At 52.5% G+C, this 66500-nt stretch overlaps 2 protein-coding genes across 8 annotated transcripts in view; one reads left to right on the forward strand and one right to left on the reverse strand.

Moving 5' to 3' along the window:
• Window positions 1–6594: 6594 nt before the first annotated feature.
• ADRB2 (adrenoceptor beta 2) lies at window positions 6595–31633 on the forward strand. Its single transcript, XM_021532121.4, has 2 exons — window positions 6595–7950; window positions 28408–31633. Exons 1-2 carry the CDS (start codon window positions 6777–6779, stop codon window positions 28440–28442), a joined length of 1209 nt encoding a protein of 402 aa, XP_021387796.1. The 5' UTR covers window positions 6595–6776; the 3' UTR covers window positions 28443–31633.
• Window positions 31634–51235: 19602 nt separating this feature from the next.
• SH3TC2 (SH3 domain and tetratricopeptide repeats 2) overlaps window positions 51236–66500 on the reverse strand; it is a 23796-nt gene continuing 8531 nt past the window's right edge. For 6 of the 7 annotated variants that reach the window (XM_077786645.2, XM_085591577.1, XM_085591575.1 and 3 more), the window contains 12 exons: window positions 66381–66500; window positions 65824–65897; window positions 64893–65088; window positions 62897–63033; window positions 62143–62184; window positions 60170–61876; window positions 59895–60075; window positions 58148–58298; window positions 57599–57721; window positions 56381–56531; window positions 55353–55549; window positions 51236–55143 (listed from right to left, as the gene is read on the reverse strand). The exon at window positions 66381–66500 is cut by the window's right edge and continues 82 nt beyond it. In XM_077786645.2, the coding sequence (XP_077642771.2) occupies window positions 54952–55143; window positions 55353–55549; window positions 56381–56531; window positions 57599–57721; window positions 58148–58298; window positions 59895–60075; window positions 60170–61876; window positions 62143–62184; window positions 62897–63033; window positions 64893–65088; window positions 65824–65897; window positions 66381–66500 (3271 nt within the window). In that variant the 3' untranslated portion in view covers window positions 51236–54951. Of the gene's footprint in view, window positions 55144–55272; window positions 55550–56380; window positions 56532–57598; window positions 57722–58147; window positions 58299–59894; window positions 60076–60169; window positions 61877–62142; window positions 62185–62896; window positions 63034–64892; window positions 65089–65823; window positions 65898–66380 lie in introns of all 7 variants that reach the window. The other variant, XM_085591576.1, reaches the window with a different exon arrangement.

Raw genomic sequence — 66500 nt, forward strand, 5'->3', positions numbered from 1 at the left:
ATGGTTTTGTCCAGGATTCTCAGGGTGTTTTTTTCTCAAGCCCAGTTATTTTTAAAAGAATCCTCCACTCCCCAAATTTTGCAGAATTCAGCCAGTGACTTTCTTTTAGGGCATCCATTCTCTTCCATCCTCCGAGCAAAATCCTTGTGACAATTCCCACTGGAACTGTCCTGTGTAAAATGGGATGACTGATGGAACAGGCTGAGGCTTTACAAAGAGTTCCAACAATTAACCTAAGCCACTTTTGAATTGTTTTTTTTTTTTTTTCCAGCAAGGTTTTTAGGGAAAGGATGGGATCCTTGATGCTGTATCCACAGAGAAACCCAAACTTTTTAGGACTACCTTGTGAAGTTACTCCAAAAGAACAGACACAAGTGGATGTCCTCTTAATATGCCTGGAGAAATAAGGAGCTGTTGTGTCTCATTGAGGGAAAACAGAAAATCGTGGGCACAATGACTGCAAAGATCCATGGGATCCAGGAGGAAAAGGTGATTAAACCAAATTAAAGCCTCTTGGGTTTGCCCCAGATGAAGAACGTCCCACCCTGCAGCATTCCTCCTCAATCCATCCCCTCGGAGCTGAGGCAAAGCTCAGCAGCCACTCAGCTATTTTGGGTTTGATACGAGGCAGATTTGATAAGAAAGCTCTCAGGAAAAACCAAATTTCCTCTTGGACTCCGCACATATTCCAGCACATGGAGTTCCTTTTCCTAGCAGCTCGTGGAGGAGCCTTCTAAAATTAGGAGTGAGGTGGAGGTCTGTCCTCCCTGCACACAGGGACCTGTGTCCTCAGCTCCAGGACACCCTGGGGACACAGCAGACCCTGCTGGATGGAGAGGTGGGGAGGGCAGAGCTGTGTTGTTTTCATGGAATATTTCCAGTATCCACGGCCATTCTTTATGGGAGTCAGAGCTTTACACCAGGCGAGGTGCCACATCCTGCTTAATGACACTGAGAATTGTCTGAGCAGCTCAGAAAGGCAGAAAAAAGGTTTTAAAGCAGAAGGCACCTTCAGTTCAGCCAAAAATTTGGTGAATTTGTCTTGGAGTCAGCCTTGGTCTCACACTATGAGTGTGCAACTCCAGCCCAGGCTGCTGGGAATTTTGGCTGCATTAAGGTGGCCCCACTGCACCTGGCTGGTGTCCCCTGGGTGGGGGTGATGGAGCAGAAACTATTCCAAAATCCCCCATGTGTGGCAAATTCCCGTTCTGCAGCCTGCCAGAAGCCAGGCCTGGGGACAGGACAGGGGACACTGCTGGCACCACGGGCTCAGGGGGCACTGGCAGGGACGAGAGAGGGAGCTGTGGGTTGGAGACAGCCATCTCCTGTGCTTGGCAAAACCAACTTCAGTCGTGGGAAAAACAGCAGGGGAAGAAAAAAAGCAGCGATAAGCAACTTTTATCTGGGCTGTGACCGCTCTCCCCGCTTCCTCTGCTGCCCTCACGTTGTGTCGCTCTGTCACCTGCAAGCAGCAGCAGCGCTGAGTGATGGATGGGCAGCTCAGTGGTGATGAATCCCCGGTGCTCAGCAGTTCCAGCGGTGTCAGGTTCCACACAAAGCCCCTCGCTGTGCTCCGGGGTCATCGCCGTGCCCGGCAATTTCCCTTCCCTCGGTCTGCTCTGAAACGCAGCAATTGCTTCGCTGTGAGTGCTGGGGCTGCAGGGGTTAAAATCTGGGTGTCCCACACTCGGGTACCCCGCAGGTGCACGGGGAGGACCAGAGCACCCCCAGCCCCGGTGCACTGTCGGAATTTGAGCTATTGATGATTCCAAATTGCAAAGAGTCTCTGTCTGTCAGCCCCCTGCCAAAGCAGAAGCCAGAATTGGTCTGTGCTGGTTTCCAGGTTGTTTATTCTGTTTATCTCTCACATGTTCTGCTGCCCTGCCCAGCTCTGTCCTGCAGGGCAGCGTGTGGGGCTCTGCCCTCAGTGGGATGTGACAAACATTAAATACCAGAAACTCCCTGGGCTGGATTTACAAGAACGTGCCAATATCTGTCACCTACGTTGGACAGTGTGTCCCCAGCCTGAACCAACAGAAAAATGCCAACACCACAGTGAGACATGGAGGGCATGAAGAAGGAGAAAAAGGACAAGGCACACCCAATTTCCTCCAGCTTGTCCCCTTTGGACCCTTCATCTAGAATCCTAAAATTTTACTTTTGTGCCACACTTAATTAACACTTATATCAAACCCTCAGAGCTAGTAATTCATGCTGTAAGATTGAAAACTCTTTTCCATGGGCAGAGATCACAGCCAGTGTCTCTGGGGGCTCTGTCCAGGGGGTTCCTGAGCCCTGCCAGGGTCCCAGGGCAGCCAGAGGGAAGCTCTGGGTTCCCACAGTGAACCAGGTCCTGCTTTGTTCTGTTCCCTTTCCCACCCTCACAGCACCCTCGGGTGGGGTCAGGTGGGGACAGTGGCACCTGTGGGAGCAGCTCCAGGGTCAGGCAGCCGGTGGCACCTGTGGGAGCTTTAGGGCAGCTCCAGGGGCAGGCAGGAGCTGTCCCAGGCCCTTCACACCGCCCTGCACCCCTCAGAGCGGAGCAGAACCCCCCCACTGCCCCTTCCCCTGCAGGGCACGGGGTGGGCACCGTCCCGGGGGGCAGAGGTGGCAGCATCACCCCCTTGGACCGAGGCTGGAGCGTCTCTGTCCCCTGCACTGCCCCTCCTGACCCAGGGCAGTGCAAAGGGGACCCTGGGCTTTCCTCACTGACAGCCCAGAGCTCCCCCCTGGCCGTGCAGGGAGCTCCGGAGAGAAGGGAGCAAACAAAAACTCAATTTTATCACTCAAACCCTCTTCTGACTGCGCCGGTCTTCCCGACAAGGAGAAGGGAGAGATTAACCAGGAGCTGCAAGTCAGGGGTGGCTCCCTCTCATGGCTTGGAGGGACGGAGAGGAAAATCAATCAGGAGCCAGGAGGCTGCACTCTGATCCCCCCAAAAACCTGCACAGAGCACCCCGACCCTGCTCTGAATCTTGAGGGAGCCTAAAGAATCATGGAATGGCTTGGGTGGAAGGGACCTTAAAGATCATTGAATTCCATCCACCACCCCAGGTGGCTCCAAGCCTCCTCACACCCTTCCCTGCGAGGAATTTCACAAATTCCCCTGCTGCCAAACACCGCTTTTGTTGAGGATTGTCACTTCCAAGCTCTTGCCAAGAGCCTGATCTGGCCAGGGTATTTAATTCCAGTTTGTGATAAACATCTGGGCAGGCACACAGCATCCAGCTCCTCACAGTCCTCAGGAAAGCCTTCCATGCCCAAAAGCCGGGCTGTTTATTCCAGTTCTGTCAGTTGGGCTGATAAAAGTGATTATTTCTCTCTCCCAGCCCTGCTTTCTCATTGATCCCACAGGCTGCTCTTCAAATGTCACTCAGCGAGCAGGGAGAAGGTATCCAATTATGGAAAGGGAAAAGATCAGCGTGATGACAAAGCACCAGGGCCAGTGGGCCATGAAACAAATGAGATCTGTCTGGTTTTGACACCCTCCAAGTCCAAGGAACCCAGAAGGAGGCATTTCGGTCCTCTCCCCTCCAAAAAAATTCAAACTGACCTGTATTCATAACATCTCTGAGGTTTGATATTATATTTGTTCCAATATGAAGCCTTGAACCTGATGGAAATCTAATAATTGCTCAAAAGCACAGGTAAAGTCATGCAAACCTCACAAGCTAGTGAGACTTGGGGTGATGGAATTTATTTTTATGTCAGGCAAATTCCTTCCTTTTTTAGAGCCTGTGGTCACTTGTCCAACTTACTGAGGGCCACAGATGTGTTGTCAAAGACAAAAATCATCTCAAGCCCACCCGAAAAGGTGAGCAAAGATTGCCGGAGAGGAAATCAAGGAACAAAAATCAGCTTTGCCCTCCTTCCTCCAGCACAGCCTCTTGTCCAAAGCCCAGGCTGAGATTTCTTTGAACAGAGTACAACAAAGACAAAATACCGAGCTGGAGACGGGGCTGGGTGATCCCTGCAGCCTGGGCACAGAGCTCCAGAGTCCTGGAGCTGCCTCTGGAGAGGGATTGCAGAGCCAGGGCTGCCTTGGGTAAAAGCCTTGTTACAAAGCAGGGAACTCGCCTGTGCCTCTCTCAGAGCAGCAGTTTCCCACACATCCCCAAATCTGCTTCTGCTCCTGCCAGGACCCAGTGCTGAACATCTGTAGGATGAACATCCTTATGTTTATCAGGAGAGGGGACTTAATTCTTTAGGAATGCTTGGATTTGGTGTCAGAATGCTCAGGAACAGCCCAGCAAACTCACCTGGTCACTACCTGACACCTCAAGTGCTTCTTAGAGCTGTCACATCAGCTCTTACCAAAAAAAGGGAACAGGGAGCTGAGGATGAGGTGTAGTTCCCACAATCTCTCCTTTTCCTCCTGGTTTTTTCTTTCCCACTACTGCACTTCCTGCACATCCTTGCTTTCCCAGGAGCTTTTGGCCGTGTTTTCCCTGCAAGGTGGGCGCTGCTGGCCTGGGGCAGAGGGTGGGAATGGACATTGCACCCAGCTGGGCTCGCTGAGCCCCTGTGGGGCACAGCCCTGCTGGGGTGAGGTCTGTGAAAGCCTCGGGACCACAGAGTGAACCCAGCAGGTCCCAGCTCTGCCTGGCTGTGTGTGTAGGGAGGGATGGCCCCGTGTGCCTTATTTATCTTACGGGCAGGGGAAGCTCCAGGTAATCAGCTCAGATGGTGAGCTCCTCCCAGGGTCCCTGCTCTGCCAGATGTCTGCAGTGGGAGGGGGGTGACTTCTGCATCTCCTGTTCCTTGTCTCTTCATTTTTAAGCCTCTGAAGCGTGTGGATGCAGAGGTGGAGTGTGGGGAGAGCAGGGAAGCCGCGGGTTCAGGGCAAGCCAGACACTTCATAACTGCCTTTAATCTCGTTTCCTGATTCCAGTACCTCATCTGCCCCTCTGGTTTAAACCACCAAACTTCCTCCCTCCCCTATAAATATCCCCAGCACAGCCAGGGCATGGCATGGACACCCAGCAGGCTGTGGTATGGGGCAGTGGGGCAAAGACAGCCAAAAGTGGGGAACCTGGCCCTGGCACCCCAGTACTGCAGGAAAAATGAGGCAGAATGATGAAAACGCATCAGAACCCAAGAGCTGATGAGTTTCACATAAGATTCACCATTGATAAGTGTTTAATTGCTGACAAAGGCAGGAGTCTGGCACTCCTGTGCCATGGGAGGGCCACAGAGCTGCATCCAGCCAGGGACTAACCTGCAGCTGCTGCTGCTGGCATTGGGGTAATCAGGGTGAAAGGAATTCTTTATTTTCTCCCTTTCTGTAGTACAGAGCAGTTTTAGAACCACAGCTTTCAGCTGAAACCTCTGAAAGCAGCCAGGGCCAGCAGAGTGAGATGGGTCTCTGGGAAAGCAGTGCTGCTTCAGAGGGATGGCAGAAATGAAACCCCAGAGGCAGCGTTTTATCTCCGGACAGGCTAAAAGGAAGTTTCCAGGATTCCTTAGCTCTTATTTAGCCAGTTTGTTTGTTTTGGAGGGGAGTGCTTGTGATAGTGTCGGGCTCTGAACACGTGCCTGGCTGCAGCGTGGCCAGCCACAGTTTCCAGTGGTCACTCCCTGCCTGGCCAGTGCTCCCAGCACAGTTAAGGGCTGTCTCTACCCTTGAGCAGCTCTGGGATTCCTGTGGCTGCTTCACTTGGATGCGCCCCACAACTGGAGAGCAGCAAGAGCACCGAGCTGGCGACTGGCAGGGACGGGGACACGGGTGACATCCTGCCACGAGGTGCCACCAACGCCGGTGGGGTGCCAGGGGCTCCCCGAGTCCTCGGGATGTTCCTGGCGCTGTGCGTCCTGCTGAGCACACGGGGGGCACGGGTGGGGTGGGGACACCGTGGGGGGACATCAATGACGCGGGGAGAGCACTGCGGGCAGAAGGCGCAGGGACACGGCGGTGCCTGGAGCACATCCCGGGGCGGGGACGGGAGAGCACCGCGGGGAAGGGGGACGGGAGAACCCCACGGGGAAGGGGGAAGGGAGAACCCCACGGGGAAGGGGGAAGGGAGAACCCCACGGGGAAGGGGGACGGGAGGGCACCGCGGGGACGGGGAGTGGGGAGAGCCCCCGGTGAGCGCACCCCGGGGCAGGGAAGGGAGAGCACCGCGGGGACGGGGAGCGGGCACGGAGCCGGGAGAGCCCCCGGCGAGTGCACCCCGGGGCAGGGGGACGGGAGGGTACCTCGGGGCAGGGGGAAGGGAGAGCACCGCGGGGAAGGGGAGCGGGCGGTCAGCGCACCCCGGGACGGGGACGGGAGAACCCCGCGGGGAAGGGGAGCCCGCAGTGAGCGCACCCCGGGGCAGGGAAGGGAGAACCCCACGGGGAAGGGGAGGCCCCGGTAAGCACACCTCGGGGCAGGGGAAACGGAGAGCACCGCGGGGAAGGGGAGCGCGCACGGAGCGGGGCGAGCGGGGCGCGGGGATGCGGCCGGCGGGGCGGGGACACGCGTGGGGCAGGCGGGGGTGGCCGCGGGGTGCGGGGGGGCCGGGGTGCGGTGCCGGCTGCCATTGGCTGCGGCGGGCTGATGTCACGGGCTGCTGTCACTTAAAAAGCTCCGCGGCGCCTAACGGGCTGGGACACGGGCTGGGACACGGGCTGGGACGGGACGGGAGCGGAGCGGAGCGGCGCCGGGTGCCCCAGCGCAGCGGCCCCGCGCCTGCCCCGCACCTGTCCAGTATGCGCGGCTCCCGGAGCGGCGCCGCGGCTGCGGAGCGCTGAGCGGAGCCGAGCCCTCCCCGCCGCCCCGGGGCTGTCGCCGGGCCATGGCCGCGGCGGGGACGGAGCTGCCCGGCGGCAACGCCAGCGCCAACCAGAGCGCCGCCGACCCCACGGTGTCGCGGGACGTGTGGATGGTGGGCATGGGCATCCTGATGTCGGTGATCGTGCTGGCCATCGTCTTCGGCAACGTGCTGGTGATCACGGCCATCGCCCGCTTCCAGCGCCTGCAGACTGTCACCAACTACTTCATCACCTCGCTGGCCTGTGCCGACCTGGTCATGGGGCTGGCCGTGGTGCCCTTCGGCGCCTGCCACATCATCATGGAGATGTGGAAGTTTGGGAACTTCTGGTGCGAGTTCTGGACCTCTTTGGACGTGCTGTGCGTCACGGCCAGCATCGAGACCCTGTGCGTCATCGCCGTGGACCGGTACTTCGCCATCACGTCCCCGTTCAAGTACCAGAGCCTGCTGACCAAGGGCAAGGCGCGCGTGGTCATCCTGGTGGTGTGGGTGGTGTCGGGCCTGACCTCCTTCCTGCCCATCCAGATGCACTGGTACCGGGCAGACCACGAGGACGCCATCCGCTGCTACCAGAACGAGATGTGCTGCGACTTCTTCACCAACCAAGCCTACGCCATCGCCTCCTCCATCATCTCCTTCTACCTGCCCCTCGTCGTCATGGTCTTCGTGTACGCCAGGGTCTTCCAGGTGGCCAAGAAGCAGCTGCAGAAGATAGACAGGAGCGAGGGGAGGTTTCACACCCAGAACAAGGAGCAGGAGCAGAAAGGGGGAGCCGGGCACCGCCGCTCCTCCAAGTTCTTCTTGAAGGAGCACAAGGCCCTCAAAACCCTGGGCATCATCATGGGCACCTTCACGCTGTGCTGGCTGCCCTTCTTCATCGTCAACATCGTGCACGTCATCCAGGACAACATCATTCCCAAGTACCTGTACATCCTCTTGAACTGGCTGGGCTACGTCAACTCTGCCTTCAACCCCCTGATCTACTGCCGGAGCCCCGACTTCAGGTACGCCTTCCAGGAGCTGCTGTGCCTGCGCAGGTCCGCCCTCAAGATGTACGCCAACGGCTACTCCAACAGCAACGGCAGGAGCGACTACAACGAGGAGGACAACGGCTACCCCCTGGCCCCGGATAAAACCTGCGACTTGCTCTGCGAGGAGGGCTCCTTCCCTCGCCCCGAGGACTTTTTGCACGGCAAAGGTACTGTGCCCGGCGGGGAGGGTGCTGGGGGCTCGGGCGGGGGGTGCACAGAGGAGCCTTTCCAATGAAAATCAACCTCCTTTCGTAACGAGAGTGATTGTTTTTTAGAGAGCGCCTAAAACCTAACAGCTGCAAGAAACCCCAAACTCAAACTCTGCAAGCTGGCCCCTGGCAGGGCGGAGGGGCTGCTGGCAGCCCCCCCTGGTTTTGGGCACGACCCGGGGGTCCCTTAGCGGGGTGGGGGACGCCAGGCTGTGCAGGATGCTCGTCCCCGGAGGGATTTCTGGCCGTGGCCGGGACTGAACTGGCCTGGCACTGAACTACCTCATGACCTTGTGGGAGCTGGGAGCGGGGCTGGACCCCCCTGCCCGGTGGGACCGCTCCCGGTCCCCTTGTCACATCCCCGCTAGTGGCTGTGGGAGCCCTCCAGGCCAGGGGCAGGGGTGGCAGGGTTGTCCAGCCCGGGGCACTTTGCGGAGATGGCAAAACCCCTGAATTTGATCTGCGACGAACCGGCGGGGAAGGGATGCAGGCAGCGGGGCAGGCTCGGGGCTGCCGGCGCTGGGACAGTTTGATCACCGCCCAAAAACTGCGAGTGCTCTGCGGGGTTTTGTTTTGCCGAGTGCCACAGGACTTTCTGCAGGGGAAAAAAAAAATATAAATAAACGGAATCGTTTGCCTAGAATGTGAGCCTGTGACTGTGGGACTCAGGAATGTGGCACTGGGAAGTCGGGTGACACGCGGCTACAATCACAGCCCAGCCAAAAGCTCGTAAAGCGCCCGGTTTGTTTAACTGCGAGGCTCAGATGACAGCGAGCCCGGGGAGGTGGGACGGGAGGAGGTTTGGATTTTCCGTGGCACCCTGGAAGCGCCGCTCCGACCGCGGCACGGCTGCAGGTCGCTGGGGTTGGGTGTGGAGGGGGTTTGTCCCGTGTGCCAGGCTCTGCCAGGTGTCCCCGGGACAGGACAGGACAGGACAGGACAGGACAGGACAGGACAGGAGAGTCCCTGCCTGGAGGGGGGCAGCGATTTGGGCTGGGGGCGCACCCCGGTGCCGGAAGGGTGTGCAGTGCGGGGTTCTTTCAGGAATACTCGGGAAAAGGGCAGGAAAAGCTGCTCCCGGGACCTCTCGGGCCGTGGTGTCCCGGGGAATGCTCGGGCGTGCGGAGTCCCCGCATTTCCACGCGCTCTCCCCGCACCACGGTGATGTGATGTTGGTGTTGATGTTGGTATTGGTGTTGCTGTCGGTGTTGCTGTTGCTGTTGCTGCTGGTGTTGGTGGCGTTGTCGGCTCGCTCCGTGCTCAGTTTGGGGGTGTGGGGGTCTCTGGGTGCCCAGGGGACCTGAGTGGGTGGCGAGCGGCCAGCCCGGGGCTGAGTCCCGATGCAGCAGGAGGCAGAGCGGCTTTGGGGCAGCGCCGTGCCCCGTCCCGGAGGAGCCGGGGTGGGACGGGAGCGGAGCGGGTTTCTGGTTACCGACACCCCCGGCCGTGCCCGTGTGGCCTCGGCTGCTCTGAGGACTCGCCCCGAGCGCTGGTGCCCACAGGGCTGGAGGGGAATCCCCCCGGACGGGCAGGGAGCACGGGGGGTGTCAGCCTGGGGACAAACTGCTGGAGCTCTCCGGGTAAAACGCGGGGCTCCGGGAATTCCTGCTGCTCCTTTTCCCAAAATGCTGCTGATCCTGCCTGGGAAGGAGGAGCAGCGCTAAGAGCCCTCTCCTCCCCAAGCTGTGACTGACTCGGCTCCTGTTGTCGCCTCGGCACCGAGCGGGGCCAAGGAATGTGCCGGGAGCGCTTCCGTGCTCTCCGTGCTGGCTCGGGAAGGATGCCAGCCGTGCCCCGGTGCGGTGTCACGGTGAAGGGATGCCAGCCGTGCCCCGGTGTGGTGTCACGGTGAAGGGATGCCAGCCGTGCCCCGGTGCCCCGGTGCGGTGCGGTGACACGGTGAAGGGATGCCAGCCGTGCCCCGGTGCGGTGACACGGTGAAGGGATGCCAGCCGTGCCCCGGTGCGGTGTCACGGTGAAGGGATGCCAGCCGTGCCCTGGTGTGGTGTCACGGTGAAGGGATGCCAGCTGTGCCCCGGTGCCCCAGTGTGGTGCGGTGACACGGTGAAGGGATGCCAGCCATACCCCGGTGTGGTGCGGTGTCACGGTGAAGGGATGCCAGCCGTGCCCCGGTGTGGTGTCACGGTGAAGGGATGCCAGCCGTGCCCCGGTGTGGTGACACGGTGAAGGGATGCCAGCCGTGCCCCGGTGCCCCGGTGCGGTGCGGTGACACGGTGAAGGGATGCCAGCCGTGCCCCGGTGCCCGGGGAGCGGCACGGGAAGGGTGCGGTGGCACGGTGACACTCGGTGGCGTGAGCGGCCGCAGGGCAGCCCCCGGGATAAACATTTACAGGGCAGGAGCGGCACTGGCAGGCGCTGCTCGCTCCGTGCTGCACCAGCGCTGAGAGCGCGGAGCTGTGGGCTTGGTGTAGGTACACTCGGTGTAGGAACTTGGTGTAGGAGTACTGCTCAGTGTAGGTACACACTCGGTGTAGGAACACATTCAGTGTAAGAACACACTTGGTGTAGGAACACACTCGGTGCACGTACACACTTGGTGTAGGAACACAGTGTAGCACTACTCAGTGTGGGTACACACTCGATGTAGGAGCACACTCGATGCACGTACACACTTGGTGTAGGAACACAGTGTATGAACACATGTGGTGTAGGAACACAGTACCGGAACATACTCAGTGTAGGTACACACTCACTGTAGGTGCACACTCGGTGCAGGTACACACTCAGTGTAGGAACACATTCAGTATAGGAACACAATGTAGGTGCATACTCAGTGCAGGTACACCTACTCGGTGTAGATGGACACTTGGTGTAGGAACACCGAGTTCCTACACTGAGGTACACAGTGCAGGTGCACACTCGGTGCAGGTGCACACTCGGTGCAGGCACACCTACTCAGTGTAGGTGCACACTCGATGTAGGAACACACTCAGTGTAGGTACACAGTGCAGGTGCACACTCAGTGCAGGTGCAAATTCTGTGTAGGTACACCTACTCGGTGTAGGTGCACACTCAGTGCAGGTGCAAATTCTGTGTAGGTACACCTACTCGCTGTGGGTGCACACTCAGTGTAGGTGCACACATAGTGTAGGCACACCTCCTCGGTGTAGGTGCACACTCGGTGTAGGTGCACACTCGGTGTAGGTGCACACTCAGTGCAGGCACTCAGTCTGGAGCTGCAGATGCAATTAGCTCTGTGCAGGCTGTGATCATTAAGCAGCACTCAGGAGAAATGAGAATTAACCTCTCGACTGCAGAGATCAATCCCTCTGCCTTGCTTTATCTCCTGTATTTTGGCTCCTGCCCGTCACTCAGTTCCGCAGTGGGCAGGATCCTGTGGTGCCCAGGGCGCTGTGGGTTTGAGGGTGGCGAGGGCACAGAGGTGCCCTGCAGTGATGGGGGGTCAGGCCAGCCCCCAGGACCCTCTGGCACAGAGAATTCCCATGCCCAGCTCTCTGCTGTGGTTTGTATTTTCACCATGAGGAATTATTTGCATTTCGGGAGCGCTTGTGGAGCAGGATTTGTTGTCCAAATAATTGTTCTCTTTTTTTGGCTTCCTCTTCTTACTTCAAATATTGTGGCTGTGGGTAGCCAAAGCTGAGAGATGAGCAAGTGATTATTTGCAGAACCACTCCAGCACCCAGAGCACGTGGGTGTGGAAGAGACAGGGAATTTTGGGCTGTTTGCTCTGGACAAATGACCTCGGCACTGCAAAGCTCAGCGGCACTGCCAGGAAACCTCAAGCCTGCAGTGGAGTCTGGGTGTTGAAGAAGTGATTTCTTTCCTCTAAGGCAACATTACTAAAACTGGTGAAATATAAACTGTGCAGTTCTGGGGGCAGCTGGAATCAAAAGAGAGAAATAGTGGAGGAGAAAATATTATGGCACCACCAAAGCCAAACCTTCCCATGATTAGAAAAAAAAACCAAAAAGAACTTCGTCATGTTAAAATGTTTTGTATTAACAAGTTTTATAGACACGTTTAAAAATGGATCACTGAAGTCAGGAGTTGCTGTTTAAATTGGATTTTAGGATTTTACACTGGCAGAGTTGGCTCAGGTTAAACACATCTGATAAAGCACACGGTGGTGACTTCATTGGAGGGAAATCAGTGACAAACATGAAATTCATCCTGCAAAACAGAGCAGCCTAAAGCAAACGCTGTGCTGCTGGCTTGTACCTCGTGCCACTGCCACAGAGGAGGTGACACAGAGGGGACACAGAGGGGACACAGAGGTGACACAGAGGGGACACAGAGGGGACACAGAGGGGACACAACCCCCAGGTGCTGCTGTGCAGCCAGCTGGAGCTCGGCCCTACATTCACTGCTTTTATCCACGTTGGCCAAACAGATTGTTTTTGTTTTTAAAGTCACGGTGGAGTGAACGTCACAAGCACAGCCTGGGTGCTGTTACAAAATCCTGCCCTGGCTGTGCTCCTGCCTGGGGCTGGGGCAGCTGCAGTTTCCACGCCAGGGCTGTCTTTGCTCCGTTCCCCAGGACAGAAAGCTGCTGGGTTGCACCAGCCCTTCACCTCCTGGGAGCATCCCCGGGCAGCCTTGGCTCTCTGGGCAGCCAGGGCTGGAAATGCAGCTTGCTGTGCCACTGGGGAGATGTGGAACTGAACAGGGAGGAGGGTCTGGGTGCAGATCCCCACCTGGAAATGTGGCTCGAGTGCTTTGTTAGGACTGGGTGCTCCCAAAGCACCTTTAACTCCATCTCCAGGAGTTTCAAAGCCCACAGACTGAGGCAAGGGCTTTGTCCCTCCCTTTGCCAGCCCTCTGCCTCCCAGTGTTTATGATGAATCCTTTTCCCAAGGAGATGGGTTTCTGAGCACATTCATTCCCCTGGCAGGAGGCAGCTTGACCTGCTTTGTTCCCTTCTCTGCTCTCTGCCAAAGTGCCACCCTAAAGACAACAGGGGAGCAGAGGTTTCCTCACCAGGCAGTGTCCCTGGGCCATGGGGATGGAAGGAGGGCTTGGGGAAGCTGCTGCTGCTCTTCTTCCCCTCCCCAGCTGCCCATGCAGAGCCCCCAGCCCCTTGGCTGACCCCATGGTTTGGTAACTCCTGCGATGGGAACACACCCAGGAGGTTCTGCAGGTTCAGGGGAGCACAGGGGGGACAGGCAGTGCCACTCCGGGCTCCCCGAGGTCCGTGTCCTGCAGGGTGAGGGTTCCTTTCCTCGCCCTTTTCACATTTTTCTTGCTCTCTCTGCTCCGTGGCCACCTCGGCATCTCCTCCCTGTGCAAAAAAATCTCTTCCAGTGTGAAAGCTTGGCTCTCTCTGAGACTTCAACCCAGCAGCCCCAGCATTTCTCCCCCTTGTTCTGCTTCTATTGGAGCTCTTCTGAGAGCAAACACCAGCACTGATCTCTCTTGCTGGGGGCTCATTTTGCACTGAGCACACAGCCCGGGCTGTGAGGGTGCTGGCCCTTGGCTACACCCTCACATCAGCACATTTCTGTGGGGCACCAGCTGCACCCACAGCAGCCTGGAGATGCTTTTTGTCATATTCCAGAGCGGGGCAGGAGTTTTCCAGCAGCACTGGCTCCTGGGAGATGCTGTTCCCACAGCAGACCCTGTGGAACGACCTCTCCCCATCATACCCTGATGTTTGCCTGGCACAGACAAAGCCCAGCCAGCTCCCCTGGGGTTTTAGGGACAGAGCCCAGCTCTGGACAGAGCTGGAAGTGGAGTTTGCACAGCTTGGAAGGAGATTCTCTGTCCTGGAGTGTTGTAAGAGCAGGACACAACCCCCGTCTCCCTGGATCTGGCAGCTGGAATTGCTGTGTGTAAAGGTGCTGAATCAAGCACAGTATTTAAAGGGCACTGAGGTTTTTTAAACTTTCTCCATCATGGAAAAAAAAAAAAAGTGGATTTGCTGCTTCTCCATGCATGCAGTTTCAGTTTTCCCATTTTGCCTGTGGCATCCAGCTATATTTCTGTGCAATATTGCCAGTGCCAGGGAGAGTGGATTGGGAAATATTCACTTGTTTCCTGTCCTTGGTAAGGTCATTTTTGCACAAGTGCACATATAAATACATGTCTGCGTGTCTCCATTATCTATATCCAGCATACATAGAGCTGTGCCTAAACAAGGAAATGTAAAGGGTTTGCTGTGCCAGGTAAGTGCAGAGATGAAGATCTGTATGTTCAAAACTCCGAGTATTTATTGACTGTCATGTTTAAATAAAGAGGATTTATGGTATTTATGCTGTAGCCAAGTGTCCTTGCTTCAAGCCATTTCTCCCATATTTCCCAACACTTCCCCAGTGAATCCTTCAGGGCTCATTAAAGAAAACCAACACCTCAAGGAGCAGGGAGGAAACACAGTGTGGACAAAAACTTCCTTAATTTATCTTTTAGCTTGGAGCCCTGGCAGTGGGGAGGGGGTTGTGGGTGCTCAGCACTCTCTGGTTTTCCCTTCTCCCATCAGCATCTGCAGACAGGGGTTTAAAAACCCACCTGCTTCTCTGTTTGGACTGGCAACAGTGGATGGATCCTGTGCCCCTGTGGAGCACTTCCAGCAGCTGGGAGGGTTTAATCCTGCCCTGGGCTGGGAGGGAGCTGCAGCTTCCCCAGATGTGGAGGATGGAGGAAGGTGATGAGGTGAATTGTCCTGCAGGAACGGCGTGGCAGCAGCAGAGTTTGGGGAAATTCTGTCTGCCCCAGGTTGCTTCATCTTGGAAAAGCTCCTGGAGGTGTTTCTTTGGAGAGGTACCAACCTCCTGACCTGTCCTCTGCTGTCCCTCCTGCTCCAGGTGGGGGTGAGGAAAGAGCAGGAGGGATGCAAAGCAGGATGCCAGCCCAGAATGTTGCAGTGACGAGGATTTTGTGTCCTTTGTGCCACTAAAGCCCAGGATGAAGCCTTGGCAGCAGAGGACACCGTGTCCAGCACGTTTTGAGGCTTCTCCTTTCCAGAAACAACAGCAGGGAATTTTATAGCTCGGACAGGGAGAGATTGCACCAGGCATTTCCTGCCAAATTATAACAATTTGTGTTTTCAAGGGATACAGAGCCCCAGCCATGGCTGACTGCAGGAAGGAAAATTCAGTCAGACCTTCAACACCTGTGGGGAGCAGCAGCTGCCACCCACCTTTCCTTGCTGAAACAGGACGTTCCTGACAGGGAATATTTCACCTGGAAAGGTGGCAGGGCTTGAGAGGTGCTCAGAGCCAGTCCTGATCTCCCCTGAGGATGCCAGCAGCCCCTCCTGGCTCTGATCCTCCAGGAATGCCAAAGGAAAGGCCCTGGGGAGCCACTGGCAGAGCCTGGGGGCACAACTCCACACCAAGGGCATCTCCCAGCCCTAAAATCAGTCCCCCAGTGGCTCAGGGAGGTTCAGGCTCTGCAGCCTCAGCCCAGGCCTGAGAAATGCATAAACAGCAAATGGCCTCAGGGGAGGCCCTGCCAAGTCCTTTTTCCCCTCATGTAAATATTTTTTCCTCTTAAGTGTATGTGAGTGTGAAAAACCTCTCCTTAATATTTTTTTTTTTTCTCCCTGGCTGAAGGAAATGCTTGTTCATCCCTGGGTGGGAACAGCTTCATCTTGATATTTTGCAGCTGAAGCAAGAAACACGCTGCTGAAAAAATATCTTATCACCCCCAAAGCCATGCTGGAATCAGGTTCAGTGGTGCCTGTCAGGACATGAGCTCCTTGGTGCCTGTTGCATGGAGGTCCCATGGGACAGCAAATAGTGAGGCAGCCTTGAAGAAGGCTTCAGAAGCAGGGCAAAATATCCCTGGGGTTACAGGATTCCAAAGCCTGAAAATCCCACCCTGTTGTATTGGATATGTCAGTGGAAATGTGTGGCATTTTTTTCTGAGAAAAACTGGAGACCTAAATAAGTTTCTTGCTGTCTGGCCTTGAAATCAAATGTGTCAGCGGGAGCTGTGTGTGTTTTCTGATGGTGGAAGTGAGAGGAAGCATGGCTGTGTGCAGCAGTGCTGCTGGCACCCCAAAATATCTGTAGGGGAGCAGGGTGGGGGAACGGGGTCAGTTCTGGGGAATCCAATCCCTTCTCAGTGCTCAGAGGATTCCTGCCTCTCCATTGCCTTCATGTTGGGGAAGGTTGGGCCAGGCTGTCCCAGCCCTGCAAGCTGGGCTCTGCCCCAGGAGAGCAGGAGCTGCTGCTGCTGGTGATTTTTGGGAGGAAAGTGTCAGCAGCACGGCCAGGTCTGCATGAGAGAGAGATGCTGGGCTAAACCTGGATCCCCTCTAAACCTGGATCCTCTGACTAAACCTGGATCCCCTCTAAACCGGGATCCTCTGGGCTAAACCTGGATCCCCTCTAAACCTGGATCCCCTCTAAACCTGGATCCCCTCTAAACCTGGATCCTCTGACTAAACCTGGATCCCCTCTAAACCTGGATCCTCTGACTAAACCTGGATCCCCTCTAAACCTGGATCCTCTGACTAAACCTGGATCCCCTCTAAACCGGGATCCTCTGGGCTAAACCTGGATCCCCTCTAAACCTGGATCCTCTGGGCTAAACCTGGATCCTCTGGGCTAAACCTGGATCCCCTCTAAAATGGGATCCTCTGGGCTAAACCTGGAACCCCTCTAAACGTGGATCCTCTGAGCTAAACCTGCATCCCCTGGGCTAAACCTGGATCCTCTGACTAAACCTGGATCCCCTCTAAACCTGGATCCTCTGAGCTAAACCTGGATCCTCTGGGCTAAACCTGGATCCCCTGAGCTAAACCTGGATCCTCTGGGCTAAACCTGGATCCTCTGAGCTAAACCTGGATCCCCTGGGCTAAACCTGGATCCTCTGAGCTAAACCTGGATCCCCTGGGCTAAACCTGGATCCTCTGGGCTGGGGGAGGCTTCAGCAGAGCCCAAATCCTGCTCTGAGTCTCTGACACCAGAGGGGCTCGTGTCCTCCTTCAGAGAGCCAAGAAAATCCCTGTGGCACCGAGGCCAAGGGGAGCTCAGAGGGCAGGGAAAGGGAAAGCACAACCACAGAGAGAAGGGTTGTGTCTCAGGGCAGGGGCTGTGTTTAAAACAGGTTCTGTGTTTCTGTACAGGATCTGCATTTCTGTGCAGGATCTCTGTTCCTGTTCAAGATTTGTGTTTCAGGACAGGATCTTGATTTAAGGACAGGGTCTGTGTTTCAGGGCAGGGTCTGTGTTTAAAACAGGTTCTCTGTTTTAGGGCAGGGTCTGTGTTTCTGTTCAGGGTCTCTGTTTAAGGACAGGATCTGTGTTTCAGGACAGGATCTGTGTTTCTGTTCAAGATCTATGTTTCAGGACAGGCAGTCTGGCTGCTGCCTCTGCCCTCCCACCTTGGCCGTTCCCATCTGCTCCTGGAGGTGTGAGGAGATGATGGCTGCCTCTGGAAGGAGCAGCAGCTTTGCTTCCTTCTGGGAAGGGCTGGGAGGGCGTGCAGCAGGCGTTGCTGTGGCTCTGGGGCTGGGGATGCCTTTGGGGTGAGTGTGTGACAGGTATGGAGACAGAGCAGCACAGCCACCCCGTGTCCTGCCTGGCCTCGCTGACCAGGAGCTGGAATGGGGAACCACAGAGCCACTGAGGTTGGGAAAGACCCCTCAGAGGATCCAGCTCAACCTCTGAGCACTTTGCCAGCCAGAAGAGGTGAAGGGGAAGCGGGGTTTTCCCAGCTGAAGGGTTGTGGGAAGGGGTTGGGTACCTGGCATGCTGCTGGGCTTCGGCATCAGCGTCGCTCCCAGGAGTTTTGCTGGTCTTAATCTTAATTTCCTCTTTATTTGTCACCCTGAGGTGTCCACAGCGCCAGCCAGGAGCTGTGCTTTGTTTGGAAAGGACAGGTCAGCGTTGTCCATGATGGTGTGTCCATCACGCAGCTTTCCCCAGGGCTTGGCCCTGGGAACTCGAGCTGTCACTGCCACTGATCCAGGGGCAGCCCCAGAGGATGGGGGAGGCACCCACAGCTCACCGTGCCCCAGGGAATTCCAGACTTCCCACGGGAAGGTGGCAACCCATGGGATAGACAGGACCCTGCCTGTATAGGGATGCAAACCATGGTCCAAATGTCCATTTTCCAATGGGACACTTGTGAGAAGAGATCCTTTGTTAATAATGGAATAGGTTTGTTTTTGTTTTTTTCTCTGAAAAAAGACCGCCTTGATTAGGCATTGCAAAATTCAGATGATTTGCAAAATGCGTCGTTAAATTTTTCAAGTGTTTGTTCTATTCATTGCCCTGCCCACAAATTATTGCCGACAAAATTATGTTTTAGAGAAAAACTCGTGCAAAGTGAGGAACCTTTGAGTGCCAGAACTAGCAGGAGCCTTGGAGCATGGGGATGTGTCCAGCCCTGAGAAGCAGCTGCCTGGCTGTGCAGTCCTGGCAGAGATTGTGCTGTTACTGACACACGGGGATGTGGAAAGGCCAGAATGTCCCTCCAGGCTTTGTGTGGAACCCTCAAGAGCTTCGGGACGAGGGATTGTGGAGTGGCAGGAAGAGAGAAATGCAGCGTGAAGGTGTCACCGTGGTGACAAACAGCAGGGCCCAGATTAGAAACGAGTCAGTGTCCTGGTGACTCACAGCCCAGCCCAGCCCGTGCCACCTGCCACTGCCACCTGCCAGGACCTGCCACTGCCACCTGCCAGGACCTGCCAGTGCATAAACCCTTCTCTGCCACTTCTGAGGGTGGCTGTGGGACAAGGAGATCTCCCGGATCACCGAGGGGATGAGACAGAGCTGGACCCCCAAAACCCTTCACTCCAAATGTGCAATCCATGCCTGGCAGCAGTAGAAAGCCATTTGATGTTGTATTTTTTAGGGTGAAACCCTTCTCTTCCTCTGCCACTACCAAGGGTGGCTGTGGGACAATGAGATCTTCCAGATCACTGAGGGGATGAGACTCAGGGCTGAAGCCCCAAAATCCTTCACTCCAAACATGCAATCCATGCCTGGCAGCAGTAGAAAGCCATTTTATCTTGTGTTTTTTTAGGGTATAACCCTTCTCTTCCTCTGCCACTTCCGAGAATGGCTGTAGGACAAGGAGATCTCCCAGATCACCAAGGGAATGACACTCAGAGCTGGACCCCCAAAACCCTTCACTCCAAACATGCAATCCATGCCTGGCAGCAGTAGAAATGCATTTGACAGTTGTATTTTTTTTAGTCTTCAGTAATCCTAACCTAAGGTGCCTGCAGCCCCTGCCAGCTCGTTCCCTCACCTTGAGCACCTGCTGAATTCCCTTCCTTGCCCATGCGGCCAGGCTGTGTTTGCAGCAGCTCTGTCCTTCCCCTGCCCTCGGGGTGGTTTATGTGAGCTGCCTCATTTCTCCCTCATTTCTCCCTCATTTCTCCCTCATTTCTCCCTCATTTCTCCTTCATTTCTCCCTCATTTCTCCCTCATTTCTCCTTCATTTCTCCCTCATTTCTTGGGGAGTGCAGAGGGCGATTGCATCAATGCAAATGGAACAGAGAGTCGTAGGCTGACCATGGAGATTTCTGTACAAATGCTAATTCTAGGAACAGCCAGGTCCCCGCTGGAGGACATAAATCCCTTGTGGATTTAGCCAGGAGATCCAATTCCTTGTTGTTACAATTCCTAAGAGAAATGTATTCATTCCAGAAGGGATTCTCTGCTCTAGTGCAGAGCCAGGGATGGCTTATCCTGCTCAGAAGTGGCCTGGAAGTTTTTCAGGCTGTGTTTCTGCAGAAGGAAGGGATGTCCACTTCTTCCCTGGATACAAGAGTTTGGGACAAGCCAGAGGGACATCACCTCCTAAACCTGTGTCTCCTGAGAAACCAGAGGGACATCACTCCTAAATCTGTGTCCCCTGACAAACAGAGGGACATCAGCTCCTGAATCTGTGTCTCCTGATAAACCAGAGGGACATCAGCCTCTAAACCTGTGTCTCCTGATAAACCAGAGGGAACATCACTCCTAAACCTGTGTCTCCTGATAAACCAGAGGGACATCAGCTCCTAAATCTGTGTCCCCTGATAAACCAGAGGGACATCACTCCTAAATCTGTGTCTCCTGAGAAACCAGAGGGACATCAGCTCCTAAACCTGTGTCTCCTGCCCTGCTTCTCCCCACAGGAATCCTCACCCCACCCACGGCTCCTTCAAAGGAAGGTGATGGGGAGAGCGAGCACTTTGTTGTTAGTAAGAGAGCCAATCTCGAGATGAGCTGCTGAGGGATTAAAAGGCTGCTGGACTGGTTTTGGAGGTGAGAATAATGGAGCTGAAGAAATGTGTGGAGCTGGATAAATCCCACCCGCTCCTCCTTTCATCTTCCTTACATGGAATTTGTTAAAGTTTGGCTTCCAGTCATTTATGGGAAGCTCAGTTATCGTTCCCACACTCCTCTTGCTGATTTCTGTGCACAGAAATCACTCTCTTACTGCACAGCAAAGGGTTTTTTTGGCCACTTTATGTGATCCTGAGCCCTGCTCTGTCCTGCTGCCTCTGCAGTGAGCACTGGAATCACAGGGCCTGGTGTGGAGGAACCAGACAATGTCACCCAGCTCTGTAAAAAGCTTGGATCCTTCAGATTTCAGCTCTATCACAACTATGAAGTTGATTTAAAATAAAACACGCCTGAAAATCTCCAATTTCAGATGCTCAGAGGGCTGCAGATGAGCTCCTTGAACACCCCTCCCATCCCTGCACAAGTCTTGGGACCACCCATTCTCAAATGAGGTTTCAGGTGACGGCTGCTCTTCTCAGCCTTCCTAAACAGGAGGGAAATTACAATAAATAAGCGACCCAAATGAAAACCTTGTGTCCCCTCAGCATCCCACCCCTGCCTTTCTGCACATTCCTGCACTTTTCCTTCTGCAAGGAGCGTCTGTCTGGTTTCCAGCCCCTCTCTGAGGGTCAGGAGGACAGGCTGGGCTGGCTGTTGTGCTGTGAGCTGGGATTTGCCCTGGGAAGGGTGGACAAGACAACCCCAAGCTCCAGAAGCTGCTGCTGGCAGGGGCACGGAGGAAGGACCACATCCATCAAGTGCAGCAGGTCACCGTGACTGGAACCATGACCTCACCAAGCAGCCGAGCTCCACCCCGCAGGGAAAGCTTTTTATATCTCCCTGGCAGATGCCAACCATGTGCTCAGTCCCCGCAGAAGGGGCTTGCCAGGGAGCAGAGCAGGAGAAGGCGGCGGGCTGAGCCGCCCTGGTGCCGTCAGCAGTGGGAGCTGGGCTCTGGGAAAACTGTGTTTGCACTTTTCAGGCTGTGTTTGCCCAGGTGTGATGGGCAAACAGCCCTGGGTGCCCGGCTGTTGTGTCTGCCTGTGATAGCATCAGCACCCTGCTGCCAGCCCAGCTCTGCCAGCCCAGCTCTGCTGAACCAAAGCTCGGTGTGAGCCCAACCCACCCAGCTTTAGTGTGGCAAGCATGTTTCTCTCCCTCTCAGGGTTTTTCATAGAGGTGCACAGAGAGAAATGAAAGAGAAAACAATTTCTATTTCTGCTCCTTGTTTTTCCCATGTGGAATGTGTTTGGAGAATTGTTTACCTGGGGTGTTGCTTGGTTGGATTCTGGTGAGGATTGTTTGAGCCTGGTGGCCAATCCAATCCAATCCAATCCAATCCAATCCAACCCAACCCAACCCAACCCAATCCAACCCAATCCAATCCAACCCAACCCAACCCAATCCAATCCAATCCAATCCAATCCAATCCAATCCAATCCAATCCAATCCAATCCAATCCAATCCAATCCAATCCAATCCAATCCAATCCAACCCAACCCAACCCAACCAAACCCAATCCAATTCAACCCAACCCAACCCAACCCAACCCAACCCAATCCAACCCACCTGGGGCTGGACTCTCAGAGAGGGTCACGAGTTGTGTTAGAGTCAGAAAAAGTAGTAGGTAGTTTTAGTATCCTCCTTTTATATAGTATATTACTGTATTTTAGCACAGTTATAATAAAGAAACCATTCAGCCTTCTGAATTGAGTCAGACATCAGCATTTCTTCCCATTGGGTTCGCCTGTGTTTACAATAGCTTCAGCCCTGGGAGTGTTCACCAGGCTTGGCACAACTCCTGTGCTCCACCCTTTGATGTGGGTGAGAACAATCAGGGGGAAAAAAAATCGGGTTTTACTCTGAGCCAGGTGCAGCTGCTGCTGAGTGAGCGATTGCCCGAGGAGATTTTGGGAATGAGGTTGAAGTTCTGGAGCTTCAACTCCAGAAACAGTTGGAAACAGCTGGAAACAAACAGTGGGGATGTGTTGTACAAGAGGCCAGCTGGGGCTCTGTCCCTCTCCCTGCCCCGTGTAATTGTGCATTTCTGACCTGCTTGTCACTGATTTAATGGCATGGAAGATCCATGAAACTCCCCAGGAGCAGCATCCTCCAAAATCCGAGTGCAGGAATTGCCACTTCTGCTCCTCCAGGCTGAAATAAATGTGTTTGCTGTGGGGTTGCTTCTGTGGGAAGGGAGAACAGGGGCAGTTTGAATCCTTGGAGTTCTGGGAGGAGGGGATGGGGAGGAGAGCTGATGGATGCTCCACCCTGGGCAGAGAATTTCTGAGGAGCAGAACAAACACGCTGCTCAGTCTGCAAAAGATTTTCTTCTTGCCCTCAGGTGGGAGACAGCAGCATGAGCAGATGGAGAGGATCTCCCTGGTTTTTGTGGTAGGAAGCAAACCCCTGGCTGAGCATTCATTTACCAGGCACTGTTGGACTTCCTAAAACAAAAATCCTTCTGCATTTCCCCCTGACGCTGAGATATTTTGCATAAAACAATCAAACTGACCACCCCAAGTCCGTTTACAAGTTTTCCGAGCAATCCTCGGAGCAGTCGGAGGAATTCAGAGTTCAGAGCTGAATTCCACAAGCGATGATGTGATTCCGGGGAAGGATTTTCACTGCTGGAATCCAAACGTCCACAAACGCTGCTTTCTGAAAATGTGGGATGTTTTTGGTGAAGATCCCCTCCAGGCATCCACAGGCACCTGCTGATAATCCCACTTCTGTCAGGTCCCTGGCTCTTTCCCATCTGGAGGATCGTTGTCTGCTATTTTCTTGAGAGGATTTGGTGGTGTCTCCATGCTTTTGACATTCCATGGCCTGATGGGCTTGGCACACAGCACTGCTCCTCCCTCTGTGTTTCACAGGGCTGCAGGAACGGGGAGAGAACCCTGGAGATCATCCCAAGATCCCACCAGAATCCCCTGCAGGGAGAGCAGCTTGCTCAGAGCTCTGAGCTTGGATTGTGGCAGGAGGGAGCTGAAATTCCATCTCAGATCTTCATGAGGAGGCCAGAGGCAGGTGGAGAATCCAAAATTCCATCTCAGATCTTCCTTTGTGAGGGGCTCTAAGGCAGGTGGAGAATTCAAAACTCCATCTCAGATCTTCCTTTGTGTGGAGACCAAATGCAGATGGAGGAGAGAAATTAAAATTCCATCCCAGATCTTCCTTTGTGAGGAGACCAAAGGCAGGTGGAGAATTCAAAATTCCATCCCAGATCTTGCTTTGTGAGGAGCCCACAGGCAGGAGGAGGAGGGGATCTGTTGTTCCTACAGAATGAAGGCTGTTCTGCTCATTGTTAACTTGTTTGGCTTGGGTTTAAGCCCTGTGTTAGCTGGAATATCTGCAGAGGAAATTGGGTGTCAGCCAGGCTTAGGGACAAGTCTACACTCTGCTGGCATCACACCAAGAAAAGGAAATTACAGCGCCACAAAACAAGGGGAGAGCGTTGGTTTAGGTGGGATATTGGGATTAAATCCTTCCCTGGGAGGGCTGCCCCATCCCTGGCAGTGCCCAGGGCCAGGCTGGACAGGGCTTGGAGCACCCTGGGACAGTGGAAGGTGTCCCTGCCATGGCAGGGTTGGCACTGGGTGATTTTCAGTTTCCTTCCAGCCCCAGTCATTCCATGATTCTGTCCCTGGTCCCTGCTCCCTCTGTTGGGAACAACATTCAATCTGTTCAATGATAAAAAATAAACCCACAAGACCCAAAGCAAATTGTGTCCTACTTCCCAAAACTGAACAGAAGAAAAAAGACTCTCAGAAAAGGTGGGACAAGGGAAGGAGAGGGAAAGAGCTTTTAAAATCCTGTGGCTTTGCAGCTGTTCCCATCCTGGCTGCTTCCCAGAGGTACTTGGATGATCTTCTGCCTGGAAAAATTGAAGTCCTTCAAGCCCATCATTTGATGGGGACATTATTTTTCAGCAAAGGAGATGAAAATCCAGATTTGGGGTTTAGGAATGGAGCTGCACCAGTGTGGGAGCCAGGGATCTTCACTTGGGTAGATTTGAGTGATATCCCAGTGCTGGGAGATCCTTCACGTGGGGATTAAGGGCACAGAGGACTTGGATCTTCAGAGAAGTTTGATACCACAGCCAGCAAGTGGATATGTGGAGTTAATTTGGTGCCTGGCTCGTGGAGAAGGCTGGATGTGTGCTAACAACTAACTGGGAATTTGTGTCCCAGCTTGACTTTGTGGCTGCTGGACCAAAAGCCCAGCAGGGCTGTGCTGGCCTTGGCACAGCAAACTGGAAGGGATGAGCTGGAATTTCTCCTTTCCTCGATAAAAGTGATCATAAACCAGACTAAATCTGGGACTGGGACACTCCGGGGTTCTTTTTGATGCTACACCTTGGCTTTTTACAGGCATTCACAGGTTTTTCTTTTCCCTGGAGCTGTGCAGGGGCACCTGATGGTTCCTCTCCTGTTGCTGTGCCCCAGGATCCCTCTCACACCCCGCACTGGGAGCAGATGCTGTTTAAATGTTCCGGGAGGAGCTGTTGGCAAATGGGGGATGGCAGGTTGCAGAAACAGGATAAAATAGCAGGAGTTTCCCAGGAAAGCTCAGAGAGGCAGCAAAGGAAAGGAGGGACAGTCTGGAGAGGAGCTGTGCCAGGCTCGACTGGGTTGTCAGACCCCTGTGGAGGTGCAGACGGTGCAGGGCAAGGCTGGCAGATTTTCCTGCTTCCTGGAGGGCTGGAGCAGGAAATTCTGCCTTGCTCTGCCCTCATTCCACCCTGAACCCTTGGATTGGGGAGGAGCTGCTCAGCTGCCTGCAGAGATCTCCATGTCCATGGACATTCAGCTCCCATGGAGATTTCACAGGGTACAGGGCTCAAATGGAGGGAAGCAAATATAAAATTTATGGAATCAGAAGTTCCCAGAACGGTCTGGGTTGGAAGGGACCGTAAAAATCATCTCATTCCACCCCTGCCATGGGCAGGGACAGCTTCTACTACCCCAGAGTGCTCCAAGTCTCATCCAGCTTGGCCTTGGGCACTCCCAGGGATCCAGGGGCAGCCCCAGCTGCTCTGGGCACCCTCACAGGGAAGGATTTCTTCCCAACGTCCCATCTAACCCTACTTCCTTTCAGTCTGAAGCCATTCCCCACATCCTGTCACTGCTGCTCCTGCTGATTTGCAAAACCACTTAGTGCAAAGCACTAAGAATCCACAGGGATTTTTTTTTTTTCCTCTTCATCCTCTCCTTGACCCCTTGGGAAATGTCCCATGGGAGCCATTTCAAACTCCTGCCGTGACTCTGTGGGCAACAATCCATTCCCATTGACTGGAAAGGGAATTCTGCCTTTCTCATCAGCTCTTCATCCTGTGCAATGGCTGTCCTTGAGCCTGGGATTAATTAGGACTAATGACCAAAAACATCATCATCAGGCTTCCACCTCTCCTAGGACTGTCCTGAACCAAAAGGAGGGAACGTAAAGGAGTGGATTCCAGCTGGGAAGTTGTTCCCAAGGCTGTGCATTCCTCGCTTTGTGGGACGTGTGCTGAATCCAAGATTCCCACAGGTGAACAGGCACCACTCAGAGGCTGCGAGGCTTCCCTTGGCCAACTTCTGTTTTGAATATTAAGCTTTGCCTTGTGGACCTTGAGGAATTCAGCTCCCGGGGCAGAGGAAATGTTGGAAGGGGTCAGGCGAGCTGTGCTCCGTCCGTGTCACTGGGAGCAGCCAGCAGCGTTCCAGGACACATCTGATTTTGTGCTTTTTACGAGGCAGATGTTTGGGAGAAGGGCTGTGCTGTTTATTCGAGCTGCCATCTCGCAGCCCTCCTCCCTCCGCGCGCACTCGGAGCCCATAAATAAAGATTCCTGGGATTCTGCCGCCCTTTGGACAGCGCTGCCTTCCATCAGGGCCTGGACAAGCTGCAGACCCCGCTCCCCCTGCACCTCGCTTTTACAGGGGAATAAATCAGTCAGGGCTAAATCCTCTCTCAGTGACACGAGGATAAACGCGGGATGGCCGCGCTGGCGGCGGCGCCGCGGTGGAATTGCGAAGGGGAGTTTGATTCCTTGATTTTTGGAATGGTGCTGCTGGTTTGCTCCAAAAAAGCTTGGGCTCAGCGTGTCCTGGGGCTGAGCAGCAAGGCAGGGCTTGCTCTGGGCTGCAGTGCTGACAGCAGAGCAATTCCATGGATTTTGCTGGGATTATTCACAGAATTCACAGAATCACCGGGTTGGAAGAGACCTTCGAGATCATCGAGTCCAACCCAGCCCCAACACCTCAACTCAACCCTGGCACCCAGTGCCACATCCAGGCTTTGTCAAACACACCCAGGGATGGGGACTGCACCACCTCCCTGGGCAGAACATTCCAGAACTTTATCACCCTTTCTGTGAAAGCTGATGGAAATGAGTTGTACCTTCAGCACAGCTCCAAGAGCTCCAGGCCATTAATGCAAGGATAAATCCTGTGTAAAGTGATTGTTCCCATGGCCTGACACTGTTCAGGGCAGCCCCACAGGGGTGATCCCACCCTTTGGCTCGTGTTGGGATGAACACAGAAATGGAATTATTTTGGAGTATCCCCTTTTCCTTCCCACTTGATCCCCACCAGTGGCTTTGCCCTGGGAGCTTCGGGGAAGTTTCAGGTTTCCTTGGAAGCTGAAAAGCACCATCCATAGGATTGCTGTCGGAATATGAGGTATTGATGATTCTGAGATTGTAGAAAGTCTCTGTCTTTCAGCCCTGTTGCCAAAGAAGAAGTTGTAATTCATCTGTGCTGGTTTCCAGGTTGTTTATTCTGTTTATCTCTCACATGTTCTGCTGCCCTGCCCAGCTCTGTCCTGCAGGGCAGCGTGTGGGGCTCTGCCCTCAGTGGGATGTGACAAACATTAAATACCAGAAACTCCCTGGGCTGCATTTACAAGAACGTGCCAATATCTGTCACCTACGTTGGACAGTGTGTCCCCAGCCTGAACCAACAGAAAAATGCCAACACCACAGTGAGACATGGAGGGCATGAAGAAGGAGAAAAGGACAAGGCACACCCAATTTCCTCCATCTTGTCCCCTTTGGACCCCTAATCTGGAATCCTAAAATTTTACTTTTGCACCTGTGCCACACTTAATTATTACTGATATCAGACACTCAGAGCTGGTAATTGATCCTGTAAGATTGAAAACTCTTTTCCATGGGCAGAGATCACAGCCAGTGTCTCTGGGGGCTCTGTCCAGGGGGTTCCTGACCCCTGCCAGTGTCCCAGGGCAGCCAGAGGGAAGCTCTGGACTCCCACAAATTGCTGCAGGAGAGGCCTCGGGCTCCCAGCTGATGGAAAAGGGCAGAGGAGCTTCGCTCCGAGTTTCCAGATTTGTTCTGGAACATCTCCAGGGTGCTCAGCATTCCTCAGCACACAGAGCCACGGCTTTCACCATCCATCCTTCACGTCTGGGTGGGTTGTCCACCCTGCACAAGCTGCTGCTCCTTGGTCCCTGGGGGAATGCTGCCCGTGGAAATTGCTGGAGTTGCAGAGCCGGGGCTATTTCACACAGGGAATTTCTAAAGAGCTCACCAACCCCAAGATATCCCATTGTCCTCAGGAATTGTAGGGGCAGGACAAGGGGGAATGGCTTCAAATCGAGAGAGAGGAGGTTGAGGTGGGATATTGAGAAGAAATTCTTCTCCAACAGGGTGGGGAGGAGGAGGAAGGGAAGCAGGGAGCAAGGAAGGAAGGAAGGAGGGATAAACACACTTTACAGGGCAGATGGAGTACAAATAATGTTTTTAAAGAGATGCTGGCAAGAGACACTGGTGCAAATCATCCCTGTCACGTTGGAACTTCATCCTTGATTTGCACAAGAAGTACAACTCCAGTTTGGATACCCAGAATTCTTCTGAGAGAGGCATTGTGTTCCCAAAGAACAGATATGGTTTTTTTTTTCCTCTCTCTGCAGATCCATTTTGGCTTTAAAGCTGTTTTCTTCTCCTACACACCCAGATGATAATCTTTTACATGTCCTTATTAAAAAAATATCACTTCCAGAAAATAAAAACACTGGCATATTCTGTACTTGTTCCTTTCTCTATCTCTGAATTAATTTCCCATTTATTCATCTGACTTGTCAGTCATTACATATCTCCACAATCAAGGAAAGAGGTTTAATCCCTCTCCTGGCTTTGGCATCCAAATCCCTCCTCTCTCCCAACCTCGCTGTGCTAAATTAATGCTGTTTTCCCTTTTTTCCCCCAGAGATCCCCGGATGCCCAGGAATGGTGGAGAGCTGAAGGAGCCACCCTGCGTTCCTCACCACCAGAGCTCGTGAGGGCTCTGCAGAGATGGAGCGGGAGCACGGCCTCGCCTCCCCGAGCCGGGGGATGCTGTGGGAAGCAGAGGTCCTCAGCCCAACCCATCACCCACCACGCAGCACCTCCAGGAGAAGCTGGGCAAGGACAACCAAGGGACCAGGAGAGGCTCGGAGAGCCTTGGAGGACACCAGGAAGCCGCAGGAACTGGAGGAGGGGATGTGCAAACCCTGACAAAGGTGCTGAGGGATTTTTCCCCCCCATGGAAAAGCCTTTCCCAAAGGGAGCACCAGGCCCAGGTGTGGTCTCCAGCTGGTTTGGAAGAGGCACAGGCAGGTCCCAGGGCCAGCTGAGGAGCCCAGCAGGACGTGCTGGTGGCCACGGGCTGGGTGGGGATCCAGGTGAAGCAGGAATTGGTGCAAGACCAAGAGAGGGGAGCATGGAAGCTTCCTTCGATTTATTCTGTGCTTGTTTCTCCTTCTGGTGTCTTCTCTGTCTACCTCTTCTCCTCTAGAGAGCACGGGGGGCCCTGACTGTCACAAAGGAGCACAAGGATTGGCACAGGACAGGAATGGGGCCTTTGTTCTCTCCTTGCTCCAAAAAAAATCTCCAACTGTCCTGCCTGGACCTCAGCCACTGGAAAGCCTGGGACCTGGCAATCCTTCTCCTTGAGGAAATCACATTTTAGCAGGACCAGCCACCTTGGGAGCCAGGATTTCCCACCTGAGGCTCAGAACATGACAGAACATCCATCCCCCTCCTGCAGCTGTGGGAAGGAGCATGCTCAGCTCCTGACTTTGGATGGTGGGAAGCCAATTAAGCAGAGAAAGAGATGGAGTTACATCCTCAGGCAGCAAACAGCAGGACAAACTGGCTGAAAACCATAAAAAACATGCTGGACTGGCAGGTGGTGGCCAAGAGGTCACTGAGCTGCTGCCAGAGCTGGGCAGGACGTGCTGGTACTGAACTGTGGGAGCCCCATCTCAGACCTTCCCTCTCGGGCTTCCAGCTGCAGAAGCTTTCCCTCCCGTGCAATCCTATTTATTTATTTATTATCTCGCTGCTTGATGTGAAGCTGCTAAAGGAGCCCCCTCCCCACAGAGAGCCAGGCCTGTGTGAGGGGCAGGACACAGGGACACCTCCCACCACAGCAGGAGTGAGCTCCTGGTGAAGGTGTCCTGCTGTGCTGGGCGGGTTGGACTGGTGGGGTCTTCAGGGTTCCTCCCAAGCAAACTCACCCCGTGGTTCTGTAAAGTCTGAAAAGGATGTGGCACCCCTGGAAGTGCCCATGGATGGGTGGATGGAGCTCTGAGCAGCCTGGGATGGTGGAAGGTGTCCCTGCCCATGAAAACAAAAACACTGGCATATTCTGGACTTGTTCCTTTCTCCAGCTCTGAATTAAATTCCCGTTTTTTCAGCTGACTTGTCAGTCAGATGTGGTCGTCAAGGTTCCTTCTGAGCAAACTCACTCTGTGGTTCTGTGAGATCTGAAAAGGATGTGGCACCCCTGGAAGTGCCCAAGGATGGGTGGACGGAGCTCTGAGCAGCCTGGGATGGTGGAAGGTGACCCTGCCCATGGCGAGGGGTGGAGCTGGCTGAGCTCTAAGGTCCTTCCATTCCAGGATTCTGTGGGCAGGGGGTGGGCACACGAGGGAAGAGGAAAAGCTGAGACCAGAAGTGTCCCTGGGGGGAGGATGAAGTGTGGATCTTTCAGGGCAGAGATTTTTGGGGAGGACAGAGGCTGCAGAGCTCAGCGGTGCCCCTCTATCCCAGCTCTCTGTGCAGGGCCATGGAGCTGCTCACCTGGGGGCTCCCGGGTGCCCTGCTGCTCTCCACAGCTTTCAGGATGCCCTGGAATCCCCGGCACAGCTCCCAGCTGCCCTAGGAGAACCGGATTTCTCCCTTCCCCCTGAAGAGCCCTGCCAAGGTTTAGGCCAAACCTGCTGAAGGGAGATATTTCCCAATAAAAACCTGCTCCTCAGAAGATCCTGGCTGGCTCCAGTCCCTTATTCTGTACTGGAAACACGGTCCTTGGGGTTGTTTGCAGCTTAGGGATGGGGCTGTGGCTGTTCTCTTTCTCCCCAGTCCCTGATGTGCAAGAGCAGGAGCAGGGAGACAAGGGATGAACTTCAATCCTTTGCCAGCCCAAAAGCAGGGACCTACCTTGCAGAGCTGGCCAAAATCCACCTGCCTGAGCCCCTCCAGGGTGTTCCAGGGGTTCCATTCCCTGCTGGATCTATTTCTGAGTGCCCTGACCCCGGGGACATCCTGCTGTCCCCTGCGAGGTGGCTCCGTGCTCCCCAGCAGGAGCTGCTGGGAGTTTTCCACCTGTGTTTTCTCCTGGCAGCTTCATTCCACCTTCCCTCGTGCTGCTCCTCAAGCACCTGCTGCTCCCGCTCTCCTGCCACTTCACCAGGGCTCCTCTTCCCCTTCCAAGACCTCCCTGGCTCCCTGATTGCTGCCACTGCCTGTCCTGGCACAGGATGAGCCTGGTCATCCATGAGGAATCCAAACCCACCCCTGGAGCAGCCCCTGGCAGTGCCCAGCTGCTGCTCCCTCCCTCCTTTGGGGTGCAGGGAAAGGGCAAATGGAGCCAAAATGGATCAGTGTTGGCACTGAGCACTCGTGTCCCAAAATATCAGGAAGGAATCCTTCTCTGTGAGGGTGGTGAGGCCCTGGAATGGATTTCCCAGAAAAGCTGTGGCTGCCTCATCCCTGGAATGATGAGGTTGGATGGGGCTTGGAGCCACCTGGGATAGCGGAAGGTGTCCCTGCCATGGCAAGGTGGGAATTAAATGATCTTTAATGAGTTAAATGATCTTTAATGAGTGAAATGATCCCTAATGTCCCTCCCAACCTAAACCCTCTGTGATCCCGTGGGGAGCAATCCCTGGCAGGGAGGAATGCACGGCCAGGGATTGCTCAGCAAAGCCCAGCCTGAGCTCCGGCAGCAGGGATGCTCCAGCATCCCTGTGGAGATGTCCTGGGAGCGTGTGGGGAATGGAAACTGAGCTCTGCCCTGCCTGGGAATCCCACCAAGGGCTGGAGCTGCAGCTGGCACCCAAGCAGAGCTGCAGGGAGCTGGGGGCACACAGGGAGCTGGCCTGGGGAGGGTCACAGCTCTGCTCCTGTCAAAGAACAAATTGTTCCGACGAATAAAGAATGGAAACGTGCTGCTCTTGCCACTCTTCTTTATCCCAGCTCCCAGAGGGAGGGGCTGCACCTGGCTGGGGGAGCACAGGAACACCAGGGCAGTTTGGGAGGGGCTGTGGCACCGGGAGGAGAGGATGGATGGAGTCAGGAAAAGCAACAATTCCATCACAGAGTGGGCCAGAGCAGGGGGCAGAGCCCCTGCAGGGGTTCCTGGTGCCCATAACTCCAGTTGGAATGGGCTCTTGGACTGGGCTGGAACGGAGCTGAGCAGCAGCAGGGCAGGGGTGTGGGGCTGCAGGAGGAGGAGGCACCAAACCAACCAAGAAGGAGAAAAAAGAGGGTGAAGGGAGATGAAGAAGGTGCTGAGCATCCCAAGGGATGCAGGATGGCAGCAGAGGAACCTGGAGTCAGCTGTGGCACCGTCCTGTCCCCTGGGCTGGTTCTTCACCCAAATAAATCTGAGAGCAGCTCCTTAATTCCTCCTCCCCATCGCTGCTGCTCCCCCGGGTGACCCAGGGCAGGGTGGCAGTGACAGCACTGCAGCTTCTCAACAGCCTTTGGCAGGGGAAAAATGGGTCCCCAAACGAGGGAAGAATCAAAATGACACATTTCCAACTGAATTAATGATGAGACAATTAATTGCCCCGATTAAAACCAGTGGAGATCCTGGAGAGCCCTAATCCATAAAGATGCTCCAGGCAGCAGCACCCTGGGGTTTCACACTGCTCTGGCAGGAGCTGCAGGCAGCACTGCCAGGAGAATTTGGGAATTTTATCACAGGACAGCCTGAAAATGAGAATTTGGGAATTTTATCACAGGACAACCTGAAAAGCTGCACAGATCCCTGTGGAGTGACCCCCTGCTTTTAGTGCCACTGAGCACTAAAAAGCTCATCCCTGGTGTCTGTGGACATTCCCAAAGTCACCTTGTGTGCCACCCACCCACCTCAGAGCCTTGCCCAACCTCTGCAGGCATGGATGGATTTTCCTCCAGGATGGATTTCCCTCCATCTCCCAGCCTTTGCACGTGGATTTGCAGAGCTCTGGGGTCAGCCCTGGGTTTTGGGACTGGAGAAGTGTCAAGCCTCATTTGCCAGGAGCCCACCCAAGCTCCAGCCAGCCCAGCCAGTGTCCAGACATCCTCCTGAGGTTCCTACAGCTCGGGAGCGAAGGGCTGGGAGGAGATGATGGCAGCACATCGCTGCTGTGAACCCTTTCTTCATCCTTTCATGGTCCGAGCTATGAACGTGGATGATGGCAGCTTTAAGCCCCCTGGGAGCAGCGTTGTTTAGCCGCCGTGTCAGCGCTTGCTGGCTGAGCGAGGCTGTTTTACGAGGCACTCGAATCCTTCCAGGAATCCAAGGACCCTTTTCCACCCACACATCCACTCCTGGCTCTCGTTTTCTGTCCTGTTCGTTCCTCGAGGCTCTGGCGGCCCCGTGGTCCCCAGATGCAAACAGGTTCCTCAAAACCCCACACCTGGCTGGATTTGGGGCTACCTGGCAGCCTGCAGAGGCTGAGGAAGAAGCAGGGGCTTCTCTTGTGGCTGCTGCAATTTTTAAAGTCGTTTTGTCAGCAGGGCTGCCAGCCCCCGGCAATCCATGTGGGATGCCTCCCTGTGGTGCCCATCCCGGGCATGGATTTTTTGGGAGGATGGAGGAGGAGTGAGGGGCTGTGCCCACAAAGAGCCACCCCAGGCACAGCCACATCCCTTTGGGATGAGCCTTCATCTCTCGGCATCCTTTTAACATTCTGCTCTAAAATAAGCAGCAGGTACTTTCCCTGCCTCCCCTAATTCCATTCTGGGTCTTGTGTCCCTTTCCCTACCTTCCTTATTTCCCTTCTGGATGATGTGTCCCTTTCCTTGCATTTCTTAATTCCCTTCTGGGTGTTGCGTCCCTTTCCCTGCCTTCCTTAATTCCTTTCTGGATTTTGCATCCCTTTCCCTGCCTTCCATAATTCCCTTTTGGATGATGTATCCCTTTCCCTGCCTCCCTTATTTCCCTTCTGGATGCCATGTCCTTTTCCCTGATGCCTTAACCCCAAAATCATTCCTGGAGCATTTTCTTCCCTAGGCACAAGCTGAATTCACATTTATTTCCATTCAAAAGGCACAAATCCCAGCTAATATTGGAGGAAACCATTCCAAGCTGGTGATTTCCCACCATTTGGATTGCTGTAGGAGAATGCTGAATTCCCGGATGCTCTGGATTGGTCTCCATGGAAACGAAATATAACATAACATAACATAACATAACATAACATAACATAACATAACATAACATAACATAACATAGCATAACATAGCATAGCATACCATAGCATAGCATAGCATAGCATAACATAACATAACATAACATAACATAACATAACATAGCATAACATAACATAACATAACATAACATAACATAACATAGCATAGCATAGCATAACATAACATAACATAACATAACATAACATAACATAACATAACAACATAACAAACATAATATTGTAATTTAATGTAATATAATATAATGTAATGTAATATATAATTGTAATGTAATGTAATGTAATATAATATAATATAATGTAATATAATTTAATATATATTACATTATGTATTTATTTTATAAGCTATATAATATATAATATATAATATATAATATATAATATATAATATACAATATACAATATACAATATATAATATACAATATACAATATATAATATACAATATACAATATAGTATATAGTGTATTATATATAATATGATATATTAAATAGTCAATATAAAATATTTTATATTTTACATTTTATATATTTTATATTTTATATTTTATATCCTCCCTGTGAGGGTGGGCACGCCCTGGCACAGGTGCCCAGAGCAGCTGGGGCTGTCCCATCCCTGGCAGTGCCCAAGGCCAGGCTGGATTTTGGGGCTTGGAGCCTTGCAAGAAACATCAGAAAAAATAAAATTGTAGAGCCAGAAAGGAATTCCACCCCCAGCAGATCTGGCGGATTGGTCAGCTCTGAAAAGTCATTTTCTAGAAAAAAAGAAGTCCCGATTGCTCCACTTCCTCCCACCCTCCCTCAGCTGCAGAACTTCTGCGATTTTTGGGTTTTAAACAGCAAAGGAGGCGGTGGGGGAGAAATGAGAACAATCATCTCGGCAGAGGACAGAGAAACAAAGAGGAAATTCAATTTTCCACTTTCCTTTTATCACCCAAAGCAAAGCGAAATGAACGTGTCAATCCAAAATTCAACCAAAATTCAATTTTCTGTGCTTAAGAAGCCTCCCCCAAGAAAGTGTAAGCAGAAATGATTTTTTATTTTTTACAAAAAAAAAAGATGGATTTGATGGAATCAGGCTGTTTGATGCCCAAATTGTGGCTAAGCAGGGTGGAGAGGCACTTGCAGCTCTCCAGCTGTTGATGGAATTCCAGCTGTTGGGGGAATTCCAGCTGTTTGGAGAATTCCAGCTGTTTGTTGGGGGAATTCCAGCTGCTGGGATTTCCCTGCTGCTCCTTGTGCAAAGCTGGGATGGTTTTGGTAAAGAGGTGGAAAATCCTGGCTGGGACTGAGCCACGGACACCCCACACGCCATGGAAAGCTGGAACTGGGCAGATTTTGGCTGGATTTTGGCAGATTTTGGCAGGATTCTGGCAGGATTTTGGCAGAATTTTAGCAGGATTCTGGAAGGATTTTGTCAGGATTGTTTCAGGATTTTGGCAGGATTCTGGCAGGATTTTGGAATAATTTAGCAGGATTCTGGCAGGATTTTTCAGGATGTTGTCAGGATTCTGACAGAATTTTGTCAGGCTTGTTTCAGGATTTTGTCAGGATTATGGCAGGATTCTGGCAGAATTTTGGCAGGATTCTGGCAGAATTTTGGCAGGATTCTGTCCCGATTTTGGCAGGACTCTGGCAGGACGGGTGGCACAGGGGAGCCACTCCTTGCTGTCCCCTCCTGCCACCTTCTCCCAGGCTCTGCTGCATCCCAGGTGCTCCAGCAGCCAAAATTCCAGCAATTCCTGCGGGCTCCAAGCAGCCCTCCAGGGCATCACCTGCTGTTGAGGCTGCTCCCAGGGAGCTCAGGGCTATTTTTGGAGCTGCTTGAGGGCAGGGAGGATTAAGGAGCCCCAAATGCACAAGAGAGGTCTGGGATTTGCTCAGCCACAAACTCTGCCCCAGCTGGGGAAGGGCAGCGCCAAGCTGGAGTCCTTGGAAAATTTAGGTTAAATGTTAGGGGAAATAAAAAATCTCTCCCTGTGAGGGTGGGCAGGCCTGGCACAGGTGCCCAGAGCAGCTGGGGCTGCCCCTGCATCCCTGGCAGTGCCCAAGGCCAGGCTGGATGGGATGGAGCAGGTCCAGAGCAAGATCCTCACGGCTGAGGGACAATAATGACATTTATTATTCATTCATCATTATTCATTTTGCGAGTATTTCTTGCCTGGCTTCTCTTCTGGAGCAGAAAGACTCTGAGGTGGGGGTTTCTGTGCCTGGAAAATGTCCTTTCTGCCTGTTTATTTTAGGGGGTGTTTCTTGAATCCAAACTGGCTGTCCCTTCTCGTTTAAAGGTTGTAAATGCCACGTGGCTGCAGCCCCTGCAGGACTCACACACAGCCAGGCTCTGCAGAGACCCCAGAGCTCTGCTTTTCCCTGGAAACCTCTCCCAAACCTCACATGGCCCAGCTTCCCCTTCTCAGGGGATTATTAGAGGGCAGAAAAGAGAGCCTGACTCAGCGTGCAACTGGAATTCCCTCCAGACTCACAGCAGGGCTGATTTTCCATTTGCTTTTCAGGATTAATCCCCCCAGGGCAATGCCCTGAATCCATCTCTCAGAATCTGAGCTATTGATGATCCCGAGATTGTAGAAAGTCTCTGTCTGTCAGCCCCCTGCCAAAGCAGAAGCCATAATTGGTCTGTGCTGGTTCCAGGTTGTTTATTCTGTTGATCTCTCACATGTTCTGCTGCCCTGCCCAGCTCTGTCCTGCAGGGCAGCGTGTGGGGCTCTGCCCTCAGTGGGATGTGACAAACATTAAATACCAGAAACTCCCTGGGCTGCATTTACAATAACGTGCCAATATCTGTCACCTACGTTGGACAGTGTGTCCCCAGCCTGAACCAACAGAAAAATGCCAACACCACAGTGAGACATGGAGGGCATGAAGAAGGAGAAAAAGGACAAGGCACACCCAATTTCCTCCATCTTGTCCCCTTTGGATCCCTAATCTGGAATCCTAAAATTTTACTTTTGCACCCATGCCACACTTAATTATTACTGATATCAAACCCTCAGAGCTGGTAATTCATCCTGTAAGATTGAAAACTCTTTTCCATGGCCAGAGATCACAGCCAGTGTCTCTGGGGGCTCTGTCCAGGGGGTTCCTGACCCCTGCCAGGGCAGCCAGAGAGATGCTCTGGACTCCCACATCCATCCTGCCCTGGCCAGGTGTCTCTGTGGTGGCAGAATTGTCCCTCAGGCCTGGCCCCTGACCTTCACCTGCTCCCTGCTGCTCCTGGGCAGCCCCAGCCACTCTGCCATCCCTGTTTTCCCCAGTTCCCTCCATCCTCAGGGGTTTTGAACCCAAACCATGGAAAACCAGCAGGAGTTCTGGGTGGGAAGTTTCCTTCCAGAGCGCTGTGTCTGCATTCCCTGCCCAGGCACAGGGATAAATCCCAGTGGGAAATGGATTCCTGTCTTTTAGTGATGAATGCAGCCTTCAGCAGCATCAAATTCTTCTGCTGATGCAGAGAATTTATAAGCAAGAGGATAATTTACTGCATTTGGGACTGAATAACTGTTCTTTCAATCCATAAATAAATTAAATTCAGGGAAGTGGTGGTTCCCCCATGCCAGGGAATGCCTGAGTGCCCAAGGCCAGGTTGGGCAGGGCTTGGAACAAGCTGGGATAGTGAAAAGTGTCCCTGCCCATGGAATGAGATGATTTTAAAGTCCCTTCCAGCCCAAACCATCCCACAATTCTGTGATTCCTGAAGACAAAGTTTTAGTCTGATGAAGTCTTGTAGGCAGAGAGTGGGACAAGAGCAATAAAGAGGCTCTGACATTAAATCACATTAATTGCAGCATAATCCTGCAAATGTGCTCCTGGCTGCCAGATTTCTCGTTCCACGAGGAGCAGCACACCCACTTCCCTTCCCCAGGAGCTCAGAGCACACGTAAATCACAGCTGGGTCCTTCCTCTGCTCCGAGGATTCCTCCTGCATTTTCTGCTGTGCTTTCTGCTTCAGAACATGCTCTGTCCCTCTGGTCGGTGCTTTATTCCCTGTTTTCCTGAGCATGATCCAAATAAATCCCTGCTCTGCGTGGAGCTAAAGCCCAGCTGCCCATGGCAAGGTTCCTGTGGTCAGTTTAGGTGCTGCCCCTCAGAAATCAGGGCAGTCGTGGCCTAATTAAGGAGATAAAAAATGAGGTGGTTCCAAAAACAAACAGCTCTTGTGGGTGGGCAGAGCCAGGCTGGCCCCCCCAGGCCATGCAGCTTTGGGGGTTTCAGCCTCTCTGCAGGGTTGGCAGCAAACCCACCCCTGAACCCCCAAGGCTCAGGTGGGAATTTTGTGGGAATTTTGCCTTGCCCAAAGCCCCCAGGAGCTGGGTTGGTGTGAGGGGCAGGAGCTCTGCAGCCTGGCAGACCCCTGGGGGAAGCCCTCTCCTGTCCCTGGGGCTGGGCCAAGCTCGAGGTGACCCCACAGTGCTGGAAGCTGCACAGAAGAGGCCAAACCCCTGCCTGTGGCAAGCACATTTCTCTCACCCTAAAGGATTTTTGGTAGAAGTGCCCAGAGAGAAATGTGCTTGCCACAGCAGCCCACAGGCTGGCCCTGGGTGTCACAGGGTGCCCAGAAGCCACTTTCTCATCCTGGCTTCCCCCTAAACCACAGCTTCCCCAAGCCCTGCTCGGGCAGACCTCATTTGACATGGAATTCTGTGCCCAGGGGCAGCAGGCAGGAGCCTCTGCTTCCCAAAATATCCCTGACAGGTGCCCTCAAAATCCTGGCAGCAGAGTGACACCGCTGAGAGAGATCCCAAAATGGATTTCACCTCTTCGAGCCCAACCAGATTCACCCCTGGACCTCCAGGTCACTTTTATTTGTCCAACTTCTCTCAGGCCCAGGGATTAGAGAGCAGGAACATCTCCATGCCCACAGCCCCCAGCTCAGGCCCAGAGCTCGGGGCTGGGCCCAGCTCTGTGTCCCCACTGACAAAATGTGGTCATTAAAATGATTAGAGAGGTTTCTCTGCCCTAATGAAGGTGCAAACGAACCCAAAGTCAGTAGCAGATATTTTTATTTAAATGTTAACGTGAGGTGCAGAGGGATGGGCAGTGCTTGCATGGATGGATGCACTGCTCTGGGGTTTTTGGGGTTTCTTCCCAGTGCTGCCAAGAGGAAATCTGAAACATCAGTTCTGCCCCTTCTGCATTTTGTCTTCTGAATTGCTCTGTAAAGGCAGGAAGCTCTCTCCAGAGAGGAGGATTCTGGCAGGATTTTTTCAGAATTTTGTCAGGATTTTGGTGGGATTCTGGCAGGATTTTGGTAGGATTTTTTCAGTATTTTGTCAGTATTTTGTCAGGATTCTGGCAGGATTTTGGCAGGATTGTTTCAGGATTCTGACAGGATTTTGGCAGAATTTTGTCAGGATTGTTTCAGGATTCTGGCAGGATTTTGGCAGAATTTTGGCAGGATTCTGGCAGGATTTTTTTAGGATTCTGGCAGGATTTTTTCAGAATTTTGTCAGGATTGTTTCAGGATTCTGGCAGGATTTTGGTATGAATTTAGCAGGATTCTGTCCGGATTTTGGAAGGACTTTGGCAGGATGGGTGGGACAGGGGGAGCCCCTCGTGGGTCTCCCCTCCTTGAAGGGATCCCATCCCTCTGCAGGTGAGTCCTTCAGAGCTGCAGGGCTCCACGGGGGAATTCCTCATTTGTAAAACCACACCGTGTTCCACAGGGAAAAATGAAAAACTAAATCCCCAGCAACGTAACTGAAACCAAGCCAATCTCCAGCAGCAAATCCAATCAGGTTTTCCTGTCAGGCACAGGTTTGGAGAACATTGGACTGAGTCATCTGCGGGGCTGGATCGATGGGAATCATCTGGAGCCAGTTCCAGCAGCAGTTTGTGCTTGCAGAGATGAATATTGCTGCCATGTCACCACACCAACGTGGTGCCACCAGGGAAGGGTCCCCACAGTGTGGCAGCTGTGGAAAAACACCCTGGGGATGTGAAGGAGGCTGTTGTGGGGTAGGTGTGGGGCCCTGTGGTGGCACAGACACAGCCCACAGGTTCTTCTGGCAACAGAAACCACCAGAGGCTCCCTGGGATGGGATGGGATGGGATGGGATGGGATGGGATGGGATGGGATGGGATGGGATGGGACCTTAAAGCTCATCCAGTGCCACCCCTACCATGGACACCTTTCACTGTCCCAGTGGCTCCAAGCCCCATCCTTTGACACTTCCTGTTGGAACTCCAAATGTCCCTCAGACATTTTTGGAGGTTCCAGGCCCAGGTCAGAACCATTTGAGACCCTGGCAGGCAGCTGGAAACAGCTGTGATTTTGGGTTTGAACCATGGAATGATTTACCAACCTTGCAGGAAGAACAAGAAGTCACAAAAGTTTAGATATTATAGTAGGAGTAGTCACAAAGTAGAGGGAAGAATTTTTGAGTGCTGCACAGGGGGGTTTTTACTTTGTATGTGGGGGTCAGAGGTTTTAAGATGGATTTGGGATTTGGGCCTGCCCTGTCCTCCCTCTTTCTCCTTCCTCACCTCCATGTTCTTGGTGATGTTGGCACTCACAGATTGGTTTAGAGTAGAAAAGCACATTTAATGTAGGTAATAGGCATTGGGGAAAACTGTAACCATGTAACATGTAATGTACCATATAAAAGATAGAAAATCACCATTTAATATAGGTAATAGGCATTGGGAAAAACTGTAACCATGTCACACGTAATGTACATATAAAAGATAGAAAATCACCATTTAATATAGGTAATAGGCACTGGGGGAAAACTGTAAACATGTAACACGTAATGTCCCATATAAAAGAGAGCAGCAGCCCTGGTGGGGAGAGAAGAAGCAGTCGGGGTCAGAGAGGATGTCAGGGTGTGTGTGTGCCTCTGCCTGAGCTCTGAGCAAACCACAGCAGCCCAAGGAGAAAATCTTTGAGATAACTTGCAATAAACTGCCTTGAGACACAACAACAGAGACTGCTGAGCCTTTCTTTGGAAGCTCGGGTTGGAGGAGAGACTTTTCCACCACACGGAGCCACCCCTGACCCAGGGTGAGCTCCAGCAGCTTCCAGGGATGGAGCAGGCCCTGCTTCTCTGGGAATTCCATCCCAGCCCCTCCTCATCTTCACAGGGAGGAATTCTTCCCAACACCCCAGCTAACCCCATGTCCTGCCCCTCCAGCCCCTGCAAATCCTCTCTCTCCAGGTTTCCTGCAGCTCCTTCCTGGGAGGCCACGCTGAGCTCACCCCAAAGCTTCTCCTCTGCACGTGAACAATCCCAGCCTTTCCTCTGAATTATTAAAAGATGAATATTGATCTAGTATCGATATGTAACTGAGATGGACAAAAACTCTCTACCAGTTTAAATTTAGAAAGTGTATGTTTATTAAAACAACCGGGCAGCAAGTGGGATAATTCCCTAATGCATGCTGCAAAAATCACAGGTATTACAAAGCCCTTTTATTTGCAGAAGTCCTGAATACACAAAATATAAATGCATATTCGTGTCCCTGTCACTTCCTCTGCCTCCATTCGTATGCTAATTAGCAAAAAGGCCATTAAGCATTCATAGTTTTGTAATGAGTCGAGGGTCTGTTTTGGGGAGGGGGTCTCCAAAATGGAGAATAAAATAAGTTCCTCGTTCTGACCTTTCTACCTTTCCCATGCATATGTGACAAATGAGTACTTGTAGTTTTCCTGTGTTTAATGGATTCCTAAAGTATGGGAAGTCTGCAACAGCTTTTGTGTCCTTGAAATCTGTTTTTCACATTCTGTTTTTCATGATAAGCACAGCTACCCAAACAAAAAGTTGACAAGCAATGAGTTAATAGATCCTGGATATCTTATCTAAGATTTGGCTACTGTTAACTATGAGCAAAACCTATTTATCTACATTTGCTCAACCAGTAACATTTAATTTAACTATTATCTTAACTTTCTAAAAATTCTTAATTCTTCAAAATTAATGTCTCACCTCCTGTGGGAGTCCAGAGCATCCTCTGGCTGCCCTGGGACCCTGGCAGGGGTCAGGAACCCACCTGGACAGAGCCCCCAGAGACACTGGCTGTGATCTCTGGCCATGGAAAAGAGTTTTCAATCTTACAGGATCAATTACCAGCTCTGAGTGGTTGATATCAGTAATAATTAAGTGTGGCATGGGTGCAAAAGTAAAATTTTAAGATTCTAGATGAGGGGTCCAAAGGGGACAAGATGGAGGAAATTGGGTGTGCCTTGTCCTTTTTCTCCTCCTTCATGCCCTCCATGTCTCACTGTGGTGTTGGCATTTTTCTGTTGGTTCAGGCTGGGGACACACTGTCCAACGTAGGTGACAGATATTGGCACGTTCTTGTAAATCCAGCCCAGGGAGTTTCTGGTATTTAATGTTTGTCACATCCCACTGAGGGCAGAGCCCCACACGCTGCCCTGCAGGACAGAGCTGGGCAGGGCAGCAGAACATGTGAGAGATAAACAGAATAAACAACCTGGAACCAGCACAGATTAATTACAACTTCTTCTTTGGCAGCGGGGCAGAAAATCAGAGACTTTCTACAATTTCAGAATCATCAATAGCTCAGATTCTGACAAAACCCCAGCAGAGGAGGAGCAGAGGATGCTCTCCCCATCCCCTGCATCCCCAGGATTCAGGAATTCGGTCCCAGCTCCCTTCCCTGCAGCCCTGCCCACCCCAGGGTGGCACGGGGGGAGCTCCGGGAGCTCCTCTGGGCTCTCCTGGACCCTGCCACGAGCAGCACAACCTCACTCGGACATTTTTAGAGCAGCCCACCTGCCCTCCTGGCATTTTTGCACGGCCAAAAAGCAAAGTGCCAAGGAACTGCAGTGATGCAATCCTTGAATCATCCTCTAAAGAGCAGCGGTGGGAGAGGGTGGGCTGTGAATCACAGCTCCTCACTGCAGCCCCCGCGGCAGCCAGCTGCCCCCCTGCTTGTTTTTTGGCCTATTTTTCCTTTTATTTGGCCATTTGACAGTGGTTGTTCATTACAGGATTTTTTTTGAGATGCCTATTGCCGTCGGCTCAGGGCCGCCCGTAATTTTTTAATGAATTTCCCCCAGATAGAGATGAACAAAAGAGCTGGAGGAGAGGGTTTGATTTCCAGCCTCTGGCAGCACTTTATAAACAGCTCAGATGATTAAAAAGACAAGGGTGCTCTTTTAATAACAGGTTTTGTCAGGGTTCAGCTAATTAATTTCAGAGGAAAATGGAGCATTTTGGTAAAGCAGCCACTTTGAGCTCCTTTTTCTGTTCAGCTTCTCTTTGGATTCATGATAGAATTTCCCTGTTCATGATAGAATTTCCCCCTTCATGATAGAATTTATCCCTTCATTATAGAATTTCTCCCTTCATGGTAAAATTTCCTCATCTCATTTGAAGGGTGCTGGAAGTTCAGGATGTTTTAGGTGCCTTCCAGCCTGGCCAAACCTCATCCTGCTGCCCACACCCCTGGAAAATGTGGGCAGGGTGGGAATGAGGAGCTCTCCAAGCTGCAGCCTTGGCATGCTGCAGGATAACACAGAGGGAAAATTGCTGGCAAAAAACCCCAATAAACAAAAAAACCCAAAAAAATGAAAAAAAAAAAAAACAACCAAAAAAACCCCAAAAAACCCAACAAAAAACCAAAAAAAAACCCCAAACCAAAACAAAAAAAAAATTCAAATTACCCCCTTTCAAATTAACCCCTCCTGTCCCCTCCTGCCATACTGAGGGCTCCCAGCTGGTGAGAAATCAGGTGTGAGAAGGGAATGGAGAGAAAGGACGTGGAAAATTTGGATTCATGCAGTGGGGGGAAGCAGCAGGGACTCTGTGACCTCTCCAAAGGTGAGGGACAAACTCCATTCCCACTTTTGCCTTGTTTTCCTTGGATTCTGATCGAGTCTCCCTCTTCCACTCCCCGGTGTTTCTCACCCAGGGCTGGGGAATACCAGGACAAGCGAGGCAGTGCCAGGCTGGGCACAGCAGACATCAAAAAAGCAGAATATTGCACCCAGCAGGTCCTGCTGGATAAAACCAGGTTCATTTGCCCTGCAATCTTCACCTTATTTAGAGGCAGCCCCGTCCCCATTGCCCTCCCCTTGCTCCACTTGTGAAATAAATGTCTATTTTTGTGCTCAGCTCCTGCCTGTTCCCCACGTACTGCCAGGGAAATGAAGAGCTGTGTTTATTCCAAATAGCTTTATTGAAGCATCGGGAAGCACAAATCAATTTCCAAACAAAGTCCTGTGGTACCCCAGGAATCGGAGCTGACAAACACAGAGATTTGCTGGGTTAAATTAATAGCCAGGCAAGATAAAAGGCAAGGCAGGCCATAAAATGAGTCAGGTACAATATACTCCCTAAACGTGGAGCTCAGCAGTAAATAACCAGCAGAGGGGTTTTAAAAGTCAACCTGGGAAAGGAAATTCTGGGAATTTGCCATGGAGGAGTCGCTCCTGCCCGTGGTGGGGCTGCAGGAGGAAAACACTTCCACTTTTCCAGAGAGGGAAATTCAGATTTCCTCATGTCCTCCTCCAGTGCTGGCAGGGCTTGGCTCTCTGGTTGAGGCTGCCTGCAGAGATTGGGAAATGCTGGGGTTTTGTTGGAACTTGAGGTTTTGAAGATTCTGAGTTTGTAGAAAGTCTCTGTCTGTCAGCCCCACTGCCAAAGAAGAAGTTGTAATTAATCTGTGCTGGTTTCCAGGTTGTTTATTCTGTTTATCTCTCACATGTTCTGCTGCCCTGCCCAGCTCTGTCCTGCAGGGCAGCGTGTGGGGCTCTGCCCTCAGTGGGATGTGACAAACATTAAATACCAGAAACTCCCTGGGCTGCATTTACAAGAACGTGCCAATATCTGTCACCTACGTTGGACAGTGTGTCCCCAGCCTGAACCAACAGAAAAATGCCAACACCACAGTGAGACATGGAGGGCATGAAGAAGGAGAAAAAGGACAAGGCACACCCAATTTCCTCCATCTTGTCCCCTTTGGACCCCTCATCTAGAATCCTAAAATTTTACTTTTGCACCCATGCCACACTTAATTATTACTGATATCAAATACTCAGAGCTGGTAATTGATCCTGTGAGATTGAAAACTCTTTTCCATGGCCAGAGATCACAGCCAGTGTCTCTGGGGGCTCTGTCCAGGGGGTTCCTGACCCCTGCCAGGGTCCCAGGGCAGCCAGAGGGATTTCTGGATTCCCACAGGGTTTGGCAAATAAATGAAGGGAAGGATTGGAGCCCTGGGCAGGGGAAGCAGAGCTGGCAGCACCTGCAGCAGTCGCAGGCACCAGGGCTGGAAAAGCCGGGAATCACCCGGGAATCACCCGGGAATCACCCGGGAATGCTGCCCTGGGCAGCGGGGGTGGCACAGGGGGGCTCTGGGGATGCTCCCTTCCACCTGCTGGAAGCAAAAATGTGAATTTTCTCTTTTCTCTCCCTCCCCTGGGACGCTCTTGTTTTTATTTTAGCTTCAGTAACGCCGCCTCATTTTCCCGTTGCACTGAGGGGTTTTTCCCAGCGGAGCTGTCCCGGATTGTCACCAGCAGCCACCTCTGGTCCCTGCTCATCCACAGGGACAAACTGCCCCAGGTGTGGCTGTCACACAGGGCAGCTCCTCCTGAGCTCACCCAACATTTTCACATTTTCACACCTTCTCTGGGGCTGCTTCGGCTTCTTCCTCTGTCCTCTAATTAACTAATGAGACGCGATGAGGCTGTGACACCACAAGGAGTGACAGGACCTATTGTAAATGCAGGTGAAGCCAGTGGGAAGAAATGCTGATGTCTGCTCAGAAGGCTGAACGATTTCTTTATTATACCTATACTATAATACATTAATATACTATTTAAAGGAGATACTAAAACTACAATCCTACTTTTTCTAACTCCCATATCTGACTCAGAATTCCTGGCCCTCTCTAGAGCTCAGCCCCAGGTGGGTTGGATTGGCCACCAGGCTCAAACAATCCTCACCAGAATCCAAAATCCAGCCAAGCATCACCCCAGGGAAACAATTCTCCAAACACATTCCACATGGGAAAACGAGGAGCAGAGATAGAAATTGTTTTCTCTTTCTTTCCTCTGTGTTCTTCTGTGAAAAATCCTGATAGAGAGAAGCATGTGCCTGCCACAAGGGCCACCGAGTGCAGCATTTCCCTGACAGAATTTCGGAGGGGATGTGGTAACAAACACTGAAATGGGGCACTTGGAAAGCAAGAATTGCTCAAAAACTCTCAAAATTCCTTAACCCTCTGGATTGTCCTGCACTCCCAAGCTGGAGGGAAGGGTGGGAGAAGATCCCAATTTTCTGGGAGTCTGTCCCTCCTCAAGGCAGTGACATGTCCTTTTTTAAACCCCTTTTTTAAACCCTTTTTTTTTTGGGGGGGGGATGTGGTTAAAACTCCCCTGGAATGTTCCAGGCTTGGAGCTGTGAGAGATGAGTAATGGGCTGATTGACTTTCACAATTAACAGACAAATATCATGGATATAAGTTTTATAGATTTATAGTTATAGTTTGTAGTTAATAAAGCTCTTCCACATAAATTAAGTTACAAGTATCTCATGTTTATCCCTTTGGGTTTCATCACTTTTTGTATGTGAAACTCAATCCAATGATGCATAATAATAACAATAATAATAATAATAGGAGACTGCCTAATGAGCAGGAAATCAATCCCTGTCTCCTGGGCAGTCATTGAATAGCAGGAATTTTTTAAAAAATCTGTTGATTTTTTTAAAAATAAATGTGATTACTGTGTAATAAAGCTGAATTAACAGGTTCAGCTGGTGTGTGCCTGGATGTGAAGCAGCTCTGGCTGCTGGGGGTGATTTCTGCAGGCTGGAAGAGATGCAGGGATTGGGAGCAGCTCCTTGCCATGGTAACCCCTGCCCACTGCCAGCCCTGCCTGTGTTTCTCTCAGGCAGGCTCTGAGTTTGACACATTGTCCCTCAAAAATTCATCCCTCAAAAATTCATCCCCGGGCCATTCCACGGGGTGCAGCCCCAGCCTTCCCAAAACAATCCTGCCTGCGCCTGGAGAACGTGGAGAAAATGCAGAATTGCCTCTTCAGAGTGAAGCTTTTGGCATTGAGCTGGTGGAAGAGAATTAATTAATTTAAATATTAGGAAGAAATTGAGGGCTTGGCACAGGGTGCCAGGCTGGGCAGGGCTGGGAGCAGCCTGGGACAGTGGAAGGTGTCCCTGCCATGGCAAGGGTGGAATGGGATGATTTTAGGGTCCCTTCTAACCCAAACCAGTCTGGGGTTCTGGGATATTGGCACACAAATGTGCTCAAATCCCAACACATCAAGGCTGCTCCTCCCGACTCCCGGGCTGAGGTTCAACTCCTGAAGGCAGATCTAATTCCTTGTGAAAAATACATATTTTATGTTTGGCTTTTTGCAAATATTATAATTAATATTATATGTGTAATGTTAGAAAGTCGTGAAGTATTAATTATCTTAAGTAATGTGTTAAATTGGGAAAAATGCATATTTTATTAATGGCTTTTTGCAAATATTACAATGAATGTTATATGTGTAATGTTGGAAAGTTGTGCTGTATTAATTCTCTTAAATAGCATATTGAATATAGTTTTGGTTGTAACACAATGTTAAAATAGAAACTCTGAGATGCAAGATACTTTTTAATTAGCTCGAGAAAGGGATAAGATAACCAAGAAACTCTTCACACAGAGATAGCAGCGACAGGAAATCTAAAGTTCCTGCCTCCTTATGGGAAAAGACAAACATCCTTCCACCTTCTCTCCGTCTTCATGGAACCATCAGGAAGAAGTTGACAAAAACCAGAAAAAATCCTAATTTGCAAGGAATTTATGCATCATATATGAAATCTATGAATATGCAACAGGCTATTGCTTTTAAGGTTTTTCCTTCGTTCACAAGTCATGGTTTTGGCAGCTCAGTGCCCCAAAAAAATCCAGACATCCATAATTCTTTGTTTTTTACTGTCTTGTAATTGTCCTAACTCTATATTTCTATTACTCTAATTTTATTACTATTTTTATAACAATTTTATCATTATTAAACATTTAAAAAATTCTAAAAACAACCGTTTTTCACACATAACCAAACTAACAGTCCATGCTTAACAACTATCAACTATTTTGCAGTCGTTTCTAACCTACTCTTAACAAGGGTGGCACCAAGGGCAGCCCCCAGCAGCAGAGTGGTTTTCCAAAGGATTTTCCATCCTCTTCATGCCAGATTTTGGGAACTGAACCCAAACCAAGGCAGAAATCCAGATGCTGGGTGAAATCCCATTCCGCAGGGATGAAGGGGATTTTCAGGAGATTTTGGGGAGGGCAGGACGGGCACTCCCACAGCAGCAGGGACATCCCTTTGTCCCCATTCTTTTTATTGTCAGCCAAACCTCTCGGGCAAGGAAAAAAATTAGGGATTTCCCTAAATCCCACAGGAATGGCAGCTGCGGTTTGGCAGGGATGGGCTGGGAATGCTGCGAGGCTGCTCGAGGTACAGACCTTTAGCCAGGAGAGCAGGAAATGTTAATGAGCTGTTAATTAGCCCCGAGTTTCTCTCACACCCACGCCCTGCACTCGCACGGGTTTGGGCCAGAGGGTGTTGGTAGCATCTCAGCCACCCAAAAAAAAAAAAAGTGTGAGCAGGGTGAAATTTGGTGGAATTTTTATTTTAGCTGCTGTGGCATCACCTGCTGAATTCCACAGCAAGAGCCTTCCTGGCAAAAAAATAAATCACCAGAGGTCCAAGAGGATTTGCAGAGTGTCCAACAGAGACTTTCCCAAGTGTCCCTCAGGCTGTTGGATCTTTCCAGGTGGAAATCCGAGAAGATCGAAGGATTTCCAGCTGCAGATGTATCCAGAGAGAGAAGAGGGACGCATCACAAAAGTAGTTTGTGCCAGTTTTTAGGGCTGGTTTGGAAAGGATTTGAGAACAAAGCAGCTCACGCTTGGCAAAACAGCAGCAAGGAGATTTCAGAAGAAAATCTGCCAAGGCCAGCAAAGGATCTTTAAGGAGGAGTTTAAGTGATGCAGGGAGAAAGGGCTGAGAGAAGCTGGGACAGGGACACCCCCCAAATCTTCTGGGGGTACCAAATAAATCCCAAAATAGGCGTGGCACGGGCACAGGAGACAGAGATGGCTCTGAAGGTGCCAGGTTTGGCTTCCCTTGGCTGCATCCCTGCCCCAGCCACCACCCGAGCACACAGCTCATCCTTCCACGAGATAGAAATGACAAAACCCAGCTGGTGGCTCAGGGGAACCTGGCAGAGCCTCCTGATGCTCTGGAGTCATGTAGGAATTCATTAAATCCTTCCCAAAGCACTGGAGAAAGGGGTTTCATTGGTTTTTTTGTTGTTTTTTTTGTTTGTTTGTTTGTTTTTTTAACATGATTCATATCGTTGGAATACTTTGGGATCAAGCCTGGCTTAAATCTCAGAGAGGGGAAGAAAAAATCGTGCTGCCATTAAACAATCAGCTGCAAGGAGCTGAGGGTGTCCCAGGGAGGATTAAACCCCACAGCCAGCCCATAAATCCTGCAGATGTAGCATTTATGGGTTTATACTCTTGTGTGGCCCCAGTGCCATGGTCAGAGCAGGTGCAAAAGAAAGAAAAAAACCCCAAAATGAAACAGCAAAATAAAACAACCAGAGCACAGAGGGAGTTTGGTTACGTAAGGATTTATTCTTCCTTCCTCAAAACCCATCTGCTGCTCAGGAGCTCATTTCTGTGTATTCATCCTGATTCCTGGACCGCATTCCAAGAGTCTCCATGGCCAAATGTGGAGTCTTTTTCATTTCCCTCCCCTCTCCTGCAGTGTGGCAGGAATTGTTGGCACTTGTGCTGCATCCTACACTTGGCCCCGGTGCTGTGGAGAGAGGAGAACCTTATGCCAGTTTTCCTCCCAGTTTTCCTGCCTCTTTCCTCCCAGTTTTTCTATTTCCTCCCAGTTTTCCTGTTTGCACCAGTTTTCCTACCAGTTTTCACCAGTTTTCCTGCCTCTTTCCTGCCTATTTCTTGCCTGCTTGCTGTCTGTTTCCCACCTGTTTCCTCCCAGTTTCCTCCCAGTTTCCTGCCTATTTCCTCCCAATTTTCCTGTTTCCTGTCTCTTTCCTCCCAGTTTTCCTATTTCCTCCCAGTTTCCTGCCTCTTTCCTCCCAGTTTTTCTATTTCCTCCCAGTTTTCCTGTCAGTTTTCACCAGTTTTCCTGCCTCTTTCCTGCTTATTTCTTGCCACTTTCCTGCCTGTTTCCTCCCAGTTTTCCTGCCTGATTCCTGCCTATTTCCTCCCAGTTTTCCTATTTCCTCCCAGTTTTCGTGTCTCTTTCCTCCCAGTCTTCCTTCCTATTTCCTCCCAGTTTTCCTGCCAGTTTTCACTAATTTTCCTACCTCTTTCCTGCTTATTTCTTGCCAGTTTCCTGCCTGTTTCCCACCTGTTTCCTCCCAGTTTTCCTCCCAGTTTTCACCAATTTTCCTGCCTCCTTCCTGCTTATTTCTTGCCAGTTTTCCTGCCTGATTCCCACCTGTTTCCTGCCACTTTTCCTGCCTCTTTCCTGCCTGTTTCCCTCTGTGGGGAGCTGTCCCTCTTGGCATAGCCCACAGGAGCTGGGGAGCTCTGAGCATCTTCCCTGGGACCCCCAGCTCACCCTGGCACCTCCTCACCCAGGAGAAGGCAGGAGCAGGGAGCTGTCACCCACCCCCTGGCACCCAGCAGAGCCAGCTGCCCCTCCACATGCCCCTGGCACTGGGGTTCCACCAGCTGGGTGCTTGGAAAGGTTTTAGAAGGTTAAAGAAGGGGGTTAAACAGGTGCCCCACCTTCACCAGTCCACTCTCCGTGCCCACAGGGATGTTCTCCCTGGAAATGCCCATCCCAGGTGTGAGTGCCAGGGACACTCAGGTGACTGTGGGCAGTGCCAGCTCCAGGACCGGCCCCTGCCTGATGCCACCTCAGCACAAGGAGTTTCAAATCCCTGCTGGGGATTATTTTTACATCTGGCCTCTCTATTCCCCATCCAGGGCACTTCCCTGCTGCTCCTCTGCCTCTTCTCCCCTCCCTCAGGAACCAGGGGAGCTCTCAGGACAGGCCCAGCAGCACTGCAGGAATTCCAGGCTTGTTCCTGGAGTTTGCAGCACTGCAGGAATTCCAGGCCTGTTCCTGGAGTTTCCAACACTGCAGGAATTCCAGGCTTGTTCCTAGAGTTTGCAGCACTGCAGGAATTCCAGGCTTGTTCCTGGAGTTTGCAGCACTGCAGGAATTCCAGGCTTGTTCCTGGAGTTTTCATCCCAGCACACCCCAGTGCACAGAGTTTCTTTCAGCCCCTGCAGCCACAGTTGGTGACTCCTGGCTCTGGCTCAGCCTCCTCCCGTACATATTTATGAGCCCAATTATCACTGAACAAGCAGGTTGCTGTGCAAATAAATGATTTTTAATCTAAATTACCCAGTTTACACACTCCCCCCAGCTCTGCTTAGCAGAACAGCTGGTGTTTACCAACTCCTCATTACCCATCCAGGCAACAGCAGGAGAGGCTGCCCAGAGAGGAGCAGCCACCTCTGAACCAGCTGAGCTCCAGGTTCATCCCTGCCTCAGCCTCGCTGCTCCTCCACGTCAGGTCTCTCATCCAGCCCAGTTTGCACCACTGTGCCATGAAGGAATGATGAAAAAATGCCTCCTGGTAACAACTGTTATTGTTGGATGCTGTGTTTCTGCAGAAATGAATTATTTCCATGAAAATCCAAATATATCCAGCTCTCTGTCCATATCTGTATTCCCATTTATCAGCATTTCCTTTCTCCCCATTCCACGGGAGGCTCACACCTGAGCTCAGATGATGCAGGAATTATTCCTGTGCTATTTCCACTGCCCAACAACGAACAGATGGGAGAGAAATCCCTCCCCTCGTTATTCCAGGCCTTAATCAGCCCCCGGAGGCATCAAAGCACGGGATCACAGTGGCAGGACTGGGAGTGCTGGTGCCTGGAAGGCCAAGCTGGGGAAGGACCAAATCCAAGCAGGGATGCTCCTGCAGCTCCTGGCAGCCTCTGGAAGCGCTGGGAAGGAAGGAGCTGCTCCGAGCAGCTCGTGCTGCTGCACGTGCCTCCCTCCAGGCCTATTTCCAGCCTGTCTGGCTGCAGGGAGAGAGGAAAACTCCTGGCCTGGGCATGGAACAGGCAGTCACATGTGGCTGGGGAAGGAGTCACAAGCCACAGCACCGCTGGTGTCAGAGGAGATTTGATCCATCCCTTCCCTTTCCCCTATTTCTGCCTCCGGCGGTGCCAGGCAGGGCGCTGGTGGTCGATGTTTTCTGCAGGATAATTCCCACATTCCTTCTCAATTCCCAGAGCTTTCTCCTGGAGCAGCAGCAGAGCCCTGGCCAGGCTCTGCACCCCTCAGGTGTCCCACAGAATGCCCCAGGAACGAGGGCCAACATCCCCATCCTGGGCAGGGTGGAGGATGACAGGAGCTGCAGGAGCTGAGCCACCACCTGGTGACCTCCTCTGGCACAAAGTCCCCACATTTCTCTGCCCACAAAACTGGCTGGAGGGATGGAATATCCTCATCTTTCCTTGGGCACCGACCCAGGAATTGGTACACATGAACAACAGCTTTAAATTTCACTGTATTGTGAATTTTAATTAGCCTTGGCCCCTCTGAGCTCTCATCCCAGTGCATCACAGCATGTGGGAGGGACAGGGAAAATTATATTTACAGGATGCTCCCAAGGAGGAAGACCTTTTCCACCTTCAGGCACCACAAATTTGTTTTGCTGTGATTTAAGGAGGACACCTTTGGTTCCAAAGCAGCTCCGGAGTCGCTGTGAATCAGAACATTTCTGATGTTTGCCTGCTGGAGCTGGGCTGAGTCAGACACTGAGCCTGTGTTTAAACAAAACCCTCAGGGCTTCCAGAGCCACCGAGCTCCTCTCCACACCCTGATTTCCAACTGTCCATCTTCCCCCTGGCACAGAGGAGTGAGACCCTGCTTTTCCCCGGGTGTGAAAAGATCCAGAGGGTGTCAAGGGGTCGGAATGATCCTTACAGACCACCTAGACCAACAAAAAAAAAAGGAGAACTGACTGAAAAGCTGCAGGAAGCATCCTGGCATGGCGAGCAGCAGGCACCTGCACTGGATCAGGATCAGGCAGCCCATCGGGTGCCCTGGGGCAGGAAGGTTTTGGGGAGCCCCGAGCTCACTGGATTTCACCCCAGGGGAGATTCCCCTGCCCCAGGCTGGGTGTGAGGCTGCCCGGCAGCAATGCTCGGTAAACACGCAGTAAATAATCATTGCCCCGGTGACGAACGCCTCGAAGGGATTGGAAGAGGAAGCTGAAGCAGGGAGGAAATAAATATTCTGCATTGAAGCAAGCCAGGCAGGGCAGCACGGGCAGGAGGGACTGGGAGCTGGGTCTGGCTGGGAGGCCCAGATGGCCACAGGTTGCCAAAGCAAAGAGATCAGCTGGGAAAACCTCTCCTCCTTCCCTGTGCTCCAGAAAGCCCAGCTCGGGGTTTGCAGGTGTGAAAAATGCATATTTTGTGTATTTTATGATTGGCTTTTGGCAAATGTTACAATGAATATTATATGTGCCATGTTAGAAAGTTGTGCTGTATTAGTTCTCTTGAGTGGCGTGTTAAATTGTGAAAAACGCACACTTCATCACTGGCTTTTCACAAATATTATATGTGTAACGTTAGAAAGTTGTGCTGTATTAATTCTCTTAAGTAGTGTGTTAAATACAGTTTTAGGTTACAACATAATGTTAAATAGAAAGTCTGCGATATAGGATTTGTTACAAGCTCAAGCAGGAAGATGAGATAATCAAGAAACTCTTCACACAGAGATGGCAGCAAAGGGGGCCCACAAAAAGTTCCTGCCTCCTTATCAGAAAAGACAAACATTATTCCACCTTCTCTCCATCTTTTTGGAACCACCAAGATAAAGGAGAAGAAGTTGACAAAATCCAGAAAAGTTCTTAATTTGGAAAAAATTTATGCATCATGTATGAGATATATGAATGTCAAACCATGACAATGAATATGCAACAGGCTGTTGCTTTTAGGGTTATTCCTTTGTTCACAAGAGATGTTTTTTTGTGACTTAGTGTCCGAGAGCATCCGGACATCCGTAATTCTTTGCTTTTTATTGTCCTGTCATTGTCCTAACTCTAAACTTTATTACTCTAATCGTATTACTATTTTTACAACCATTTTATTATTATGAAACTTTTAACATTTTAAAAACCGAGTGATTGGCGTTTTTCACACAGGGAAGCCGCTCCCGCTGCAAAAATGAGCATTTATTGCTCTCTGGTGGCCAGTCTGGCTGAGCTGCAGAGCCGGGAATTCCTGCCATGAGCCCGGGAGAACAGCTCCGCTTGGAAAATCCCTCCGAGCTGATCGAGCCCCTCCATTCCCCCAGCACCAAACCGCGTCCCCAAATGCCACATCTGCGTTTTGGCACCTCCAGGGATGGGGCTCCAGCAGCTCCCGTTCCTCCGCTCCTTTCCTGTGCTGCTGCACCCAGGGTTGGGTGGCAGGGCTGGGGTGAGGTGGGCTCTGCCTCCCCCTGAGCAGGTTTTTTCTGCCCCCAGATGAGGCTGGACCAGCCCCTTTATTCCTCCTCATTTCCCTAATTCTGTCCCTCACTGCCAAAAGCTTTGGTGGTGTTTTTTTACAGGAGAAGGTTTGGCAGAGGTGTCACCACAGAGCTCGTGGAGCAGAGCGGATGAGGATAAAAACCAGGTGTAAATAAAGGAGTTGCTATTTCCGACACCTTTGGGTTGGGCTGAGCTGCTGCAGGACGTGGGACAGCTGTGGGGACAAGCAGCACTCCCCATCCCCATCCCGGGCAGGGCACTTCTGAACCCCCCAGGAGCTCTGCCCTGCTGCACCCCAGCTCCAGCCCCGCTGCTGGGGCCTCATCCTGCCCTGGCTGTGCCACCTCTGCCCTGGGCACTGCCCTGCTCCGGAAAAACAAGGGACAGGAGCCCAAATGCTTGGGAGGAGCAGCCCAGACCCTTCCAGCTCCTCAGGACATGGTGCAGGACCTCTCCTGGGCCGCTCCTGGAGGGCACACGGACCCTGCTGGGTGGCTGCACTGGTGTCCCCAGGGTGGCACACGGGTCACACCACGCGCCCACCTTGGCTCAGCCACCGGGGCCGGTCCGTGGCACAGCCTGGCGTGCCCTCAGGTCCCCCCGGGGCTCCGGGGATGGCACCCAGCTTGGCACGGAGCTGGGCTTGCAGCTCCTGGTCTCCCAGCTCGGCGGCTGCGGCGAGGGCCAGCTGGAAGTAGGAGGCTGCATCCTCTTCATCCTGAGCAGAGAGCAGGGCACAGGCGTTAGGGAGGACCTCAGGAGGGAGCTGGGGCAGAGCCTGGGGGGTCCAGGCAGGACCTGATTTCACTGGAATGCTGCTAAGTGCCAGTACTTCTTTCCAAATTACCTTCCCCCCTTCAAAGGCAGAAGATGCGACCTCCACCCTCAGCTCTCGGTCCAAGCAGCACGGGAGGGCTCCTTGCTCACCTTCAGCTTGTGCAGGGCCAGCTTGCCCAGGTGCCAGTAGACCTTGCAGTAGTACAGGGCCTCTGCTGAGCCCTGCAGCACGGGGGGACGCATGGCCAGGGTCTTCAGGTAACAATCCTCGGCCATCTCGTGCATGTGCAGCAAGTCATAGGCTGTGGCCAGGCGGTGGAAGGCAACCAGCTCCTGCAGCTGATCTCCTGGAAAAGAGAGGTGGGATCAACCAGCTCCTGCAGCTGATCCCCTGGAAAAGAGAGGAGTGGGATCAACCAGCTCCTGCAGCTGATCCCCTGCAAGAGAGAGGTGGGATCAACCAGCTCCTGCAGCTGATCTCCTGGAAAAGAGAGGAGTGGGATCAACCAGCTCCTGCAGCTGATCCCCTGGAAAAGAGAGGAGCAGGATCAAGCAGCTCCTGCAGCTGATCTCCTGGAAAAGAGAGATGGGATCAACCAGTTCCTGCCATGCATCCCCTGGCAAAGTTGCTGATCCAGCTCAATCCATCCCCAGCTCTGCTGAGCCACTTTGGATGCGTTTTCTCAGCAGCCTGTGGGCACGGATACTCTGAGAGACAACAGAGCCATGGGCAGGGTGGTTGATTGGCCCAGAGTATCATTCAGCCAGGGGATTATTTTTTGGGTGGTAGAAGGGGCTGTTACAAGACTGGTCCCATCCCAGACATTTAAGCTGGCATTTTGCCCATCCAAGCTATTTCTGTAATGGGGAGGGGTGAGGTTTTTAGCAGAGCCAGGGCAGAGAGGAACTGCTGAGTCCTGTGTTTTCACCAGACTTCCTGTGCTCTGGGGTAACAAAAACCCTCTGCTGTCACACAGCTGACAAAAAGGGAAGTGGCCTTAAAAAGATGTCTTGACTTTGGGTAAGAGTAGGTCCAAGCAGTGTTAGGAAAGCAGGAGAGCCCTTTTTCACATGGATCTTGTTCTCATCCACAAGATTCTCTGGCTTCCTCCAAATAATCACGCACTCCCCAGTAACTCCCAGTAACTCCCAGTAACTTTTGGGTGTAAATCACTCACCGACCCTGAGGCTGAGCCTGGCTGCCAGCGTGGCAAACTCCAGAGCCTTCTCGTAGCCCTGCAGGCTGATCTGCAGCTCTGCCAGTTTATTGAACAGCCGCAGCTCTGTCTGGGTGGCCTTGAGCTTCCTGGCCAAGGGCACAGCACCTCCCTAAGGAGAGGGAATGGTGAGTTCAGGATGTTCCTGGAGGGGTCAGCACTGCCTGAGAGGGGTGGCAGAGCAGCAGGACAAGGGGCAAAGAAGGGGATGGGCACTGCAGGTTTAGGTTTTAGTCCCTTCTTTCCATTGAAAATGAGTTTTAAATTCCAGAGCGTGGCTCTCAAAGCCTGAGCCTCACATCTCTGCCCTTCCTTGGGTGTGGGAATCCAGAATTTCCATCTGGCTGCCCTGGCAGGTCTGGGACCCTGGCAGGGGTCAGGAACCCCCTGGACAGAGCCCCCAGAGACACTGGCTGTGATCTCTGCCCATGGAAAAGAGTTTTCAATCTTACAGGATCAATTACCAGCTCTGAGTGTTTGATATAAATAATAATTAAGTGTGTCACGGGTGCAAAAGTAAAATTTTAGGATTATAGATGAGGGGTCCAAAGGGGACAAGCTGGAGGAAATTGGGTGTGCCTTGTCCTTTTTCTCCTTCTTCATGCCCTCCATGTCTCACTGTGGTGTTGGCATTTTTCTGTTGGTTCAGGCTGGGGACACACTGTCCAACGTAGGTGACAGATATTGGCACGTTCTTGTAAATGCAGCCCAGGGAGTTTCTGGTATTTAATGTTTGTCACATCCCACTGAGGGCAGAGCCCCACACGCTGCCCTGCAGGACAGAGCTGGGCAGGGCAGCAGAACATGTTAGAGATAAACAGAATAAACAACCTTGGAACCAGCACAGATTAATTACAACTTCTTCTTTGGCAGGGGAGCTTACAGACAGAGACTTTCTACAATTTCAGAATCATCAATACCTCAGATTCTGACACTTGGGTGCCTGGAATTCTGACTGGGTGCACCCAGGAGTGACCAGCTCACACTCAACAGCACCAGGATTTGTAATGGAAGGAGCCCATTCCCAATCCCAAACAATCTCTGGGTTTTTTGCAAACCTGTGCTCCTGGCACCCTCAGGATCACCCCATCCCTCTCCACCCTCCATCCTTGGGACAAAGCCCCCCCAGCCAGCACCCTGTGGGGACACAGGGACAGAAATGCTCCGAGGGCTCCATACCCTGTAAAACTCCACTGCCTGGGCCCTGTTCCGGCTGCCGTTGAAGAAGGTGTCACCTGCTTTCTCATAAAGATCCATGGCCAAGGTGAGGTTGTCCCCTTTCAGAGCAGTCTGGATGGCTGCCTGGAAGGAAAAAGGGGCTGGAGTGACATTTGGAAAGGCAGAGACATTGATGTGATTAAATAAACCCCAGATTTTAGGAGCTTCTCTTCCACTTTGCAGCTCAGCTGATAAAGTAATGCTGGAGATGGAGAGGTGCCAGAAGTCTTTAACTCCAAGGACTTCCCTGGCATTTATCCCTTATTTATGGATATTTCAATGGGAACTGCTCACTTGGCACCTCCTGCTTCTTTTGGCACTCCCATGTCACTTTCTGACTCAATGAATTCACTTCTTTTCACCCCAAAATCCTCTAAACTCAGTGGATGGAAAGAAAGAGAGGAAATTCAGGGTAAGGCAAGAGCTCCTCGTTCCAGCAGCAGCTTTGCAGTGCTCAGAACTTTCCCTCCCAGGTTTCCCAGCCCCAAAAGGAGCTGCCCAGCTCCATACCTGGAAGTACATTTCCACCAGCTCGTCCTCCTGCAGGAGATAATAGAGTTTTCCTGCCTGCAGCCAGGCCTCTGCTGCCTTCGCAGCCTCCTCGAGGTCGATGAAGATCCTCAGGCTCTGCTTGGTGCAGTCCAGGGATTGTCTCAAAGCCCTGTGGTGGCAACAGGCAAAAAGCCACCTCAGAGAAGTCACAGAGATGTCCCCGGGCCACCTCCCCATGGCACTGACCCCCTGCCCTCTCCTCCTGTAGCTACCAAAGGACATTCTCAGCTCTGAGCAATGTGTCCTGGTAGGATCACGGACTTCTCCCTGCTTTAATGCCCAGGTTTATTGGGTATTTGGCCACCTTAGGACAATTCAGGACACCAGTGGTCCCACTCAGGCTGCTCCTCATCCCTGGGTGATTAAGAGGGCTTCATCCAGGTCGCCTACAAACCAAATCTGCCCCCCTAAACCGAGTTCCAAAGTCACTCCCAGCTCCACATGGGAGCACGGGCAGGGAATGCTTGTACTTACATCTCCCAGACAGCACCTGGCACCCAAACCCACCCCTTTGCCTGGTGTTTGTCCCTCGTGCAGCCATGGAGAGAGCTCTGGCTCCACGTCCAAGCCCCTTTTCCAGCCCCTGGTCATTGGAGCACCCAGGGCCAGCTGGTGGGATGAGCCAGAGGGCTGGACACAGGGAGAGCCAGCAGTGTCCAGGGCAGATTTTTTTTGCTTGGTGTCTCTCCTGCTGGCAAGCTGGCCCCAGGGAATGGGGTGCTTTGTGATCCTAAATAACACCACTCACATGACAGGCATCTGCTCCCTAAATACCTTCCCCCTGCACTCACCGTGCCCTGGCTGGGGAGGTGAACATCCCAGCTGGGGACAACCCTGCCCATTTGTCCTTCTGGGGCTGGGAACTGGCTCTCCACTCTTTGATCTGATTGCCTTCAAGATGTATGGCCTGTCCCAGCCCTCTCCCTCTCCCTCTCCCTCTCCCTCTCCCTCTCCCTCTCCCTCTCCCTCTCCCTCTCCCTCTCCCTCTCCCTCTCCCTCTCCCTCTCCCTCTCCCTCTCCCTCTCCCTCTCCCTCTCCCTCTCCCTCTCCCTCTCCCTCTCCCTCTCCCTCTCCCTCTCCCTCTCCCTCTCCCTCTCCCTCTCCTCTCCTCTCCTCTCCTCTCCTCTCCTCTCCTCTCCTCTCCTCTCCTCTCCTCTCCTCTCCTCTCCTCTCCTCTCCTCTCCTCTCCTTCTCCTCTCCTCTCCTCTCTCATCCTGCAGTGTTAGGCAGGAGATTAAAGGTGAGCTGATACCAGGTTTTAAGCACCTCCTGTGGGTTTTAAGCACCTCCTGTGGGTTTTAATTCCCTCCCTGGGGACAGTATCACAGCAGATACAGGAACGGCAGCCTTGGCAGCTTGAGGCTGCACCCAGACTTGCTCCAAGAGCAGATAAGGAGCCTGTTCTTGCTGGGCAGTGCTGATTAATCATTGGGATAAGCTTCCAAAGGAAGCAATGAATTCCCTGTCACCCTGCTGAAGGCTGGATGTGTCCTGGAAAACTTTGTTTGGCCAGATTCCAGCTCTGTCTGGGACAATGTTTGCCCAGCTCTGGTTGACATTGAGCTGCTCCTTCCCAGGGCACAGCTGACGGCTCATAAATCTCAGAGCCAGAACTGTGGGGCAGACGGAGCCACCACACCCTGCCCGAGGCACACCCCGGCAAAGGCACTGCACTCTGGCAGCGTGGCACAGCCCCAGGACTCACTCAGCTGTGCCCACAGCCTGGTAGAGCTGGCTGAGAGCCTGCCTGGCACTGGCCTCCAGCTCCCTGTCCTGCAGCTGCCGTGCCAGGGACGCCCAGTGCTCATGGTAGGTGATGCTGGCCTGCAGGTCGGGGCACACTCGGCTGTAGAAGTGGCACAGACGCTCCGTGGCGTGCAGCTGACCTGTGTGGCACAGGGACGGGGACAAGGACAGCTCAGGGCACAGCGCTGGGCACCTGGCGGGGCTGAGCGCCGCCCGGCTGCCCTCTGTACTCACTCCTCAGGTTCTGCCACTTCAGGCCAAACCCCAGCGCCAGCTCGTAGCAGAGTTTGGCATCTCCCACCCTCTGCCTGTCCAGCATGGCCTGTGCCAGCCACAGCAGCACCTGTGCCAGCTCCGTGTCCAGCTCGTGCTGGCTCTGGAGCTCGGCGTAGAGCCGCACCGACCACAGCAGGTAGAGCTCGGCCAGCTGGGCGGCCCCGCACGAGAGGCTCAGCTGGCCCAGGTTAGCCAGGGCCACGGCCTGGTTCCTCCTGCTGCCCGTCTCCTTGGCCTTGTGCAGGGCCCTCAGGAAGTTCTCTGCGGCCTCCTGGACGCGGCCCTGGGCCGCGAGGGCCATGGCCAGCAGGTTGTGCACGGCCCCGCCGGGCGTCTCGCAGGCCGCGCCGCGCAGCGAGCGCAGCAGCCGCCGCAGCACGTCCCCGGCAGCGCCCGGCCGCTGCTGCAGCAGGAGCACCCAGCCCAAGGCCAGCGAGGACTCCAAGGCCTCCTCCTCGCCCAGCTGCCTGCCCAGGGCCGCCGCCCTGGCCGCGTAGCCAGCGGCCCCGTCCAGCAGCCCGTGCTGGAGGCACGTCCTGCAGAGCACGGCGCAGAGCGTCCTCTGCATGGGCACCGCCCTGCCCTCGCAGCAGAACCGCAGCGCCTGCGCCAGGTACGGGCAGGCCAGCGCTGGCATGCTGCTCCCGTCCGGCTGCTGCCGCCCCAGGAGCTTGGAAGCGTTTTGGAGGATGAAGCCAGCTCTCCAGATGGGGCTCGGTGTCCCCTTGGTGCCGCTGGGAGCAAAGGACCTGACGGAGGCCAGCGCGATGTTCGGCAGGCACTTCTTGGCATAGAGGTAGCCCAAGGTGGCGGTGGCATCCAGTGGCCCAGCACGGGTGCCTGGGCTGAGCCAGGCGCTGCTGAGGCACTGGAGGTGCTCCAAAAAGGGCAGCACCTCCTCGGTTCTGCCCAGCTGCAGGAAGAGCTTGGCAATGAGGAAGCAGACCCGGGCCTCCAGCGGAGCGTTGCCCACAGCGATGGATTCCCTCAGGATGTAGGTGAGGAGCTCCAGCTCGTTCTCCGAGCTGAAGGAGCGGCCAGGCAGGCACACGAGCAGCGTCACCGTCTTCCCCAGCAGTGAGGAGAACTTGTGCTTCATGTTCTGCTTCAGGTAGATGGAGGCGAGGCTGACGTGCAGCGCTGCCAGCAGGGGCAGGTCCCCAAAGCCCCTGTCCAGGACACTCATGGCTTCCTCAAAGTACACCCGGGCCTGGGAGAACTTGACCCTTTTGATGCAGAGCTTCCCCAAGAGGAAACAGAGCCTGACGTGAGCCCAAACTGAACGAGTCCTCTTGGCCCAGTTCCGGGAAGTCTCGAGGTACAGGACCAGTTCATCCTCATCAGAGAAACCATAAAAAGTGGAGTGGAGAAAGGAAAAGCTGAGATCATAAAAGCTTTGAAAACTGGGCACAAAACTGTCTTGGTTGAGGAAGGTCAATATGGGGTCAAAGACATCAGCATCCTCCATGTGTCCAGCATTGAGGTCGATGAAGAATTTGGGATAATCCAAGTCGTCCAGCTTCTCCAGGAGAACATCGTCCAGGGTGGTAGGGGCTGTTTCACTGCCCGGGCTGGACAGCTCTGAGGTGCTGCTGGTAGCCCAGTCATTGATTTCCTCCCAAGACTGGAGCACTTGGATTTCTCTACTGCCATGGAGAGCAGCCTCTGGAAGGGACAGGGAAAGCACAGTGGGATCAAGAAGAAATGTTCCCTGTGGCTGCCCCACCCCTGGAAGTGTCCAAGGCCAGGTTGGACAGGGCTTGGAGAAACCTGGGATAGTGGAAGGTGTCCCTGACCATGGCAGAGGGTGGGGCTGGATGGCCCTTAAGGTTTCTCCCAACCGAAACCATTCTCTGATGTTTCCTCCCGTCCAAATTCACCCTCAAAAGCCACCACCAAAGCCTCCCCCTCTGTCCCCTCCTCATACTCACCTGGTGGCACTTGTGGGAACGCGGCTGTGGCTTCAAAACCAGCTGTGCAAAGAGACAAAGAGAAAACAAAACCCCAAACCCTTGGTCAGTGTCAATGTGCAGGAATCAGCTGAAGCCCCAAAGCCACCCAGCCAGAACAGAGGAAGTGAGAGCCCCCAAAAACCCTGACCCTGGTCCTTCAGGCCAGGCTCAGTGCAGAGCAGCATCTGCCAGGGTGAAGCCCAGCTCGGGAGCTGCCCTGGTAGCAGAGAAGGTCCCTGCAGACTCCAGCATGGCAGGGCCACCTCCCGAGGTCACCTCCAGCCTCCATCACCAGGCTGAGCACGGGTTTGTGCTGCCTCCACCCCAGAGGTTGCCTCCATGGCACTGCCATGATCGTGGGGCTCTCTGACGCTGTTGAGGCAGGTCGGTGTGAAATGACTCCAGATCAGGAGGTGAGAAATAAAACTCTGATTTATTTCAAACACACCTCTCTTTTTATAGAGAGCTTCATCCAGACCAATTCTATTGGTCCTGAAGTGAAAACATCTTACACCATTGGTGTGTAGTGAATGATGCACAGTGGCAGAACCTATCTACAAACAATGTGAACAACAAGAGAGATAAAGAATTATTTACATTCTTTCCCAACTGTTTCCCAGGCTTCTGCCTGGTTAGAAACTTTCATTTTCTCTCTGACTGAACTGAGAATACCCCCAGCACTCCAGGCACACGGGGATGCAGGGACTGGGATATGAGGAGAGGGGACACTCACCCAGCCTGTACACAGAGGTGATGTCCGTGTGTGCCAGGTCCCCCAGCAGGGTGGCAAAGTGCTGCTCGTCACCATTGCAGGGGAGGTGCAGCACTGGGGACTTCTCCTCTTCGCTCAGAAACACAAAGCCCTTTCCCCTGGGGTGGGGCAGGAGAAAAGAGTTAGCGTGTCACCAGCCCCTGGCACTGCAGCTGGCCCGTGGGGTGGGGTGGGATGGGAAGGGAAGGGAAGGGATGGGAAGGGAAGGGAAGTTTTTCCATCTCTTCTCTTCCTCCCACCACAGACATTATGTTGTAGATGAACACAGGATTTTGGACACCTTCCCTGTGGGAGTCCAGGGCTTCCGTCTGGCTGCCCTGGCAGGTCTGGGACCCTGGCTGGGGTCAGGAACCCCCTGGACAGAGCCCCCAGAGACACTGGCTGTGATCTCTGCCCATGGAAAAGAGTTTTCAATCTTACAGGATCAATTACCAGCTCTGAGTGGTTGATATCAGTAATAATTAAATGTGGCATGGGTGCAGAAGTAAAATTTTAGGATTCTAGATGAGGGGTCCAAAGGGGACAAGATGGAGGAAATTGGGTGTGCCTTGTCCTTTTTCTCCTTCTTCCTGCCCTCCATGTCTCACTGTGGTGTTGGCATTTTTCTGTTGGTTCAGGCTGGGGACACACTGTCCAACGGAGGTGACAGATATTGGCACGTTATTGTAAATCCAGCCCAGGGAGTTTCTGGTATTTAATGTTTGTCACATCCCACTGAGGGCAGAGCCCCACACGCTGCCCTGCAGGACAGAGCTGGGCAGGGCAGCAGAACATGTGAGAGATAAACAGAATAAACAACCTGGAACCAGCACAGACCAATTATGGCTTCTGCTTTGGCAGCGGGGCTGAAAATCAGAGACTTTTCACAATCTCAGAATCATCAATACCACAGGTTCTGACACTTCCCCATCCCTTCTGTTCCATGAAGGAGCAGAAAGGCCCCACAGGAAAGGACCTATTGGTCTTTTTTGGAGTCCAGAAGCCACAGGATACCACCTGATTGTTGTCTTGTTCTTTTGAGAGTTTGAAAGGTTTTTTTTTAAAGTTCTTATACATTTTGATATTTACATATTTTAACTGAGTTTTTTCACACATGTTCATGTAAATAATGATTGTTTTGTATGTTTTTTTGTGAGTAGAGAAAATTGATAAACTGTTGGTCTGACCAGTGTGGTTGGAGAGGTGGCAGTTTCACCCTCCAACACACTGTCATTTTTACTAATGTATATATAGTGGAGTCAAAAAAAAAAAAGTTAGCTTTTTAAAGTTCTTTTTCTTTCCTTTTACTAGCCTGCTACTGTGAATTATTTTGTGTCACAGTGTGACACCTGATCTGCTCTGTCCCTTCTGGAGTGTCAGAGAAAAGTGCTACACCTCACCCAGAGTGACTCTGAGAGGGGAAAGCCCAGCAGACCTCGGTTAAAGCCTTTCCTCCTACACAGACTCTTGGAGAAGCCTTTTGGGATGGGCATGGAATGGAAGCCACCAACAGAGACAGCCGCTGGGTCAGGGTGGCATTTACCACCCTCCCTCCCTGGACAGCTCGTGCTGTGTCCTTGGGAGGGTTTGGAATTCTGCTCTGCACCAGTTCTGCCTCCAAACCCAGGGCAAGATTTGTTTCCTTGGCAGGGAATTCTCTCCCCACCCTTGCCAGGCTCCCAGCCCCTCAGAGCTACAAACTGAAGACATTTCTAGGACAAACTGGGAAGCCAGCTTGCAGGAAGCCAGATTAGCCCAGGGCTGGATCTGTTCCTCTCCAAGAATCACCTGAGGCAGGTGAAATGCAATTTCTTTGGGCTGTGGCAGAGCCTGGCCAAAGCTTCTGCTCACAGCTCAAACCCACCCTCTGTGAAGGTCCTGCAGAGGAAATCACCTGCCCTAGGCTCTCACACAGCCTTGAGGTGGGATTTGGAGCCTCCCCTCCCTTTTCTCCAGAACTGAATTGAAATGAACTCACAGAGGTTCGCAAGCCTCGGGATTTACGTGTCGGGTGGGAACGAAGCCAATGCTCCTGGTGCTGAGGGATCTGCCCACAAACCAGGGCAGCCCAGGGATGAAGAAACCAATGATTTCTATAGGATCTCCTCTGGAGAAGCTCAGCTCATCCCACGCTGCTCCTCTGTGGTCCTTGGTGGCAATGCACCTGCCTCTGACTGGGAAACCAAGGCAAAAAAAGGAATTTTGGTGGGATCCCTGCTAAAACCTCCTCACTGGAAAAGACCTGGGCAGGGAGAGGCCATGATTCCAGCTGGAGAGGGCGGCCTCTCTCTCCCCTAAGATTTAAATGTGATCTCGGATCCAGCTCTCTGCCATTTCTCCTTGAGAAGTGGATTATAATACAAAATAAAAGAGGGATGGATAAACTCCACACCTCTGCGAGCTGCAGCCTGGAAGGTGACTGGAAATACGAATTTTCACAGACACTGCCCTATCTCAGCTCTGCTAGGAGTGAAATCCTGGACAGTGAAAACATCCATCCCTCCGTGACAAAGTCACACCTGCAGGGACCTCCTGTGTCCAGCTTGCTCTGAACTGGGCTGGGGTTAAGGGCGGTGGTGGGCACAGGTTTCGTGTGAGCACAAGGTGAGAACCTCATGATTTGAAACCTGACTTCTGAAAGAATTAAAAGAAACATAAAATTGACGTGGGACAGGGAAAGGTCAGTGGCAGAAGGGTGTCACCAGCAGCTCTCTGCTCCTTGTGTTCCTCAGAACGTGGTTTTCAACTTCTGATCTGCATTCCAGAGTCCAGAGATGCAGCATTCCCTTAGAGCTGCTCCAGTGGGTGCAGTCCCAGAACAACAAATGGGATTGTGCTCATTTTTGGCCCAACCTGGGTTTTGGGACATGCCCAGCCCTGGGACACTGCCTTGCACAGGTGTCACTCACCAATGGCCCGAGAGCTTGTCCTACTGATCTCCTGGGAGAGGCCAAAACTCACAGCATAACTCCTCAGGAACCACCTGCAAGGCAAAAGGGACCCTCACTGCTCCTCTGTGAGCACCTCAGGCCAGCCCAGGGATGGTGTCACACCACTGGGGAGGAGCAGGATAAATTTGCCATCTTTCTCCAAGTAAAAGGCTCAGCCGGGTGACCGGTGTGAAGCCCCACTCTGGCTGGCATTGCCTGACTTTTTTCTGCCACTTCTTCATCTGTTAATCAGAGATAATCTCATGTATGGCCTCAATCAATAGCTTACAAAAAGCACATCTGAACAAAAAAACACATCTGAAGTAGGAGCATGTCCTTGCTGTGTCCCATGGACAGCACCTGCACTGATTCCAGTCTTTATGCCTAACGTGGATCCTCCTGGAAATATCCTCACGGAATTGTGAGGCTCTTGCCCTCTGCCAGGGTCAAGAGGATTTTCCCAGCCAGCCTTGGTGCCAGTCATACATCAGGATCAGGAAAGAATCCTGGCCTGAGCCCGTTAATTCACCACTTACTGGTAAAAGGGGTGAGGTATTGGCTCCAGAGCTGTCACGGGCACCACGCCTCGCTGCCCCGTCAGCAGGGACATCCCTTCCCACTTGGAATCCTGCCCAATGCTCTTCACATGGACCAGC

Source organism: Lonchura striata, chromosome 13, assembly GCF_050655825.1.
Source record: "Lonchura striata isolate lonStrDom1 chromosome 13, ASM5065582v1, whole genome shotgun sequence".
NCBI lineage: Eukaryota > Metazoa > Chordata > Aves > Passeriformes > Estrildidae > Lonchura > Lonchura striata.

Excerpts from the sequence above, each read along its gene's own strand:
- ADRB2 (XM_021532121.4), top strand. The coding sequence starts at position 6,777 with ATGGCCGCGGCGGGGACGGAGCTGCCCGGCGGCAACGCCAGCGCCAAC. Across the intron at positions 7,951-28,407 it reads GGACTTTTTGCACGGCAAAG|AGATCCCCGGATGCCCAGGA; the intron begins GTACTGTGCCCG and ends TTTTTCCCCCAG.